General features: G+C 37.0%; 4 protein-coding genes across 5 annotated transcripts; 3 read left to right on the top strand and 1 right to left on the bottom strand.

The window, feature by feature from the left end:
* The first annotated feature begins 39606 nt into the window (after window positions 1-39606).
* Window positions 39607-48506, top strand: LOC121980734 (GDP-mannose transporter GONST1-like). The gene is made up of 10 exons (XM_042532925.1): window positions 39607-39869; window positions 40284-40442; window positions 41885-42113; window positions 42233-42372; window positions 44500-44629; window positions 44913-45011; window positions 45768-45922; window positions 47260-47376; window positions 47922-48019; window positions 48095-48506. Exons 1-10 carry the CDS (start codon window positions 39859-39861, stop codon window positions 48136-48138), a joined length of 1182 nt encoding a protein of 393 aa, XP_042388859.1. The 5' UTR covers window positions 39607-39858; the 3' UTR covers window positions 48139-48506.
* Window positions 48507-48761: 255 nt separating this feature from the next.
* On the bottom strand, window positions 48762-49949 carry LOC122001078 (NDR1/HIN1-like protein 13). Its single transcript, XM_042555691.1, has one exon. The coding sequence runs from the start codon at window positions 49809-49811 to the stop codon at window positions 49134-49136; it is 678 nt and encodes a 225-aa protein (XP_042411625.1). The 5' UTR covers window positions 49812-49949; the 3' UTR covers window positions 48762-49133.
* A 669-nt stretch (window positions 49950-50618) lies between these two features.
* On the top strand, window positions 50619-55018 carry LOC121980728 (eukaryotic translation initiation factor 3 subunit I-like). Its single transcript, XM_042532911.1, has 9 exons — window positions 50619-50865; window positions 51064-51279; window positions 51679-51806; window positions 52427-52546; window positions 52642-52731; window positions 53456-53542; window positions 53642-53721; window positions 54568-54657; window positions 54754-55018. Exons 1-8 carry the CDS (start codon window positions 50682-50684, stop codon window positions 54641-54643), a joined length of 981 nt encoding a protein of 326 aa, XP_042388845.1. The 5' UTR covers window positions 50619-50681; the 3' UTR covers window positions 54644-54657; window positions 54754-55018.
* Window positions 55019-57983: 2965 nt separating this feature from the next.
* Window positions 57984-71815, top strand: LOC121980717. 2 transcript variants are annotated; one of them, XM_042532891.1, is made up of 3 exons: window positions 57984-58366; window positions 58480-58862; window positions 71513-71815. In XM_042532891.1, the coding sequence occupies exons 1-3, from the start codon at window positions 58139-58141 to the stop codon at window positions 71574-71576; spliced, it is 675 nt and encodes a 224-aa protein (XP_042388825.1). In that variant the 5' UTR covers window positions 57984-58138; the 3' UTR covers window positions 71577-71815. The 2 variants fall into 2 exon arrangements, with proteins under 2 accessions (XP_042388825.1, XP_042388833.1); XM_042532899.1 differs by lacking the exon at window positions 71513-71815 and adding an exon at window positions 60565-60722 and having other exon boundaries at window positions 57985-58366.
* Window positions 71816-72089: the final 274 nt, after the last annotated feature.

Here is a 72089-nt window from a genome sequence, read left to right as displayed (position 1 = left end):
TGAGCTATGTACAACAAATCCGGATCCGGATATAAGTCCGACTCAATAAATAAAACATTTATATCATTTATACGCTAAAACAAAAATAACCCAAAGCTTGTGTTCTGAAAGCTTGTCTAACCAAGCAAATAAGACTCAATCAATACTATGTACCTAAAAATAAAATACACTACCTAAAACCAAATCAAAATAAACCAATCTTAATCTCAAAAATTAAACCTTCTAAGTTAAATTCATACCTAAAAAATAAAATGAAATCAAATAAATCTAAACTTAAATTAAATAACTATAAAATTAATTTAAACTCAAACTATAATCAAGTATATTATAACTATAAAGCAAATCCACACAAACCAAAAACTTAAAAGGAGAATCTATGATTCAGGGGGAGACTCAAATTAGTTGGTATCTCCAAAATAATAGTTTGCCTGACTGAGTAATTAGGACCAGAATAATTAGAGATAAAATTTAACTTGATAAATAGAAGTAGAAAAGTTTTGGATAATAGTAGGATAGACAAGTTCTGTCTATGCATGTCTAGGAAGATATGACTTCGACCTGGTGCATTTGGCTTAGTGGAACTAATTGAAGCTACCTCTTACTAACCCTAACTGGTTAGACCAAAGTTTTGTACTAAGTTTTATGAGCAGGACCATTTAAAAATTTTTGAAGACGTGGTTACTCTAATGATGTCCAGGCGACTCACCACAATCTAGATGTTTATCCAAAGAATACTTACTTGTTGAACCCAAAGCTAAACTTGAATCTAACACAAGTTAAACTAAACCTGAAATTCAACTTAACTTATCTCACAAATTATAGGATTTCCTTGATTGAAAATATAGATTGGATGAGATGAATAATGATTAAATTAAAATTTAGTTAAAATAAATTAAACAAAATTAATACCAATTGAAGGATCAAAGTTGACCAATCTGCTGGTTCGGTCGACTGATCAGTCAACTTACCAACTTTGCTTTTGAGTTGATCTTTGCTTTGTATCAACTTGGTCCCTAAGTTCGCTCGACCAATCAGGCTGATTTCTATAAAATAGTGTTAAATAGAATATTCCTGTAAAACAAAGTTAGGACACTAATATAGGATGCATAAGTAGTAAATGACAGTAGAACTGTCTTGATCTCAACATGGAAATCTTCCTAGTTTCTTCAGTTGGATCAGTGACCTCTTTGTTCCTTTCCAGAATATGACCTCATTGTTGCTCTTCTCCGGTTGCTTACCTCAAACTACTTGCCAAACATTGATCCTCTAGACCTATTTAGACTTTGCCGCTTAGCATCGAATCAGTTCACCATGACTTTTTCTTGATCTTCAGTCGTCTAGACCTATCGAGCTTTCCTACCAAGTGTTGGATCCTCTCAACCCACTTGGGTTTCCTGCCTGGCTTCCACAATTTGCTAAAACTTTCCCGGTTGAGTAAATATCCTGTACACTTAGTTAACTTGTTAGTGTTGGTCCCTTTGAAGGCCGGCAAGAGGGGAGGGGTGAATTGCCCTATAAAATTGAAACCAAAAACCCTTCTCGGATATTCAACTAACTTAAAAGAACTTATAATTAAAACGTCAAAGACTAATTAAGACAGAAAGTAGACACAGAGGAATTACTTGGTTTGCAATCAGAGGATTGCTAATCCAAGGCAAAGAAGGCGCACTAATTGATTCTCCTCTGGGCGGAGTAGCCTCTTACAGCGTTGAAAGCACAGAAAGAAATAACACAAATGAAAGCACTGGATTACAAGTTGTTCGTTGTATTTAAACTTCTGGACCAAGGCTATATTTATAGTCTTGGTCCGGGCGCCTGGAAGGGTTCCGGGCGCCCTGGGGGGGATAAATTTTATCCCCCAACGGTCGGATCGAGTCAAAACTCGATCATGTTGAAAAGTCGATTCCGGGCGCCCCGGTCGGTTCCGGGCGCCCGGTCAACATAAGTTGACTTTTCGACTCTGGTTCAGCTCGTCTCAGTTCGGCTCGTCTTGGTCCGAGTCTGTTCGCTCCGGCTCCGCTAGCTTGGGTGATCTCGACCTTCCGGAATAGGGCTCACCCGAACCCATGTTCCGGCCTTCTCCTCGAGCAGCCTTCCTTCCCGATTTCTCGTCCCTCGAGCGCCGCGCACGCTTTTCTCGTCCACCGGTGTACTCTTCCGCGGACACCTCGTCCCTCGGACGCACCGAGCCCGTCGGCTCTCTCCCGTGCCGTCCTTCTCGCTAGCCGCGTCTTCCGCTCGACTTCCTGTGTTCCTAAGTTCCTGCACACTTAGACACAAGGGTTAAACAAACGCAGGACCTAACTTAGCTTGTTTGATCACATCAAAACACCTTGGGGTTCCAACAATCTCCCCCTTTTTGATGTGAGCAACCCAAGTTAAGTTAGGGAAAATATATGCAAAAAGAAAAAATTTATATTCAAATAAGTCCAAGAATTTTTCAATTGAAAAATTATAGTACCTCCCCCTAGACTTAACATACTTCTCCCCCTTTGATCACATAAAAATTGGGGTTATAAATAAGTCTAAGGTAAATTAAAAAAAACTTTAAGTGTAAAATATTTAATAATGTCTAAGTAAAATTCAATTTAAAGACACTCTTCAGAATTTTTCTTTTGAAAGAAAAATATTTAAGTAAAACATTTTTAAGATAAAACAGTCATAAGTGTTAAAAAAAAATTTAAGTTTTGAAACTTATCTCAACATTCAAAAAAAAAAAAATTTAAAAAATTCTAAGTTAATATTTATAAGAAACAATTCTAAGTCAATTTTAAGAAAAATTATAAGGCAAAAAAAATTCTAAGATAACTTAAAAAAATTCTAAGTCAATTTTCATAAAAATTTCTAAGATAATAAAAAATTTCTAAGTTAAAAAAAATTTAAACACAAATTGAATAACGCTTTTAAAGCATTAAGTAATTTAAATTAATGCTTTTTCAGTTAGTCAATTAAACTCTTCATTTCAATACTTGACTTCCAGGTCGTGGCGAGGCACTAGGCCTTCTTGGTTATTGGAGCAACAGTCACTTCCTTAGACAAAGCCTCATAAAGAAATTAGTTGTTTAATTTCCTTGCTGAAAATGCTAAGTCTGATTTTAATTTTAAATTAAATAGATTTTTGGAACCCGGTAGAGGTTCCTACCTACAGGATTAACCAAGTATTTTCTAGGTATATAGATTTTTGATATATTTCTAATTTGACTTTGATGAAATCTATAATACCAATTTAAACCTCTATAATTTCTAAAAGTTGAAATATTTGAACATTGGATTTTTTCAATCTTTCTATTTCTTCTTTTAGTTTTTCATTTTCAATTTTCAATTTTTCAAAATCGTCTATAAGACATGATTTTGCCAAAATTCTCTTTGTTTCTAAGATTTCATTTTCTAATTTGGCATTTTTATTTTCTAATTTATACATAGATTTAGTCATAGCTTTGATACCAAAGTAAAGTTCATCAGGGGGTAAGAGGCATACCTCACTTACCATATCAGACTTGAAGCCTGAATCTCCCCCTGCTTCGCTACTTCCATCTGAGGTCGCTCCCCCTTCATCGATGCTAGGTTCTGATGTACTTTGTCCTTCGTGGCTTGCCATCAGTGCAATCCCCGCATATTCTTGAGCTTCTGATTCAGATGAAGAAGTGTCATCCCAAGTTGCTTTTAGGTTGTGTTTCTTGGGTGTCTTCATTTTAACCTTCTTGAGTTCTGGGCAGTCTTCCCTTAGGTGTCCCTCCTTCTGACACTGGTAGCATCGTACCTTTCTTCTACCTTTTTGATTCTTTTTATTCTGCATTTTAAATTTATTAGATCTAAAAAACTTTTTAAAATTTCTTACCATGTACGCTTCTTGATCGTCTTCGGAGTCTGATGTAACGACCACCCTTCTTACTACTACTACTACTCTCTAAGAGTGACCGTTACTTATCTACTAACTCTACTTAACCGGTTTATTAAAAATCTCTAGGAAAACCCTACCGAAAAAATTCGACAAAATCTCCCCTGTACCGGTGACCATTTTCCATAATACAAGCATAATATACTCAACCACAGGCGGCTGGAAATATATTTCAATCAACCACGCAGTTTAATAAGAGATGAAAACTAACCACAACCACGCAGTTTAATAATTCAAATCATGCAGGTAATGAAAAACCGAAAACATAACTTCTTACTACATCCTTTTCTTATCAACTTAATAAGAAATCAAACTAATCACATTCTTAAACTAAATGAATTCCTTAGCTAAGTCCCAAGGACCTCCATAGTCCACACATCACACACTCCTCTTGCATCTCCTTGTCGTCTTCCTTTACTGTATCTTTTCTTTCCCTTTATCTGCAGTAGGAGGAAATGCAGTCTATAAGCATAAAGTTTAGTGAGCGCTATCTACTCACAAAAACTCGATATGCATGTATATAAATAAAAACATGCAAAACTGAATGCTAACATATAAAACTACTCATGCTCATATATAGCAAAGGAATCATGCTAACTGAAATACTAAACATGTATAGCTAATCATGCTCATAAACCAATAAAAGAAGCATACTAAACATGTAAAGCTACTAAACATGTAAAACTACTAAACATGTAAAGCTAAACATGCTGAATAATCTAGTAGCAAGAAACAAATAAAACTACTACTGCATGCTTCAAATAACAAGAAACTAAACTTTCTAATTCTAAACAGATTTGAAGCTCGTTTCATTTGTTTCAAAAAAACTTATACTTTAATACTTCAAAATAATAATAAACTTCTTTTGGGCCCGGCATTGTACCACTTTGCGCGCATTCTTAATAAGAATCGAGGTAGCTAATCCCGAAACTACTAAGATACTTCTAGGCCTTGTGCCTAGGGGCATCTTGGAGCTCATCCCTTGGACCTTGTGTCCTGGACCTTGTGTCCGGTACATGCCATTAAAAGTAAAATACTTTCTTTTTTAACTATAACTTCTTTATACTTGCCCTTACTTGGCATTTAAGCAAACACCTTGTGTGCGCTTTTGATATTCCACTTCTGGAATTAAGATCAAATTAAAGCCTTGGTCTTTCTTCGCTTATAACTTCTCATATTAGTCCAATAGCAAAGGACTAAATAGGAATCAATACTGCTCATGTTAAACTGATAGCAAAGGAAACTGTACGTCTAATAGCAATAGAAAAGAAGTCTGCTCATGCTTACAAATAGCTAAGGAAAAACTAGAAAAAGAAAACTGCTCTTCTATTAGCAATGTAAAATAAATCTGCTCATTCTAATTAATTCCAACAAAGTGGAACATAAGGAAAGGATGATTTCTGCTACAATCAAAAGTTACCACATGATATAACAAAAGCATATGTTGTTCATGTCCAGTTAATGGCATACAAACCTATTCTGCAAAGTTAACATAGAATGATATACTTAAACACATGCTATTCTCAAATCTTCAACTATCTCAATGCTGTACTGTATAATCTGAAAGCAAAGAAAAACAGATCGAAGCTTAACAGAAAATCTGCATACAAAACTAAGTTTCTAAAAGCTTCCTCAGCAATTCGGAAGACACAAGCAGCAACAACTAACTCCTATAGCAAAGTATGAGTAGCAGTAACAATGTAATTGGTCACCTCCTATTACCTTAGCCTGTTTAGTGAAGCAAAACCAATTAACAAAATCAAAACTCTACCCACATTTCATACACTGCCATGGTCGACACTAAAAGGAAGGATCGTGAACAAGACTTTAGTGCAACCTATCTATCCAAGATTCCTCATCCAGTGCACGAAGAAACATCACGATGAAAAGCCATGTTAAACACCATCTCAAACCCGTCCAAATCTAAAAAACTAACCCAAGATCCGAAATACTAAAATAACAACTAACGAATCTAGGGCTATTCCTGCTCGGCGAGACAGCAAAGAAGAAAAGCGAAATCGCGGAACAACTCCTACTGCAGGTGAGTAGCAACTCACCTCGCTGTTCTTGGACTTACAACCGAAAGGAAGAAGAAAAGCTCTAGGGTTTCGGTCAACTCAAGTCTTCCGGCTCCTCTTCGTCCGCCTACGTGTGCTCCTCGTCGAGAGATGCTCGGATCCAAGAAGAGCTTGCGAAATCTCCCTCCAGCGGCCGCGGAGAGCAGCCTTAGGTCTCCTGCCGTTTTTCTCCCGAGAGCCGCCGCACGCAGAAAAGAGGAGAAGGGAAAAATATTTCGGGAGAAAAGAAATAACCTAATCCCTCTTATAACATAATCTTTCTGTTTCAATTATAACTTAACTATATTTCTCTCCCTATAAAGTTAACAAAACCGTGTAGCTCAGCTGGTTGGGCCGGTTTTGCTTGGGTCAGTCCGACCCGAGTTCGTGGGTTCGAACCTCGCCTTCAACGTTTTTTTTTTTCAAAACTTCTTTCTTTTTGTAACCCTACTAAACGACCTCCGAAAATTACGTAAAAATACTCTAAAAATTTCTAAAAATCTCTAGAATATTTTAAAAGTATTTCCAAATATTTTTATGGACTTTTAGAACTTGAAATAGGGAAAATTGGGTCGTTACATCTGACTCGAGTTCATCCTTGTTGGTTGCGTTCAGCGCCATAGTCTGGGTTGTGTCCTTTGATATCTCTGCATATCTAGTTTCGTGTAATTCAAGGGTAGAAAACAATTCTTCTAAAGTACTTACCTCCAGGTCTTTTGAGATGTAGTAAGCATCGACGATTGATGTCCACTCCGGAGTTCTTGGAAACACGTTGAGCGCGTAGCGTATAGTGTCTCGGTTTGTTACCGTTTCACCAAGGTTTTCGAGACCAGTAACTAGTTCTTTTACCTTTGCATGTAGACCGGCTACTTTCTCACCTTTCTCCAGACGGATATTCATCAGTTTGTTGCGGAGGATGTCCCTTCTAGCGAGCTTTGCTTCGAACGTGCCTTCATGGAGTTCCAAGAACTTCTCCCAAAGTTCTTTAGCAGATAAATAGTTTCCGATGCGGTTGACCTCTTGAGGCGGTAACACGCTCAGCAGGTGATGTTCCGCACGGCTGTTTGCTACCGACTCATTCTGCTCCTTCTTTGTCCAATCACTCTCTTCTTTTTCTTTTCCATCTTTATCTATTGGAGCTAAAAAATCATATTTCATAATAAACCGAATTTCAAAATCTGTTTTTAGGAATACCTCCATACGACGCTTCCAGTCTGCGAAGTTCCCCTCGAATTTTGGTGGGATGATGCTTGGTCCGGCCATCTTGTTGCTTCGATCGGCGGTTAGTCCTCCTGAAGCGTGCCTTGCTCTGATACCACTTGTTGGTCCCTTTGAAGGCCGGCAAGAGGGGAGGGGTGAATTGCCCTATAAAATTGAAACCAAAAACCCTTCTCGGATATTCAACTAACTTAAAAGAACTTGTAATTAAAACGGCAAAGACTAATTAAGACAGAAAGTAGACATAGAGGAATTACTTGGTTTGAAATCAGAGAATTGCTAATCCAAGGCAAAGAAGGCGCACTAATTGATTCTCCTCTGGGCGGAGTAGCCTCTTACAGCGTTGAAAGCACAGAAAGAAATAACACAAATGAAAGCACTGGATTACAAGTTGTTCGTTGTATTTAAGCTTCTGGACCAAGGCTATATTTATAGTCTTGGTCCGGGAGCCTGGAAGGGTTCCGGGCGCCCTGGGGGGGGATAAATTTTATCCCCCAACGGTCGGATCGAGTCAAAACTCGATCCTGTTGAAAAGTCGATTCCGGGCGCCCCGGTCGGTTCCGGGCGCTCGGAATGGTTCCGGGCGCCCGGAGCCTTAAGGTCAACATAAGTTGACTTTTCGACTCTGGTTCAGCTCGTCTCAGTTCGGCTCGTCTTGGTCCGGGTCTGTTCGCTCCGGCTCCGCTAGCTTGGGTGATCTCGACCTTCCGGAATAGGGCTCACCCGAACCCATGTTCCGGCCTTCTCCTCGAGCAGCCTTCCTTCTCGGTTTCTCGTCCCTCGAGCGCCGCGCACGCTCTTCTCGTCCACCGGTGTACTCTTCCGCGGACACCTCGTCCCTCGGACGCACCGAGCCCGTCGGCTCTCTCCCGTGCCGTCCTTCTCGCTAGCCGCGTCTTCCGCTCGACTTCCTGTGTTCCTAAGTTCCTGCACACTTAGACACAAGGGTTAAACAAACTCAGGACCTAACTTAGCTTGTTTGATCACATCAAAACACCTTGGGGTTCCAACAGTTAGATCATAACAAGACTTAACTTGAACCTTTGACAACATCAAAACTCTCAATTTTGGTGTAGCCTGCACCAATAATCTTTCTCTTTTTGATGTTTGGCAACAAAGGCTCATAGTTAAGTTTATAACATATGTAAAGATAAGTAAACAAGTATTTTAACTTAACTCTCCCCCTTAGTTTGTTAACTCCCTCTGAATTCACTATCTTTCTCCCTTTGACACACGTTAAAAATAGGGAAAATATAAAACACAAGTTTGAAGTAATCCAAAAAATATACTTTGAAATTATTTTTAAGTAAATATTTTAAGACTTTTGAAAATGTAAACCGTTAACCAAAAAACAATTGATGAAATTTTGTTTAGAAAATAAATTGTTTTAGAAAGAGAATTTTGAAATAAGGATGTGAATAAAAAAGTTCTTTTTAAATGAAGAAGTCTAAAAACATAAGTGTAAAATATTAAATTTAAAAATTTAAATAACAAGAATTTTTTTAAAAAGATAGTAAATAACTTTTGAAATATTTGGAGAAAAGAAATTTTGAAATTGAAAATGTTAGCTGAAACTCAAATATTTGAAATTTTAAAAATGTAGAATCTAAAAAAGTTTTTTTTAAAATGTGAAAAGAGATATTGGAAATTTTAAATTTTGAAAATTTTAAAAAAAATTGACAAGTCTGTAAAAAAAATGAAGTTTGAATTTTCTTAGTCTTGAAATAATTTCAAAAATGATATTTATGCTCCCCCTTAAATTGATAATTACCTAAAAATTCAAGCATGGTTTAAAAACTAAAAAAATATCCTTATGATAAAATATTCAACCTTTATACTTAGCTGACTATCATAAGATAGCAGTTGTTGACTCAGGTTGATCAATTTGAGCTTTTGATTCTAACTAGTTTGTTACTAGATAAATTACTCAAATTAATCAATGTATTTTGTTTAAAGCTCAGATTTGTAACAATGTACTGACATAAGCATATGAAATCTTAGGCTAAATCTTAAGCATCTCACACCAGTCTATGTTTCAAAATACACAAGCAAGGTATCCTACTGTATTTGTGAGATACTGGCTGCAAAACTATAAGAGCATGCAATTCTACGGTAGATCCTAGGCTACTCCATAAAGAAAAATAATTTAAAAGCTAATTTGAAAACAAATTTTGAAAGGGGAATTTTGAAAACAACTTTGAAAAACTAAACAAGTAATAAATTTTCAAAAACATGTAAAGTGATAAAGAAAACTACTCTATAAAGCACATCTCTAATTGTCTTCTTAAGTTATCAAATTCAAATTCAGGTAAAGGTTTGGTAAATATATCAGCCAGGTTAGATTTTGATTCAATATAGTTAAGTTCTATATTCCCTTTAGTGACATGATCCCTAACAAAATGATGTTTAACTTCTATATGTTTTGTTCTAGAGTGATGTACTAGATTTTTAGTTAGGTTTATAGAGCTTATATTATCAATGTAGATTTTTCACATTTTTATAGTCTAAATTAAAGTCTTGTAAAGTATGGGACATCCATAACAATTGAGCTATGCATTTGCCCATTGCTATGAATTCGGCTTCAATAGTAGATAAGGCAACAAAATGTTGCTCTACTAAACTAGCTAACTAAAGAGGAACATAGTAGTTGACATCTTCCACTCATACTCTTTCTATCTAACTTACAGTTGACGTAATCTGAATCAGAATATCTAACTAATTCAAAATGTGATGTTCATGAATACCACATTCCTACATTTATGGTTCCTTTTAGATATTTAATTATTCTTTTAACATAATATAGGTGGGATTCTTTAACACATGTTTAATATTGTGCACACTTACTCACTGTAAATAATATGTCAGATCTATTTGTAATTAAGTATAGTAAGCTACTATCATGCTTCTATAGTATTTTAAGTTAACTAATTTACCATTGGGTCACTATCTAGATTTATGTTACTTGTCATATATAGGTGTTTTTAGTTCTTTCGAGTTTTCCATACCAAATTTTCTAATTAGTTTTTTTGTGTATTTACTTTGGTGTACATAGTTTCCTTCTTTAATTTGTTTAATTTGAAGTCCTAAAAAATAATTTAACTCTCCAACTAAACTCATTTTAAATTTGTTTTCCATTACAGTTATGAATTCTTTTAAAAATTTTGAGTTGGTTGACCCAAATACTATGTCATCTACATATACCTGAACTATGAATATGTCAGAGTCAATGATTTTAATAATGTAGGGTCAATTTGACCTTCTTTAAACCCTTTCGAATTTAGAAAGCTAGACAGTCTTTCATACCAAGCCTTAGGTGCTTGTTTTAATCCGTATATGCCTTTTTTAGTTTAAAAACATGGTTTGGGTATTCTAAGTTTTCAAAGCTTGGTGGTTGTCCTACATAAACCTCCTCTTTAATTTGCCCATTTAGAAATGCATATTTAACATCCATTTGATATAACTTAAATCTTTTATGTGCTACATAGGCTAGCAACATCCTTATAGATTTAAGCCTAGCTATCGGGGAGTAAGTCTCATCGTAGTCAAGTCCTTCAACTTGACTAAACCCTTTGGCAACTAGACGAATTTTGTTCCTTACAATTTCTCTTCTGTTATCTAGTTTATTTCTAAAGACTCATTTAGTGTTAATAATTAACTTATGTTTAGATGGAGGTATTAGATCTCATACTTGATTTCTTTCAAATTGACCTAACTGTTCTGGCATTGCAATTATCTAATCAGGTTCAAATAAGACATCATCTATTATTTTAGGTTCAATTTTAGATATTAAGGCCATTTGACTTAAATTCTTAAAAGTTGATCTAGTTTGAACTCTTAATTTAGGATTTCCTATGATTTGACTTATTGGATGATCTAGGTTTATTCAAATTATTCTTGAGTTGGTTTTTTCTATTGGTTCATTTTGTGGTAGTTGGTCTTCTTCTTCTTAATTTATTGAATTGGATTGATTATTGGTTTTCTCAAGACTAGTATTTAAATTGTTATTTTCATCAAAAATGACATTTGTTGTTTCTTCAATTTTTAGAGTGGATTTGTTATAAACCATATATATAGGCTCTACTTTTGGATGAGTATCCAAGAAAAATTTCGTGTTGGGGTTTGAGGTAAATTTTTCTAAGTAATCTTTAAGGTTTAAAATATGCATATTACATACAAATACTTTAAAATATTTTATATTTGGAATTTTATTAAAATAAATTTCATATGATGTTTTACTTAGAAATTTGTGTTAGGATCGTTCGTACTCGGCTAGAGAGGGGGGGTGTGAATAGCCGCCCCAAACTTTCTCGTTTCTTCCTACGATTAGGTTAGTGCAGCGGAAATACAACGCAGAAAGAAAACAGGAGAAGAAATCAAACCTCTACGCAAGGATGTAACGAGGTTCGGAGATGAAACTCCTACTCCTCGGCGTGTCCGTAAGGTGGACGAAGCCTATCAATCCGTCGGTGGATGAGTCCCCGGAAAATCGGCTAAATCAAACTCCTTGTGGGTGGAGAAACCTCACCACAATCACTTGCAACAGCAAGCTAAGAGTACAAGAGAATAGCAAGAACAAAATACAACAGGAATGTAAACACAGCAGCTTGCCTTCTCGTCGACTGGGGTCCCGGATGAAGTAGCAACTTCACGGACAGATGCAACAAGCAACTCAGCAGCAGCTGATCCAGTCGAGGAATGAAGCTCACGCGAAGCTTCGACAAGGAGGAGCTCAACAAAGCTCAAGCACAACAGCACTTCGCAACAGGAAGGAAGAAGAAGTCCTCATCGCAGCAGCAGCCCTCGACCCCTTTATACCTGCGAAGAAGACACAGCAGAAACTAGTCGTTGCTACGCAACGGCTAGAACCTGGACCGATCAGGCTTCAGCCTGATCGGTCTGGGGCTTGCCTGATCGGTCGCGGGGACCGATCAGGCCCTGTGCTGATCGGTCCCCAGACCGATCAGAAGGCTTCACAGAGAGTTGCCCAACTCTCTGTGTGGAATCTGATCGGTCCCCGGACCGATCCCAGCGTCCCTGATCGGTCCCGGGGACCGATCAGGCTCCATGCTGATCGGTCCCCAGACCGATCAGTAAGCCCACAGAACCATGATCGCCTTCTGTTTGAAGGGTATCACTGGATCGGTCTGCAGACCGATCCAGAGCTTGGTTTTTGCCCAAACCAAGTCCCAAACCTTCCAAACCAATATCCGGTCAACCTTGACCTATTGGTACTTCATCCCTAGCATCTGGTCATTCCCTTGACCTGCTAGAATTCCTCGCCAAGTGTCCGGTCAATCCCTTTGACCTACTTGGACTTTCCTCAACACCAGATGTCCGATCATCCTTGATCTATCTGGATTTTCCCTTGCCCGGCTTCACTCACCAGGACTTTCCACCTGGCTTCACTCACCAGGATTTCCACACTGCCTAACATCCCAGTTAGGACTTTCTCACTGCCTGGCTTCACTCACCAGGACTTTCCAACTGCCTAACATCCCAGTTAGGACTTTCCCACTGCCTGGCTTCACTCACCAGGACTTTCCAACTGCCTAACATCCCAGTTAGGACTTTCCCATTGCCTGGCTTCACTCACCAGGACTTTCCACACTGCCTAACATCCCAGTTAGGACTTTCCCACTGCCTGGCTTCACTCACCAGGACTTTCCAGCTGCCTAACATCCCAGTTAGGACTTTCCCTCGTGCCAAGCTCCCTGCTTGGACTTCTCCGTGCCAAGTCTCCATACTTGGACTTTTCCAGTGCCAAGTCTCCATACTTGGACTTTTCCCGTGCCAAGTCTCCACACTTGGACTTTTCGCGTGCCAAGCTCCCTGCTTGGACTTTTCCAGTGCCAAGTCTCCACACTTGGACTTTTCCGTTGCCAAGTCTCCATACTTGGACTCTTTCCCGAATCAGGTCAACCAGGTCAACCTTGACCTACGGTTGCACCAATAATCTCCCAAACATCTATTCTTGTCCCATATCAAGAATAGAACTTCTCTTCTCGTCAAACATCGTCAAACATAACTCGTCAAACATCAAAACACAACTCGAGTCAAGTCAACTCGAGTCTGGTCAACCAGGTCAACCTTGACCTAAGATTGCACCAACAATTTGTTTACTATAATTTTATTTTGGACGTACAAGCCGTATTAATGGCTTCACCCCAAAAATATTTAGGTCAATTATATTCATTTAGCATTGCTCTTGCAACTTTTTGTAAGGTTCTATTTTTACATTCTACTAGTCCATTTTATTATGGGGTCTTGGGGCATAAATTCATGATGATAATCATTTTCTCGACACAAGTTTGTAAAATTTTGATTTTTAAATTCTCCTCCATTATCACTTCTAATTTTCTTGATTTTGATTTCTTTTTCGTTTTCTATTTATTTGCAGAAATTACTAAATATTTTAAAAGTTTCATTTTTATTAGTTAAGAATTTTACCCAAGTATATTTAGAATAATCATCTATTATAACTAAGAAGTAAAGATTTCTATTTAATGATTTAACTCCATGGGAGTCAAATAGGTCTAAGTGTAACAATTCAAGTGTTTTATTTATTCTATTTTGGTTAATTAGTTTATGAGTTGATTTAATTTATTTTCCTTGTTGACAAGGGTTATATATTTTATTTTCAGTAATTCCTAATTTAGGTAGACCTCTAACTAAACTATTTTTATTTAATTTTAGTAAATTTCTAGCATGGGTGTGAGTTAGTCTCATAGTTCTTCATGTTGTGTCAAGAGACACTTGGGTGAGGTTTTTGGTAATTTATCGAATAAATATTTTTATCTCTAAATCATTTTAATAATATGTTTATTGATTTAGTGTAACTTATTAGACATTCAGAGGATAGAAATTTTACCTTAAATCTAGAATCACATAATTAACTTATACTAAGCAGGTTATAATGAAAATGTTCAACAAGCAATACTTTATTAATTGATATATTCGACTATAATTGAATTTTTCTTGTACCGATTATCTTTAGTTTGTCATTCTTTCCAAAAGCAACTGATCCTAGGTTTTTAAACTTGATACTGGTGAATTTGTGTTGGTCCCTAGTTATATGTCCGGAGCAACCGCTATCCAAAATTCATTTGTTCAGAGCTTTGGATTCCTACATATAACGTAGGAGTTAGACTAAAGTTTGGTTAATGAAATTTTTAAATATTTAAATTAATTTTAGTTTTAATTTATTAAGTTAATATTAATGTTTAATTGATTTAAGTTTTAAGTGATTTTAATTTTGAATTACGTTTTAAGTTTAAAATTTATTTGAATTTAAATTGAGTTTAGGTATTAAGTTTTAAGTTAGAATTTTAGTTGAGTATTAGGTTAAGTCTTAATTAGTATTCTAATTAAATTTAAGTGTTTAATTTTAGTTTTAAGTTATTAAGTTAATATTAATGGTAACATTATTAATATTGTTTATCAATTAATATTTTAGAAATTTCAAGGTTAATTGTAAAGAGAATTAATTAATTAATTAAGGATTAATTAAGTTGATTTAATAATTATTAATTTAATTTGTTTAAAGTTAAGGTACTTAATTTGTTGAAAGTAATTAAAGATTAATTATGTGCATTAAGTAGTTAATTAGTGATTTCAAGTTTTGATTTAAGTTTAAATTGATTTTGAATTAAGTTTTAAGTGTAAACTTTTAATTAAGTTTTCAATTTTCAATTAATTTTAGTTTTAATTTAAATTTAAAATTTTAATTAATTTAGTTTAAATTTAAGTTTTAATTAATTTAGTTTTAATTAATTAATGTTTTAAGTTTTAATTTTTATTATTTGTATTTTTAATTTAGTTTTTATTAAGAATTTTGAGAAAGGTTGTTGAACCCATGATAGATTCAAACTTAGCTTTGGGTTAATCAAGTAAGCTTCCTAAGGATAAGTTTTCAGTTAGTGGTGATGCATATGACCTCTTGTGCATTAACAGTGAACCACTTTCTTAATGCTTTCCAAAATAGTCCTATCTAAAAAACTTAATACTAGGTTTTGGTCTCACTAACTCTTGTTTGACTGGGATAACTTTGTCCAGATCCACTAAGTCTAGTACACTAGGTAGAATACACAAGATTCAACCTAGACATGCCTTCGACAAAGCTTCCTTGATGAACTATCATCACAATCCATTCCGATGTTATGTTATTAGCATTCGGTAAACCTTTTTAACTAACCGTTCTAAATTAAGCATAAAAGTAAACCTAATCCTAAGTATGTATAGTTGGTTAATCAAATATGTTGAACAAATTTTCTATTTTCTCCCCCGAGTCATAGCTTAGATATGATCTATCTAAGTAGTGAATTTGACTCTTTTGGATCAAATATTGATTTGGTATGATTGGTTTGGTTAAACATTTTTTAGGAACCCATACTTAGACTTGATTTCTAATGTTTTGACTAATTAATGACAGATATAATTTATTTGTACTGTTTTGGTTATAGTCAAGTCCCGATTTATTATACACAGCTCGTTGCGACCCAAGTACCATATTTAGATACTTGGATCCCAGTTCAAACTTTTTCAACATTTGCTTGAGTCGCTCGACTCGACCTTTCAAGTTGAAATTTTCTTTCTCAAGTTTTGCAACTTGAGTTGAAGTTCAGACTTGAACTTGGTTAGTCAAGTTACTCAAGTTAACTTGCTCCTTAAGGTGGTCAATTTCCTTAAGTAGTAAGTTATTTTGTTTTTCGGACTTTGTCAATTTTTTAAACAAGCATTTAACTACTTTAAGTAAGTTTGACTTGGAATAAAATGTTACCCTATCAGGACCTTCGGAAACAGATACGGATCCGTGGTTTCTTTTAGACTTGGTGTCGGTCTCAGACTCGGACTCATATTCTTCCTCAGAATCGAAATCTTTGTTTCTTGCCATAAAGGCAGGATAACTTGAGTGCTTCGGTACTTCCGCATCAGATTCCTTGGATGATGATTCATCCCACATTGCTTGGAGGGCTTTCTTCCTTCTTGCTGATTTTTGTTTTTTCCTCCTTCACGTTTGGGCATTCGTGTTTGAAATGCTCTTTCTTGTTAAATTTATAACAAATCATATCTTATTTGTATTGTGTTTGGTTGATTGGTGTCTTCTTGGTGCTCCCTTTGAACATCTTCCTTGTTAGTAGTTTTCATACCATGTTGACCAGCTCTTTTTCATTAGTTGAGTCTGAGTCAGACTCACTTTCTGGTTCATTCTTGGTTCTGGTCTTGGTTTCTTTACTTGATCTTGCATACAGGACAATTCCTTTCTTGACTTGACTCAAGTTAGACTGTTCGTGTAATTCTAATTCACAAAAAGTTCATCTAATTTAAGAATGGAAAGATCCATTGAAACTTTGTATGCATCTACTATTGATGTCCACAAAGCGTTTCTCAGGAAGGCATTTAGTGTGTACCTTATTATCACAATTTTCTAGGTTGTGTCCGATCAGATGTAGACTATTAACAATATCTTTTAGTGGTGCATGTAGTTGTGTGACCGCCTCTCCGGGAAGTATTTTAATATTAAATAAATTATTTAATAGTAGATCTCTCTTATTTACCTTAGATTCATCGATTCCTTCATGTAGCTTGACCAAATGGTCCCAAAGTTCTTTTGCATTTTAATAGGGCCCGACTCGATTCAGTTCTTCCATAGTTAACGAACACTAGATGGTGTTGATTGTCTTATAGTTTAGTTGTGCCTTCTTGATCATCAGGGAAGTTCAGTCTTCTAGTTTTATTGGCTTTTCATCTACCATCAGAGATGTGTATCCTTTGAGTATGGTGAACCAAAGCTCGATGTCGGACTTGAGGTAGCACTCCATTCTATTTTTCCAGTAGTTGAAGTTTTCCCTTTTGAATAGTGGAGAGCAGACGATGCTATACTCTTCTCGGTAGGAGTTTGACATTCTTGCAATTAACGAATTAAAAGAAAAAAAATTTCCAAGACTTGTGTTTTGGGATTAGTAGTGCGGGATAAACAAATAAGTGTATAAAAATCTCTTTAAGAAAAAGTTTTAAAAAAAAAATACAAAAATTTCAACACTCAAGGACTATTAATTAGAATATAAAAATATAAAAAATTTAATTGATAATATAAGTTCTATTAACTTAACCAAAAATCATATCCAACACTCAAGGACTAAACACATAGAAATAAAACATCATTTTGTAAGGGATCATGTAGCTAAGGGTGATATTGTACTTAACTATGTCGAGTACAAGTCAAACCTGACTGACATTTTCACAAAACCCTTACCTGAACTTGAGTTCAGTGCACTTAGGAGACAAATAGGAATATGCTTAGTAGAATAGAGCTTATTTTTGAAAATACTCCTCTTTATTATTTTAAAAACAACTTAGTTTTAAATTTCTAGGAAAAATATTTTCAAAATTCTAATTTTATTAGTCTTTCAAAATTTGGACTTAGCCTAGGTATTTACCCCCTAGAAAGTATGTTCCCCAAGGTCTCAGCCAGAGCATCTCACAAACACACTAGGATTACCTTGCTTGTGTATAAAAAATACTTAGAATAGTATGAGATGATACTACTTGGACTTCAGAATACTTATGTCTGTGCATCAACATAAGTCTGGGCAATAAATATCAAATTTAAATGAATCAAATTAAGTTATTCATGCTGAGTCAAACTAACTGGAGCACTTACTTAATTTGACTAACTAAGTGAAAGCTACTACCTCATGGTAAACAACTAGTAGCTAACGGTTAAACATTTGTTTAAAAGTAGATGGTTATGCTTAAAAATAAATTGTTACTCATGCTTGGAATCTAGGACTTTAAAACTTAAAGAGGTTTTTTTTTAGCATTAATCACGGGGGAGTGAAGTTAGATATATTTGAAAGTTAAAATATTTTTAAAAGTATTTTTGAAAAAAAAAATAGTGTTTTTTTTCTTTGTGTTTAAACAAAATTACTTTTAAGCTAAAAGTCTTTTTATCCAAAGGTTCTTTAAAGCTAAATACTTGACAAAAGTTTTAATCAATTTTTCGTTTTAAAATTAAATGTTTTATCAAATCATTTTCAAACCTAAATATTTTTAAAGCTACAAATATTTTTTATCAAAAGCTAAGTTCTTATCAACTTCTTTTAAAACCTAAGTACTTGACAAAACAATTATTTTCAAAACTAAGCCTTTTTCAAAACATTTATAAAGCTAAGTTCTTATCAAAGCTAAGTACTTAACTTAGTTTTTATCAAAAAAATTTCTTAAACTAAAGCTTTAATCAAAATTCTTTTTAAGCTGAGTACTTATAACTAAGATAGCTTCAAAACCTAAGACTAACTAAGTTTTTTTGTACTAAGTAATTTTCAAAGTTAAAATTTAGCTAAGTTATTTTTTTTTAAAAAAAAAGCTAAATTTTTTCAATGCATTTCTAAATTAAAGTACCTTCAAACGCTTAAAAATTAGCTAAGTTTTTTAAGTACTACCTCTCAAGGAGGAGCTAAAAAGTTTTCTCCTCTCTATTTAGTATTTTTTATATATGGAAAAGGGAGAGAGAAAAATGAAAGTTAAGTAATTAAAAAATGAATAAGTAATTAAGGGGGAGCTACACCAAGTGTTCTAATTGTTATAAATATTGCATTTTTTTTGCACTTGATATTGCATCTTTTTATGTTCTTATAATCGAATTATGTTTTACTTAACTTTGAATCTTATTGTCATAATCAAAAAGGGGGAGATTGTTGATGCGGGAAGCATCCGACAATCGAACTTGATTTTTGATAATGGCAAAGGGTTTAGAGTTAATGTTATTTGTTATCTAAAAAAGTTCATTAAGCTTGCAGAAAAGTTCTAAGTTGTCTTAGGCAAAAGTCCTAGTGGATTCTAGGCAGGTGGAATACTCTAGGGGGTGGTAACCCTAGGTCCTAGGGGGCGGTAACCCTAGGTGGTGGAAAGTCCTAGCTACGGTTAGGCAGGAGGAAAATCCTAGGGGGTGGTAACCCTAGGCTGAGGAAAACCCTAGGGGGTGATAATCTTAGGTCCTAGGGGTGGTAATCTTAGGTAAAAAGTCCAGTCAGTCTGGAGGACCGATCTGGCAATAGGTAAACTCTCTTGAAAGGAGTAGGTCAGGGTGCATTCCCCAGCGAGGGAACAGTAGGCATCGGTTCGACCTAGGGTTTCCAGGAAATCCGAAATCAGAACCGGACAGTCCAAAGATTGTCAAATGCTTTATTTTTCATGTCTATACTATGCTAACTTTGTTTTGCAGAGTACAGTTGGTTTCTTGGACTAACGTATTTTGCAGAAAGAGAATTAGGTACTTTTGTTCTCGGATGAATAGTGCTCAAGGTGCCTCCATGGAGCTGGAAGGCACCTTGAGTACGCTGGTCAAAGGATCCACGCAGCAGTGAGCGAAGGCGCCTTTAAAGAGGCTGAAGGCGTCTTAGACAACCGATGAAAGGTGCCTTCTGTGGAGATTGAAGGTGCCTTCGGATAGATAATCAGCGACTACAGTGGAGCTTATCGATGACCAAGATTCAAGGGGATAAGACTTCGCTGAAGGTGCCTTCTATGGAGGTTGAAGGCGCCTTCAGCAAGCTATTTAAGCCAGTCTCGGGCATCAGCTAGGAACAACAAGAAATCGCAATCCTTTCTTCTGTGTGATACTCAAAAGACAATCCGGTGAAGTTCTAACATTGCTCCGACAACCAAGATCTCGAATTTCAGATATTCTGTTGTCCGTATAATTTCAATTACTGCATCCAATCAATTGTACGCTTTTGTAATATTTCGAATTTATAGTGATTGCCCATCGAAAGCACTCTTAAGTGTGAGACTTGGAGTAGGAGTCGTTACAGGTTACGAACCAAGTAAATCTTGATGTTTTCATTTGTATTATTTTTCGCTGCATATTTACTCGAAACGAAAGTGAAAGTCACGAGTGCTATTCACCCCTCCCCCCTTCGCTCTAACGCTTTTCGATCCTACAGACTTGTGCTTCTAGTTGTGTGGTTGTATCAAATGTGTTATTGCATTGTAAACTTCTGTTAAAGGTGACACTTGATGAGATTTTACCAAACTAAATTAGCATCCATATCCTTCTTTAACTAATTAAGTTGATGTTAATGTTCTACTGTAGCAAGTAGTTGATGTCTGTGTCTATATATATATTATGAAAATAACATTTTGTTTTGCTTACATATTATGGTGAAGTCCTATTTTCCATGATATACAAGACGATCAGTAATATCTAAGAATCTTTCTTGAGACTTCTAAACCTCTTCCTCAGGCACCCGAGTTGCATCGAGAAATATAATTCCATATGGCTAATCAACAGGCTTCCCAGGAGACAGCTTCCCCTGTCAGATTGAAGGTAATGCCAAGCTCTTGATGGAAGTTCCAAACAGACTTAAGCCTTGTGAAAATTTACAATCAGATACTGTATTTTTGGTTTCTATTTGAAATTCTCAATTGATTAATCTTTTATTATAGGCATCCTCAAGGAATTCATTTTTTGGTTTTGAAAATTTAATAGTTTTTGATTACTCCATATTTGATCGTGAAACCAAGGGCATTTTTCATAGAACTTTTATTCTTTAAAGGACCTTTAAATGTCAGATAGCTTTAACTACTGTATCAATTGATTGTTGATGTGCTGTGAACTATAGTAAAAACTATCATCTCTAATTCCTTTCTGAGTATGCTTGTGGATTGGCACAAGACACCATGCAACTAGGCTCTGCCCTATTTTTGTTGGTACACTTAATTGCAGTACTACTTGCACCAGGAATATTTGTCTAAAGCAAGGACTAAAACAAATGTATCAATATCAAATTTCAGCTTCAGAAGTAGAAGCATAAACTTCAAACTCCAGTTTAGACTGCATAAGATGGTTTTACCCATCAATAGCTTCTTTGTTTCTTAATATGAAAGATCTGAGAGAAAATTAGTTTTTTTGCATTATGATTTTACTTGCTTGATTACTTGCTACTGCATGTCCTGATAAAAACAATGATTTTTTATGTCAGTCTAAATTATTAATGGTTGGATATGATTATTTAGTTTTTGGTGAACTATAATTGTTAATTATTTGAAAAAAATGTTTTGTTGGCTTTTTGTAAAATTATTATGGAGAATATAGTGTAGTACGACTTTTAAAATACAATGATCATATTTTGGATAATCTATTTTGTACAATTGTGTTTGATTGGATAATAAAATTACATTATCAATAATATATATTGGTGAAAAAATAAATGTTACTATTAATGGGTAAAAGTGTTACCTTTCAAAAAATAAAATACAAATATAAGTGTTGCATATGTATCAATAAGTGATGCATTTAAGAGATTAAAAATTTAATAAAAAATGATGCATTTAATGAAAAAATGGTTGCATTAGTGGGTTAAAAAAATTGTGAAGGAGTGTTGCTATTAATAGTAAAAAGTGTTGCAATTGCTCAAGAGTAAAAAAAAAAAAAATAAGTGTTGTTGTTGGTAGAAAAAGTGTGCATATAGAGAAGTGTTGCCTTTGCTATACATCGCAACAGTTGGAGAAAGTGTTGCGTAAAATGATAAAAGCATTGCGTTACATCTAACATGACAGGACTTTATAAGATAGAGTCAAAAGTGTTACCTTAGGCATAAAGCAACATTTATAGGGTCAACTATAACACTTTTGTGATGATGCCTTAGGTTCATTTTGTAGTAGTGGTGGATTATAATTGGCCAGATTTTGCTTCTGAGACAAGAAATCTAAAATTAGCCATAACAGTTGATGGGATCAATCCTCATAGTTTGATGACTTCTACATATACTTGTTGACCAATTATAATGATCACCTATAATCTTCCTCCATGGTTGTGTAGTTTTCACTGGATTTTAACTATTATCAATATTGAAAAGAAGATTGTTTTTTTGTTGGATCATCTTGGTCACCACATTCATGGTGAAGATTAGAAATATGTTGTCAACATGTAAGCTTTTTTGTTTCTTTTCTTACCTTTGTTGAAACATGGATTTATTTTGATATAGCAATACAATAAACTCTTATATGCGTGAAGGGCCTTGAAAATGTGTAATGCTGAGGTGGGAAGGAAAGAGAAAAACAACCAATGTGGGAAGTTGTCAAGGTATGTCCTTGTGATTAGTAACTATTTCCCTGTCCTCGAAGGAATTATTTAACTATTTCTTTTCTAACATAGGCTCCTCGACAACTGGATGCGGAGAAATGTGATTTTTATATCATGCGATATATGAAAGATATAATTGAAAATTTTGGAGTTGGCCACAAGGATTCACTTCTATCAATGGTAATAATATAATATCTTCCATTTTGTATATTTGATTTGAAAACTAACTCATTAATATCTTTTCGTAAAGTTATTAGTATCTACTGAATTTTGTTGGACTTTGAGCATTTCTTAGGGTTTTCCTACTGTGTACTATTTCGGTAGTAATCAATTAGTCATGACTCAGTTGGACAATTCTTACTTTGTCACTCTATATGTGTGTGTGTGTGTGATGAGAAAGAGTTTGAGTTGAAATTTGTATGTTTGTGGCTGAATCTTATTATTTTACTAATATACTAGTTGTCCTACCAGTTATGCCCTAAGAAAAATTTGTTGAATTTTCCAACAATGCTTTAATGTCAAATTAAAGAAAGTACTTAATCAATAATGGTTTAATAATTGAAGCACTAAGGTCAGCTGGTACATTCAAAATATCTCTTTGCAAAGTTATTAGTACTTGATTTTACTAATATATTATTTGTGTTTTTACAGTTTACAAATCTCAAGTACTCTATAGTTGAAATTGATGAAGTGCAGTTCGAGTGGGCTGAATGCATGCTAGATTACATTTGAATAGGAAAGATATTCGATTTTTGAAAGCTTTGGAGGATGCATGCATTTTCATGGAATGTAATCTGTGGATATTGACTTGATGTGCATCTCTATAATATCTATTAGCTTTTTATGTTGCAAGAAGAATATTTATGTATTGATTACATTGATAGATATTGACTTGGTGTATTTAAATACATCGGTGCATTTTCATTTGTGATATGCTTGGTGAATTTATAATATTAACTTAATTTTATACTATTGGGAATTAGATCAATTTCATACTATTGCTCAATCATAATTTATAAACAGCAGGAAAAAAATAAGTGTTATTACAACAGTTTTAGCTTCAATGATAGCGATTTTGAAACGTTGTCGTTAAGTGATAATACCAGCTTTTCACCACTTCTAAAATCAATGCCGCTAACCAATACTACATCGATTTTTAACCGTTGCTCAAATTGTTGTCATTATCTGATATTACATCAGTCTTCCACGGCTGTTGAAACCGGTGTCGTTAATATTACATCGCTAGAAAATCATTGTCAAAATCGATGTCATTAACTGATATTACATCGGTCTTACACCATTGCTAGAATCGATGTCCTTAATATTACATTGGTCGAAAATCATTGCCAGAACTGGTGTTATTAATAGATATTATATTGATCTTACATCGTTGCTGAAAATAACATCGTTAAGTGATACTACACCAGTTAATAACTGATTCGGAAACCAGTGTCGTTAAGTGATACTATATCGGTTACAAACTGGTGTCTAAAATGTCAAACCTTTTACAGTGTCTTCATAGACATTGGTCGATTTTGTCATAGACACCTGTGGAAAACCATTATCTATGAGCGTTTTTCTTGTAGTGTATCTTGCACCATATTTGACATCATCTTTCTTAAGATATGAAATTTATGATTTTTAGAAATTTTAAAGTCCATCAATAGATTCTGATCAAAATTGGTTGATGGACCAAACTACGTCAGATTAACATGGGTTAGGTCTTATGTGTTCGAGCTTGTATACTAAATGTGAAAAATGCCCATTAACATGATTATGATACATCATATTGAGAGCAATAATTTTTTGAACACGATTCGGCCACGAAAAATGGGGGTTGTAGGCTCAATATAAATTAAATGTAGATGATGATCACTAAACCACACCATATTTGAGATCCTTAATCCCTCCTCTTTCTTAATATTTTAAAATTTTAATTTTTATATTTTTTAAAGTCCATTTGCTGATTTTGACCAAAATTGGTTGATGTACCAAACTACATTAGATCAACATAGAGTCAATTCCTATATGCTCGGGCATGTATACTGTTGGTGCAACATCCCTTAGGTCAAGGTTGACCTGGTTGACCAAGCTGAGTCTTGGTTTGAGTTTAGATGTTTGACAATAAGAAATTGTTTGAAGAAGAGTCAAGTAGGTCAAGGTTGACCGGATACTTGACTGGGAAGTCCTAACTGGGATGTTAGGTAGAATGGAAATCCTGGTGAGTGAAGCCAGGCAGAAGGAAAGTCCTAGTGAGTGAAGCTAGGCAGATTGAAAACCCTAGTGAGTGAAGCTAGGTGAAAGTCCTGGTGAGTGAAGCCAGGTGAAAGCCCTAGTGAGTGAAGCTAGGTGAAAGTCCTGGTGAGTGAAGCCAGGCAAGGGAAAATCCAGATGGATCAAGGATGATCGGACATCTGGTGTTGGGAAGTCCAAGTAGGTCAAAGGATTGACTGGATACTTGGCACGAGGAAATACAGATAGGTCAAAGGGATTGACCAGACATCTGGTGGAAGTCCAAGTAGGTCAAGGGAGTGACCAGATACTTGGCATGAATAGAAAAGTCCAAGTGGGTCAAAGGGATTGACCAGACACTTGGTGGGAAGTCCTACCAGGTTAAAGGAGTGACCAGATGCTAGGCATGATGTACCAACAGGTCAAGGTTGACCGGATGTTGGTTTGAGAGGCTTGGGACTTGGTTTTGGGCAAAAACCAAGTACTGGATCGATCAGTGGATCGATCCAGGCCTTTCCCAGCGAACAGAAAGCCTTTGGATCGATCAGTGGATCGATCCAGATGTCCCAATCGATCAGTGAATCGATTGGGACGCTGCTGCTTCGCGCGATAAGCGCTGGATCGATCCGTGGATCGATCCAGGTGTTTTTCCAGAGCACAGAGGCGCTCTGGATCGATCCGTGGATCGATCCAAAGCCTCCCCGATCGATTGGGAACATTCGAATCGATCGGGATCCGACCGTTGGCGTCGATAAAGGCCGCAGGCGCACGATTCCTTCGGCATCTTTTCACAGATTCATCTCAGATCCCTCGCCAGCTTCTCCACAGCACTCACAAAGCTCAGATCGCCAGTTCTTGAAGGATCTTGGAAGGTTTCCAAGTCAAGAGGCGGATCAAAGCCAAGAAGAGAAGCTAGGGTTAGGGTTTGTACTCATTGTAAGCTTGTAAGCTTGTATTTCTTGTATCCTTTCTCTCTCTTCTTGTATTGAGTCTTGTAGGGCTTCTCCGCCCTTGGTAGTTACCATAAAGGAGTGTTTTCATTATTGGAGGGTGTGTGTGTTGGTGTGGATCCTTGGATTAGTCACCTCTTGTGAGGTGGATACCAAGTAAACCAACCGTGTTAGCGTTGTGTGATTGTTTCTTTGTATTTCCGCTGCACATCTTTGAAGAAACAAGCAACGCCGAGCAACGAGCGAACGCGACGAGCTATTCACCCCCCCCCTCTAGCTACTTTTGGTCCTAACAAGTGGGATCAGAGCGAGGCCGCTCTTCACCGGAATCATCGCCGGAAGGGTCAAGCATAACAAGAAAAGCTAGAGGGTGAAGAAGTTGAAGCAAATTCATCAAAAGTCAAAGATTTCAAGAAGCTCAACTTCAAGATGCAATTCCAAGATGGACTTGGATTTGACACAAGGGTAGCTCCACCGTACACTTCCACGAGCTTCGATTCTTGGAAATCAAGAATCGAAAACTTTCTTATGATGGAGATAGAGCAATGGTTTGCTCTAATGGAAGGATTTGAAGCTCCAACAAACTCCAAGGGCAAGCTTCTCAAGAAAAGCAAATGGAGCTCGGAGCAAATTCAAAGGTGCAAGGCAAATGACAAAGTGACCAAGCTTTTGGTCAATTTATTGCCAAGCACCATCCTTTGCAAAATTGGAAAATTTGAAGATGCAAAGGAATTATGGAGCAAATTGGCCAAGCTTCATGAAGAGATCCCCTCCACTGTACAAGAGCAAGAAGTATCCAGAGAGGGTGACTCTTTGGAGCAAGACCAAGAGGAGGACTCAGAGGTTGAGAGATGCTCAACCTCCGAAGAAGAGGAAATCCAAGAAGCTTCATCCTCAAGGGAATGCAACGAAGGGAACAAGGAGGGAGCATACTCCTTGTTTCATATTCAAGATGATGAAGCCTCCACTTCTAGGATTGAGGGGGAGCAATCCTTGGTGACGCCGGATCAAGAAGAAGGAGAAGCTTCTACATCCGGGTCAAGAGACGAAGAGGAGGAAGAAAATTCTACCTCCACAAGTCAAGAAAAATCAAATGGAGGAGAATCAAGGTCCGAACAAGAGGAAGCTTCTACCTCCGGATCCAAAGGGAAAGATGCCATCCCTACAAGCAAAGGTATAAATATTTCAATTAATAATAAAAATCATATTATATGCTTTGAGTGTAGGGAACATGGGCACTACAAGAGCAAGTGCCCTAAATTGGCCAAGAAGAAGGGCCAAGTGGCAAAAAAGGGGAAGGTGAAGCCCAAGGAGATCATCCCCAACACAAAGAAAAGCAAGGAGCATATTATATGCTTCTCTTGCAATCAAAAGGGGCATTACCAAAGTCAATGCCCCAAGGGGAAGAAGATGGTCAAGGCTCAAGGAGGCATTAGTCAAGGGGGAGCCTCCAAGGTAAAGAAGAATGTAACATTTATTGAGCCTACTCCTTTACATTATGGTAAAAAGCATGATAGTTCTAATTTTTATCATTTTAATGCAATTTACCATAAGAATAGAAAGCATGAGGGCTTTAAGGAAAAGCATGTGGCCCTGCATGCCAAAACTACCCAACCTAAGGTTAGGAAGGTAGATAGACACTTGGGCGGGAACACTAAGGAAAATAGATACATGCCCAAGAACAAAAATGCTCATGGACCAAAACCTAAGGATTTAATGATAGAAAATCAAGTCTTGAGATCAAGACTTGATAAAATGGAAAAGACCCTAAAAAGGATGGAAAATATCCTAAAAGGGCAAAATGAGCATAACCTAAGTTTAGGGGTACAAAAGTCATCCAATTGCCATAGAGGTTTGGGATACAAACTCAAAGCTAAAAAGGTTGTGCTTAGTTATCATAGGGTTCCATATAGCTATGGAACAAACCCTAAGTCTAGAGGTCAAGTCAAAGATACAAGGAAAGATATCCCTAGAAGTATCTTTGCAACCAAAGTGACTAAGACTTCTAAGAAGTCTAAGAAAGTCACTAACAAAGTCACAAGGGAGGCTATCCCGAGAGTTGACCTAGAAAATGTGACCAAGACTTCTAAGAAGCCCAACAAGGTCACTAGGAAGGTATCTAGGGAAGTTATCCTTAGTGAGTACCTAGAGCATCCAAGGAGCACCAATAGGTGTTGGGTTCCTAGGAGCATTTTCTCTACCCCATAAATGGGTTAGAGAGTGTCAACTCCGATTAGAAGGGTAGTTAACCCAACTTTGAGGAAATTGACACTCAAGGAGTATTTTCAAGGTTTTGTTAACCTTTGAAAATGAAATGGAATTATTATTTACTCCTTGAAAGAGTAAAATGTGCCTAATGGTGGAAGAATTGATTTTAATCTTAAATGGCACATATTGGGAAATTCATAAGAACTACCAAGTTGGGATTTTGGTATGTTCTTAGGAAATTTAAGGCGATCCGGGCCTTAATTTAAAGGTGCTACTTTTGTGGAAAAATGAAATATGCCAACATTTGAGGATATGCTTATTTTCAATTGGCATGCATTAATCAAGGGAATTAGAAATGCCAATTTAGCCTTTGGCATTTTCTTGAAGCACTTTAGGGCAATCTAGGTTTAAGTTGTAAGTTTAGCTAAGATTTTAAGGATACTTAGATAGTTAATCTAGGTATAATTTTTTTTATGCTAAATCTTGCCATGATTGTTTGCCCATCATATGCCATGACATCATGTCTATTTTTGCATTCATGTTTTTTTATGCAAAATCCAAAAATATCATGTCATGACATTCATACATCATGTAGTTATAGAAATCTTTCTTTTGAAAGTTATTTTATTTTGATGTATGCCATAACATTATCATGCATTAGTTTAATTCCTTGTAATTAAGGACAATTGACATTTAACAACACTTATTAACAAGTGACATCCTAGGTGGATGTCTAATATCTTTAAAATGCCTAGATAGATATACATGATCCCTAGATTAGGGCAAAACCAAAATCTACATCTCACAAAGACTATAAGGTGACTTGTATGTGCTTTAGTGCACATTAGATACAAGTAAGATGTTAGGATAATGAACAAAGCTCAAGATGTTGATTTAGTGCATTCTTTTGAGTTTTTAGGTTCATCAAAACACATAGTTATGTGTTTTCCCATCATTGGGAAAGCTAATGTACAAGTCATGTGCATTATGCCCAAGGAACATGATGGGATATTGGTTTTGAAAATGTTTTTAAAATATGTTTGGAAAACCATGGTGAAGGCTATCTTTTGATAGTAATCACCATTGAATAGTTAGACACAAACTTGAAGAAAACGCTAAAGTTTTAGCAAGTTTTCAAGCTTGTGTCAATCTTTGAAAATATGATGTATTTTCATAGAAAACTATTTTTCCATGATTAAGTATGCCCTAAATAATGTCTACACGAAATTTTATGATTTTTGGATTTTTGTAGAATTTTCTAGGGGTTTCTGAAGTTGACTGAAATGGAATTTCAGCAACTATCAGAGCTTCGATCGATCCATGGATCGATTGGAGTGCCTGAATCGATCCGTGGATCGATTCAGAAGGCAAGTCTCCCGCGAGCAGAAGCTCGCTGGATCGATCAGCCGATCGATCCAGGTAGTCTGAATCGATCAGTGGATCGATTCAGAAAGGTTCAATCGATTGGAACCCAACTCCAATCGATCCAAGTTGCTGATTTTGGCTGGGAAGGCCTGATTTCAGCATCTTTGAACCTCTTTGAGTCTAGGTAACCATTCCAAACCCCTAAAATACATTTGTATACATACAAAGGGTGTTTTCATGTGAAAACAAGGATGGATTGGTTAAGGAAGGCTTCATTGAAGTTTAGGTTGAGGTTTGTTTCAAATTTTGAGTATTTGAACCTCAAAACTTCTAAATTTGGGTTTCCTAAAGGTTTAGGGATTCCAAGTCATTGTTGGTGCAATGACAGAAGTTACCACCATGTCTTTAGGGGGAGGGACTCTTTAAAGACATGAAAAATTTATTTTTCATGAACCTTGGAAGGTGGTTAACCTTCTTTAAAGAAAATGCTCATGTATGAGCTTTTGAACTTGAAATGGGGAGTGGATATCCTCATTATTTCAAGTGGGAACTCAAGTGGTTAGAAAATGCTCAAGGTTGGGTATTTGTCTACATTGAGGGAGAAGTTAAGGATAAATGAAGGGTACCTTCATTATCATGTTGATCACAACGAGCGATGTTGTGAACAACGTTGAGCAACTCTTCAGGGGGAGAATCGTCAACAAATGGATTTGTTGATGTGTACCCAAAATTGGGGCATGGGTTGATGTGTGCCCAAAGATGGGTTGATGTGTGCCAATAGGGGGAGAATGAAAGGACCTGTGATTGGGTGTAAGTTAGACTTTCATTACCTAGAGGGAGTGTGCCCTCTTAGGAGGAGAATGAAGAGCTTAATTTATGTGTTCATTACCTAGTGGCATGAAGATTGAGGCTATAGAATTAGCCTAACTTACATGTGATATTGTAAGTGTTATTGTGGTATTGTCAAACATCAAAAAGGGGGAGATTGTTGGTGCAACATCCCTTAGGTCAAGGTTGACCTGGTTGACCAAGCTGAGTCTTGGTTTGAGTTTAGATGTTTGACAATAAGAAATTGTTTGAAGAAGAGTCAAGTAGGTCAAGGTTGACCGGATACTTGACTGGGAAGTCCTAACTGGGATGTTAGGTAGAATGGAAGTCCTGGTGAGTGAAGCCAGGCAGAAGGAAAGTCCTAGTGAGTGAAGCTAGGAAGATTGAAAACCCTAGTGAGTGAAGCTAGGTGAAAGTCCTGGTGAGTGAAGCTAGGTGAAAGCCCTAGTGAGTGAAGCTAGGTGAAAGTCCTGGTGAGTGAAGCCAGGCAAGGGAAAATCCAGATGGATCAAGGATGATCGGACATCTGGTGTTGGGAAGTCCAAGTAGGTCAAAGGATTGACTGGATACTTGGCACGAGGAAATACAGATAGGTCAAAGGGATTGACCAGACATCTGGTGGAAGTCCAAGTAGGTCAAGGGAGTGACCAGATACTTGGCATGAATAGAAAAGTCCAAGTGGGTCAAAGGGATTGACCAGACACTTGGTGGGAAGTCCTACCAGGTCAAAGGAGTGACCAGATGCTAGGCATGATGTACCAACAGGTCAAGGTTGACCGGATGTTGGTTTGAGAGGCTTGGGACTTGGTTTTGGGCAAAAACCAAGGGCTGGATCGATCAGTGGATCGATCCAGGAGCTGGATCGATCAGTGGATCGATCCAGGTCTTTCCAGCGAACAGAGAGCCTCTGGATCGATCCGTGGATCGATCCAGGTGTTTTCTCCAGAGCACAGAGGCGCTCTGGATCGATCCGTGGATCGATCCAAAGCCTCCCCGATCGATTGGGAACATTCGAATCGATCGGGATCTGACCGTTGGCGTCGATAAAGGTCGCAGGCGCACGATTCCTTCGGCATCTTTTCGCAGATTCATCTCAGATCCCTCGCCAGCTTCTCCACAGCACTCACAAAGCTCAGATCGCCAGTTCTTGAAGGATCTTGGAAGGTTTCCAAGTCAAGAGGCGGATCAAAGCCAAAAAGAGAAGCTAGGGTTAGGGTTTGTACTCATTGTAAGCTTGTAAGCTTGTATTTCTTGTATCCTTTCCCTCTCTTCTTGTATTGAGTCTTGTAGGGCTTCTCCGCCCTTGGTAGTTACCATAAAGGAGTGTTTTCATTATTGGAGGGTGTGTGTGTTGGTGTGGATCCTTGGATTAGTCACCTCTTGTGAGGTGGATACCAAGTAAACCAACCGTGTTAGCGTTGTGTGATTGTTTCTTTGTATTTCCGCTGCACATCTTTGAAGAAACAAGCAACGCCGAGCAACGAGCGAACGCGACGAGCTATTCACCCCCCCTCTAGCTACTTTTGGTCCTAACATATACTGAGCATGAAAATGCCATTAACATCATTACAATACATTATATTGAGAGCATGAATTTTTTGAACACGATTCGGCCATGAGAGATGTGGTTTGTAGGCTCAATATAAATGAAATGTAGATGATAATCACATACTGAACATGAAAATGTCATTAACATGATTACAATACATTGTATTGAGAGCAGGAATTTTTTTAAACACGATTCGGCGTTGAGAGATGAGGTTTATAGGCTCAATATAAATGAAATGTAGATGATGATAACTGAACCACATCATATTTAAGATCCTTGATCCCTCCTCTTTCTTAATATTTTAAAATTTTAATTTTTAGATTTTTTAAAGTCCATCAGCCAGTTTTGACCAAAATCAACTGAAGGACCAAATTATATCGGATCGACATGGGTCAGGTCCTATATGTTCGGGCTTACATATTGAACTTGAAAATGCTCATTAACATGATTACGATATATCATATTGAGAGCAGCAATTTTTAAACATGATTCTGCCATGAGAAATGAGCTTTGTAGGCTCAATATAGATGAAATGTAGATGATGATCATTGAACCATAGCATATTTGAGATCCTTGATCCCTCCTCTTTCTTAATATTTTAAAATTTAATTTTTAGAGTATCTAAAATCCATCAACTAATTATGACCAAAATTAACCGATGGACCAAACTACATCAGATCAATATAGGGCCAGGTCTTATTTGTTCAGGATGATCTCCTAAATGTTTAAATGCCCTCTAACATCATTAGGATACATCGTATTGAGAACAGTAATTTTTTGAACACAATTTGACCACGAGAACTGCGGATTGTAGGCTCAATATAAATGAAATGTAGATGATGATCACTGAACCATACCATATTTGAGATCCTAAATCCCTCCTCTTTCTTAATATTTTAAAATTTTAATTTTTAGAGTCTCTAAAGTCCATAAGCCGATTTTGATCAAAACTGGCTGATAGACTAAACTATATCAGATTGACATGGGGTCAGGTCCTATGTGTTCGGGATGGTCTCCTAAATGTCCGATGTCCTCTAACATTATTAGGATATATTCTATTGAGAGCAGTGATTTTTTGAACATGATTCGACCATAAGAAATGAGGTTTGTAGGCTTAATATAAATGAAATGTAGATGATGATCACTGAACCACACCATATTTGAGATCCTTGATCCCTCCTCCTTCTTAATAGTTTAATATTTTAATATTTAGATTTTTTAAAGTCCATTAAATGGTTTTGACCAAAATCGGTTGATGGACCAAACTATATCGGATGGACATGGGTCAGATCCTATGTGTTTGGGATTGTATACTAAACTTGAAAATACCCATTAACATGATTATGATACATCGTATTGAGAGTAGTAATTTTTTGAACATGATTCAGTCACAAGAAATGAGATTTGTAAGCTCAATATAAATGAAATATAGATGATGATCACTGAACCATACCATATTTGAAATCCTTGATCCCTCCTCTTTCTTAATATTTTAAAATTTTAATTTTTAGAGTCTCTAAAGTCCATTAGTCAATTGTGACCAAAATCGGTTGATGGACAAAACTGCATCGGATCGACATGGGATCAGGTCCTATGTGTTCGAGATGGTCTCCTAAATGTCTAAATGCCCTCTAACATTATTAGGATACATCGTATTGAGAGCAATAATTTTTTGAATACGATTCAGCTATGAGAAATGATATTGGTTCATCAGTCAACTGATACTTTTATCAGTCGAATTGATCAGTGTATCAATTCGACTGGGAAGTTTTTAGGAAGGGAACATAGATGAATTGATTCGACTGATATGAAAAATCAGTCGACTGGTTCAGTTTATGAAGTAATTAGAGATGAATCAATTCGACTGATATGATATATCAGTCGATTGGTTCCATTTTTGAAGTAAACAAATACAAATTGATTCGACTAATATGAGAATTCAATCGACTAGTAAAGTTCTGACAGAGGAATCAATTCGACTGATATCACCATCGATTTGACTAATAACTATATAAGTCAACTGAATGACAAATAGATTCGATTGAATGACACTTGAATCACTCAAACACACTATATTTGAGATCCTTGATCCCTCCTCATTCTCAAGATATGAAATTTATGATTTTTAGAGTTGCTAAAATTTATCAGCCGATTTTGATCAAAACTTGTTGATGGACCAATGGACATCGGATTGACATAGGACCAACTCCTATATTCTCTGACTGGTGTCTTGAATATATCCATGCCCTCAAACAACGTTACAATACACTATATCAAGAGCAACGATTTTATGAACACTGCTTTACACAACATTAAATTTTATACAATACTTTACACAATCCAGTACAAAAATAATTTAGAACACACAATAAAACAATTTTACAAAATTCAATAATAATCCATTAGATTGTCTCAATGATGATTATCTATCATCAATTTTTCAAACATTGCATCGAAAATATTCTAATTGCACATACCAACACTTACAATTTATATCTCTACATAAAAGAACATGAAACATAACATAGACAACATTACATTGAGATATTTAAATGTATTTAGCAAAATACACATCTGAATATATTTAGAAAAATACACTTATATGTCCATTCATTACATCAATAAGCTTGTGTGCCAAATATATACAAAAGTTGAGCACTACTATAAAGAACACCAATACATGTATCAACTGTTAAGGTCGATTTGTAGCTAGAGGGGGAGGTGGGTGAATAGCTCGTCGCGCTTTGGTTGCTTGCTTCGTGATGATGAAATGCAACAGAAATGCACACAAAGCACACTTACAATACTAATGCTAGGATTTACTTGGTATCCACCTCAAGAAGAGGTGACTAATCCAATGATCCGACCCTCACACACACATCCACTAAGAAAACTCTCATTTTTGGTAACTACCAGAGGTGGAGAAACTTCGTACAATCTCCTCACGACAAGATACACTCAAACAAGAAGAAAATACACAAGTGTATAAAATAAAACCCTTTTCTTGCTTGCTCTTGTTGATGTAGGTCACCTCTTGACTCTTGGAAGTGTATCAACACTTATCCCCCAAGAAGCTTCAAGAACTGGTTGAAAGATCGTCAGAGAGAATCGTGTGTGTTGAGGAAAAGCTTTGCGGAGAAGAAGCTCGCCAACGGCTATATACTTCGCGCTTCTAGGGCTCCCAATCGATTGGTAGATTGCCATGTCAGATCCACGCTATCATAGCCGTTTATCGCTGACTACCTACACAATGGTCACATCCCAATCGATCAACTGATCGATTGGGGAGGTTTGAATCGATCAGCCAATCGATTCAGCCTCCCTCGCGTCTACATGCGAGAAACAACCCTTAATCGATCGGATGATCGATTGGGAAGAATTCTATTTGAGCGATATAAGCTCCCGATCGATCGATTGATTGATTAGGCCATCCTTCATTCGCTCACGCAGCCAATCGATCGACTGATCGATTGGACTACGATCCAATCGATTGGTTGATCTATTGGCCTCCCTTTGACTTGCTTAAATTAAGTTTAGGATCCCCAATTCCAACATCTGATCAATCATGACCTGTTGGAACTCCTTGTGCCTAGCATCTGGTCAACATTGACCTGTTGGAACTTCTTCACCAAGTGTTCAATCAATTCTTTGACCCACTTGGACTTTTCCCTTCATGCCAAGTGTCCAGTCAACCTTGACCCACTTGGATTTATTGTCTCATGCCAAGTGTCCGGTCCTCCACGACCCCACTTGGACTTCCACCAGATGTCCGGTCCCTCCTTGACCCATCTGGATTTCCTCGTGCTAAGTATCCGGTCAATTCTTTGACCTACTTGGGCTTCCCAACACCAGATGTCTGGTCAACCTTGACCCACCTAGATCTCTACGTATCTGGCTTCACTCACCAAGACTTTTCATCTGCCTGGCTTCACTCACAAGGACTTTCATCTAGCTTCACTTACTAGGGTTTTCATCTAGCTTCACTCACCAAGATTTTCCCACTGCCTGGCTTCACCCACTGGGACTTTCACCTGCCTAGCTTCACTCACTAGATCTTTCACCAGGCTTCACTCATCAGGATTTCCCAATTGCCTAGTTTCACTCACTGGATTTTTCACCTGGCTTCACTCACCAGGATTTCCCAACTACCTGACTTCATTCACCAAGATTTTCACTTGCCTAACCTCCAGATAGGACAGACTTTCTCAATCAAGTATCCGGTCAACCTTTTGATCTACTTGACTCTTCTTCACATCTAACTGATCAGTTTTTGATCAGAGGGGAATTGTATCAATAATCACCCCAATCAGATGATTGCATCTACAATCCCCATGTATTGTCAAACATAGAAACCCAAACATCAAGACTCAAGCTTGAGCCAACTCAAGCTTAGTCAACCAGGTCAACCTTGACTTAGGGATATTGCACCAACATCAACTTGCTGGAGGTATTCTACATGATCTTTTATTATGACCCAATTGTTTGCACCTAGTATACTTGTTTTTTACCTTTCCCGTGTGCTTGGACAGGATACTCGCCGTCTTCCTTCTTCCATGTTGCACAAGGCTACTAGGTGGTAAAACAATACATTCTTGTCCACCTATTGACTAATAATGTTTACTCCTACATGTATAAATATAATCCATGTAAGTACTTTTCTAAGTTTCAAATAAAAAATAATGCTCACAATACTTATACGAGTCCATGTGTCTGTATGAACACACTGCCATAGCGTGTGAGCAAGAAAGCCTTGAAATCTGGAACTCACAACAATCATATTTACAAAACTTCATGTCAATTATATAGGATGATGATGAAGTTTGTACCTCTATTTCTGTTCTAGTATGTGGATGAACTGTAAAGTACCTAATTTTTTTTCTCCTACTCAATACTCCTACAGAATTAGCCACTTGCTCCCTACAGTTATAAAATCATTGAGTAACCTTCCTTATGTTGTTTATTAGTACTGTAATTGGGAGTTCTCGAGTCTTCTTGAACAATGCATTCATCCTTCCAGAACAATTTATTGTCAACTTAAGTATCTTCTACTAGGGAAATCTACATTTGCCCATTTTGTAGGTTCTATATTTTAAAGTCATTTATAAACATATATATGTGTCTCTAACATAGTTTGAATGATTTAATCAAATTATGGAATTATATTTGCTCTAGCTACATACCAAAATAATCCTAATGTAAGTTTATCATGAGTATCTGTAACCATATTATAAGATAGGTAATGACAATATAATCCATGGTATGTAGTAGGGTAAAATTTACTCATTACATATAATATTCTACGATGTCTATCAGATATAATTGTCATATTTGGAATATCTTTAAATGATTTAAAAATCACTCCCATATAGAACCACACTCAATCTCAACAATTGTAAAGTCAACTGGAAGTAGATTTCCATTATCCTCTATTATTGTGGCCATCAATAATACATCATGATACTTGTCCCTTAGGTGTGTTACATTAATTCCAATTAATTTTTAAAAATATGTTCAAAAAATTCTTCCACATGCACTAGAAGCCCAAAAGCAATGTTAGAATTTATCACCATTTCTTTTCAATGCAATGTATGTCTCATATATTTTAGCTTACGAAATAATTTAGGGAGATCATCATAATCCTTATCGAAATCACCTACCACTTTATTTATAACTTTCACACGTGCATAGTATGCCTTTCAATATGATATATTCACTCTAAATTTTGATTTCATCTCATTCTAAATGTTTATGGATCTATAATCTTATGATGTCATAAAATGACTTTTAATTTAAGAAGCTATAAATGAAGATATGCATGCAGGATGATCAGTTGTTGTCATACTAAAAAAAAAGGGATAAACCTAGTTAGCTTCATTGATTATATCTGGGGGTGACCAACTCGACCCCATGAAATTTTTTCACCGGCCACCAAGGTAAATTGGAAAGCGCTCGCAGTGGACGGCTAAGAAGTCGAGTATCTTTTTGTTGTGCGCCTCCATTTGGAGGAAAAAATTCTACAAATTTACTATAGTTGGAGATCGAACCGTGGATGTCTGGGTGACAAAGCTATTGACATACTAAAACCGCACTGATGACACTAAATATTTTGTAACTATGAATTCAATATCTCCTCTTGTAATAATTGTCCATGTGTAATTTTCTTCAACATAGATTACTTTAACTCTATTCTTTTTGATGTTCTTTATTTTGTATTTGAAGCGTCTATTCATAGCATATTTAATAAATGTATGTGTAAAATATTTTTGCGTTACATATACCGATAATAAGAATTTATATATGTTTATGTTAGTACTATTAGGCTCCGTTTGGTAGGGGTGATAGGATTAAGATTATGTTTTCAAAAAGTTATTAATATGTCATTTGATAGGGTTGATTAGGAGTGAGATTCACAATCCCTAGGCATGGAGAGTGATTATTAATCCTATCCCTAATTTTATCCTAATCAACCTAATTCTAATCCTATCATCGCTACCATACGGAGTCTTAAAATTGGATTGACATTATGAAAGTTTTAAAAAAATACATTATCTAACTAATAAATAATTCCTCAACAAAATCATCTACTTTTATTAGAAATGTTCATTTCATTTGCATCTTTCGCTAATGGAAAGGGTTGATAGCCCTCTGTACATTCATGGCCAAAGAGAATCCGGAGACTTATAAATAGCACCCTTTTAGTAATTCAAGGTGAAGATGAAGGTTGTGATGTTCTGATGTACTTTCTCCATGTATCAATCAGGCCTGAGAATGACATTACAGTTTAAAATCCTCCCCTTATGAAACACATGGAAGACGACTGTGTGTTGATTGACTACGATGGCGGTGACTAGTAGGTTTCATCACTATTTAAATTATTTCGACAACACGAGATTTTGGTGAAGAAAGTAGTCAGCAATTTGTAGGCTATTGGATTTGAAGATGACTTCGTTACTAGCGATGCTGATTAGTGAATCTTCGTGGGAAGGTTGTTTGCGCTGTCGGTTTTTCTTATCTTTTTTATCATACAAATCAAACTAAACTTCTATTAGAAAAGTAATTAAACCAAATGATTGAAAAAATATATATTCTATAATAAAAAAGGACAAAAATAAAAATGACATTTTTTTCTAAATCACCGAGGGTACATTTTATTATTATTATTATTTTTTATTTAAATTATAAACTGATCGAATATATTATAGCTGCTATACAGCCGTTCTTGCTACGACATACTTTTGACTTTTGCCCATATAACAAAAATAAGATTTCTTTTCAATGGACTGAAGGTATATAAAGTTTTTATGATTACATCATTGAGGCGTGCCTATGCTGAGCCCACACGCCTTGGGCCTTTCGGGCCCATCAAATGTCCTTGTTAGTCAGGCACAGCCCGACTCAAATGCAATACAATATTTTGAAACAAGACAGTGGGGCTGGACCTGATCAATTTTTTAAAATAATAACAATAAAAATAAAAAGTAAAAAAATGGAAATAAATTTATTAATAAAATGACATTTATTATGCTAAAATTTGACTGGCCGATTGAGTTAAAAAAAATACTATAACAAGAGAAGTTTTTGTAAGTTGACAGTTCATTTTTTTAAACATGGGGCCATTCTCCGAGGAGTTGACTAAACTTCACCAAAAAGGCAATAGAGAAAAAAAAAATCTAAAAATATTAAAATCGTCAAGTTGATTCTCCTTTTAAGTCACCCATATTCTACGTATTAGATGCCATTTGAAAATTGAAAAAGAAAATCATCAAACATTTTATATTTAATTATTTAACTCTAATTTTCATTTTCCTTTCTTTTAAGTCACCCATATTCTACGTATTAGATGCCATCTCTAGAATCAGTCTGTAGCCAACTGTTAAATTATTTTTTCGAAAATTAATTTCTCATCCTATTATAATAAATCTGCTACCTGAGTTCCCGTGGCCATCGTGTTTCTACTCTTATAAGTACACAAAGTCGGCGATAAATAACTTATATTTATATTATTAAAAAAATGATACTGAGAGCAGTTCTAGGAATTAAATAAATAATTTCCAACTCCTTTCATTCGGGACACGTGTTATTCTTTCGGATCACTCGACTGGCCGTCCCTCGTGACGTTAGGGAATGCTTCTCAATTTTTGTCCTCCTGGGTGGGTCTAGACGCTTCCTCCAGGACCCGCGACCCACGACCCACCAAGCGCGTCGTCTTTCGGTATGTCGCTGGGTTTCTGTGTCCGAGTATGGAAGTTTGCATTTCTTAAATGTTTGGTCTTGGTGACGGGGAGTGGTGGCGGTGTTTTGAATTCGATTGCTTTGTACTTCTACTGCGTCGTCGTCTTCTTCCTTTTAAGAAGGCGATTTGTTTTTGTTGCTCCTCCCCGTGCCGGTGCCGTTCTCTCTCGCTTCGTTGAAACTGGAGAGGATTCCCGTGGTTTGTACTCGGGATAGTCGTTCTTTCGTGTCGGCTGATGGACTTCAGGTAAGCATTGCCCCGAATTCTTTCTGTAAGGTTGAATTGTTGATCCAGACCCTGGAAGTCCGAATCACTTTATTCAGTTTCCTTCTTTTCTGTTGGATAATTTATACCGGTTGTGGCGTACTTTGGGATTGATATTTGTGAATGAACTTTGGTTGTTCTGGGGTTTTTTAACTGGGTTTTGTAGTTGCCCACGGACCAAATGAGGGATTCACCTCTGTGTAGATTGTGGTGAAGGAGGAACTAGATTATAAAATGCCCAAGTCGCTTTCTTCTGTTTTCCCACTAATTCTGCTAGCACACATATTGCGAATACGGCATTGGGTGGCATTGCATCTTACTTATTTAATAGGCACTTGTTTTACTCTTTTGGCGAAATACCAAAAGATACTCATCTGACTCCCTTTCAATTACCAGGCATGCTTCTCCGAGCTCTCCCGATGGACATTATGGAAGACTTGACACTGAATTTCTTATAAGTGATGAAAGAAAAGGTATGGCTGGCCATGATCAGAATGGAAGTCTACTAGGTCTGGCAACAAGTGCTGTAGTGAGCGGAAGAAGAGATGTTAGCAGGCAAGACTGATACTTATCATCTCTTTCAGACGTAAAAACTAGCAATTTTCTCCTTTCTTCCAAGATGCTTGCTTATTTTCTGTGCTTATTCTTCAGATATTTAAGCCTACGGAAGATCATTTTGCAACTTAAAAACAATTCTTCCTTTTACATTTTACATTAAACTTTCAGCACCTTATGTGATTTTCTTAACGTTTGCTGTTTCAGTTTATTTCCTCCATTTTATTTCTGCTTTTTTCATTCTTCCATACTAATTGCTAAATTTCTCGTTGAACTGAGCAATTTTAGTGGTAAACATTTCTGATCATTATTTATATACAACATCTGTTAGTGTAAGGAATCCATGATTCACTTTGTTGCTCTGATATTGCACAATTATAAAGGAATTCTGGCAAAAATCAAAATGGTGAAAGACTCCCCAAGTCAGATCATCCAAGGGCGCCCCTTTTTAATTGTTTATTAAAAGGGCACTCCAAATTTAATTTTTCAACAAATTACCTCTACTCAATAGAAGTCATTATTTTTTTCTTTTTATTTTTTTGCTAAATGCTTTATAAAATAAAAAAAAAAATTATTTGTAAATTCTAACTTCTACTTTTGTGGGTATGATTATTTTTTCTTTTGTAAGCTTACAATTTTATTTACTAATCGGATTAATAGTAAATTTATTTTTTTTATTTTGTGTTTGCTCTTATTTTTCTATTGTGTTAAAATATAAAAAAAATCTATGAATTTAAAATTTTCTCGACCTATTTAGCTTTTTATATTGTTAAATGCTTTATAAAAAATATAAAATTATTTTCTTATAAATTTAAAATTACATATATTTTTATGCATGTGATTATTTTTATTTTATAAAATTAAGAGTTAATCTACTGATGAGATCGGGACATTGGGTTGAGTTTTTTTTTTTAATGAACCAAACTAGCCAATAAACCGTTCCTATTGAACTGATTTTATATGGTTGATCTTGGGAAAAATTAGATTTGAGGCTCCCTTTTGATAAAAAAAAAACAAAAATGAGTTATCGTTTAATAGAAAAAAAAAGGGTGCCTTTTGATGATTTTTATAAGTAAGGGCAGTCTTTTAATGTTTGCCCAAGAAATTCCACTTATACTGATTACACAATTTTTTTGTTTTTTGCAAAAAAGTTCAAAACCCGATCAAAAATTCACTACAGGCGCAAAACTTTAAGTCATCGTGCTATAAATGAAGCATAGTGAAAACTGATTTCTTTGATCTTTGATAAATTGGTGAATGTTTCTTGCGTGCTCATATTTCTATTGTTTTATGGGATAATTAAGTGATAGAATTTATTGTCTTTTTTTCTCATTTTATTTTATATTTGCTACATGATTCATCTTCTTTTGTGATCTTATGCATATATCTAAAAATGGTAGATTTCATGTAGCGGAATTCTGATCATTTATGTTCATCTACAGGCCACTATCTGGAGTAAAATCCTTTGAAGACGATATGGACTTGGAAAATGGTAAAGATGAAAATGGAAGGGATAAACCTTTTCGCTACAATAGGCCTCTAAAGTTGAATAACCAAGCTTTTCTATCTGGTCTTGCTTACTGCTTGTCATCATGTAGCATGATACTTGTGAACAAGTTTGTGTTGTCTGGCTATGATTTTAGTGCTGGGATTTCGCTAATGCTTTACCAGGTGTGGTTCAATACTGTCATCATCTCTTTGCTTCTATTCTACACATCATCATGTTGAATTCATTACCACATCAAACTACTAAAATGGCTTACATTTGAATGCAACTTCTTGGCTTGCAGAACTTCGTTTCAGTTATACTAGTCTCCACTTTGAGTTCATTTGGTGTAGTATCAACGGAACCACTCACTTGGAAATTAATGAAAGTTTGGTTACCGGTGAATATAATATTTGTTGGGATGCTTGCCACAAGCATGCTTAGGTATGACAATTTTCTTGATTCAAATTTCTCTGATCTTGGTCTTTTGGCTGCTTTTCATGCATAAAAACTGAGAGGTAGTATTTAAATAAGAATGAAACAAAAATTGCTAGGCTTAGCAGGAGATGAAATAGAGTAATCTTCTTTACTTTCATTTCCATTCTCTGTTTAGCTGCATATTGTATTTGTAGTTCCTTCTAGTTTATTCCAACCCATTTAACTGGAAGAAAAAGAGGATCAATTATTTATACACATTATACACCTCTGACAATTATATCATTACCATAAGGTCATGTATGAAAGCTAATGGAAGTGTAACCAATGGACCTGTAAGTTTTCATCATGAACCAACTCTAAGTCCTTATCTTTTACATTAATACTAGAGGTATTGTGTCTGGGTACATTTGATGTATATGCAGGTATTACTACGAAAATTATTTGATCTTTATTGTATTTGGAATAGCACGACTTTAAGTATAGTAACTTGACCAAGAAATTGAATGCATATATGCTCACTAATAATTAACAATAAAAGAAAGGAAAAAAACACATTATCTAAACTTTCTAGTGGTTAAAAAATTACTCTGCTTATGCAATCAAAAACATAAAGTTGATGTGCAATATTTAAAATATTTTTAGTAAGATTAGTCATTTGATTCACATAATCATAACATTCTTCATTCTCTTGTATTCTACCTCTCCTGGAGTAAAATGATTATGAATTTACTTTTCTCTCATGTCATTCCTCCTATCTTACAGGAGATGTTGAAACCTTGATCCAAATTTTTTGTCCGCAACACTTTTATTAGAAGGATATATTGAGTTCTTGTTCTCTTTCAATAATATCTTTATTTTTTCTCGAGTAGATGCTGTTACTTACTCAACTCTCTTCTTCAACAACTCCTTTTGACCCTTGAAGTAAGGGTCAACTTTTATTGTATTCTCTCAATATTTTCTCCTCTTTTACGTCTCCATTAAAATATTTTTGGCTCCAATTTGCTTTTAATTGATGGATGATGCAACACCTTCAATTTCAAGTTAGGAAAAAAGATAATGTTTGATGTGCTCTTTTAAAGCACAAACCAAGTTTTTGACTTCAACATCTCACTATCATAGTTAGAAGGAGGCCCACTTGTCCCACTTGTGTCTTGATATCTTCATCTAATGTCCTAGTCAATCGTGTTTTGTAGTTTGTGGAACTCCAACTTGAGGAAAAGTGTTAGAGAAGTCCCGCATTAGTAATTATGTACTGTGTTAAGTCTTATATAAGGTGCAGTTTGTCTCATTTCGTATTGAATAAGAATGATGTATTTCTTCCAACTCACACATAAGTATCAGACAAGTTTCATATCACAGATTTGAATATTCTTGCTATTAGGACAAGAAACCATGATATGATATTGACATGGAGAGAAGGGAAGGAAAAAAGAGAATGGAGAAGGAACTGAGAAAGATAAACCATCCTTCTTTTTGCTTGAGGAAAAGAAACAAAAGGCTGGAATAACTGAATAATAGTACTGACCGGTGATAGTTGACAACATTGGTTGATATTTGCTGACCAGATTAGTCAGCAACTACTAGCCTGTATCCTCAATCATTCGGTGAATGTGCTGGCCTGCTATTCCTCTCCTCTTCATCCTATTTGGTTGGAAAGACTATAGAGTCAGGACAGGAAAAACTTTGGTCCTCTTTCCCTTCCAAGTAAAAAAGGACTGTTCCTCTCCCTTCTTCCTTTCCTCCATGTTTTTCTTTCCTCTTTATTTTGGACCCAAATAAAGTTGCCTCTATATAAACTCTTATAGGCTTTCACTTGAGGTCTTGACGGTATTTGTGGACTTTGGTACTAGTTCTATGACATTATGGATTTTGTGTGCCAACAAAACCGAGCGAGCATCTCTGGACTTATACTTCCTCCGATTATGAGTGTTTTTTTTTTTTTTGAATATTGGCAGTACCGTGTATCTTTCTTATTTGTTTGTGTTTGATCAATCTTGCATTATTTCCCAGTAGACCTTGTTATTGTTTATAGCCTACTTGCACTAGTGACCCACACCACAACATTATCTTGCATGACTATTCTTAATATTTCTATCTGATAATATGCTAATGGAATTTTTTTTTCTGTTGCAGCTTAAAATACATCAATGTTGCCATGGTAACAGTTCTTAAGAATGCCACCAATGTCATAACTGCTATTGGTGAAATGTACCTTTTCATGAAGCATCATGATGGGAAAGTGTGGACAGCTCTGATTCTAATGGTACCTCCTTATCAAGTGTAGAAAATAACTAAGTATATATCACTGGCGTGAAATGATGACTATGTGCATATATGACTAAAGTAGATAAGAAATTTTTTCTTGGCGTTAGGTTATCAATAAATGTGTTTAGTGCTGCTTGACATTTTCGTTTAGCTTGTTCATTGATATTCATTTTAAAGTAGATTATGTTCCATTCATGAAGTAGTCACATTACTCTTTAACAATCCTACATTGTGGTGTAACATATTACCTCCCTAATATTTCCCACTGACTCTTTCTGCAGATTATTTCGGCTATTTCAGGGGGGATAACAGATCTATCATTTCATGCTATTGGCTATGGATGGCAGATTTTAAATTGTTTTCTGACGGCATTCTATTCGGTCATTTTTTATGTTTCTTATTTTCTCAGCAAATTTTAAGATCATCATATGCTTCTACCAATCAGTACTCACACTGAGTCACGTTATTCACTTCTTATTTTGTTTGAACGTTAAACTTATAACTGTGAGAGAACAGTAGTGGCACAAGTTCTTGGACTTTTTTCTCCTCTTTGAGTTTTTGTTCATTGTTAAATAAATGTGGAATTTTTAGATGAATAAGGCATATTGGACACTGATTCTTTGATAGTAGCCAATTGAGTAATGATATAATAGCGACTTTACCAAAATTGTTTTTAAGATGAGCAAGAAACCACCAGGAAGATTTTTGGGTGTGTCCAAAGAGAGATTTATATGCAATTAGTTAATCAAGGTTAGTGACTCCATCCATACATGCTTCCTAAGGGGAAAGTCATTTTATATCAGTTGAGATAGCTTGTTTGATTTGTGGTATTTCTGTGTATTATACTTAAATTGACATGTTGGACCTTGTAAGGTAACAGCTGAACATTGCAACTTACTAGCCATACTTATGTTTTCTTTCCATATTGCTGAAATTTCCACTGGAATCAAGCATTGCAGCTCATTCATTGACTATATTGAACCTATAACTGCAGAACTCAAAGTGTGCTACTATGACCTTGCATTTTTTTATGCTATGTTTTAATGTACAACACTTGATTACCAGATTTTAGTAAATCTGACATAATTTTCTTGTTTTTTATTCAATGAACTGACAAAGGTTTTCCTACACCACAGTTGACCCTACGGCGAGTTATGGACACCGCAAAGCAAGTAACCAAATCTGGAAACTTAAATGAGTTTTCAATGGTTATACTCAATAACATGCTTTCTCTGCCTTTGGGACTTCTACTAATATTTGCTTCCAATGAAGTCGACTATCTTTATAAAACGTGAGTAGTTTATGTTGTTCTCTTACTACATATTGTTTAATATCCAGTAGTAATTTTTAGTATGAGCTGCTTCAGTTTTTGATTCTCGAACTGGAATTATCTTGTCTTTATGGCATTTGCTTCCAATTGACATTAAAAAAAACCATAAACTTTATCATGGCAGTTTGATCAGTTCTCAGATAATTAACTATATGCTTAGTTTCTGCTGAAGCCTTAATATTAACTGAAGCTTTCTTAGAAGATAGTAGAATCCACAATGGGTTTCTAATACATAATTGTTTTTATGACACTTCTAATATTACTATTTGGAAAAAGAAATGAAAAACAAATATCTAAATACAAGTTATGCTTGCCATTCCTCTATATCACTTTGTCCTATCCGCTAGCTCTCTGTCATTTCTTAACCGTTTTCCATGTTTAAAATTTTGACATAATCAAGGACATGAACTTACTGTGATATCTGATGTCTAGAATAACTCGATGCAGCGTAACATACTAGCCAATGATAGGTCATTTTTTGACTATTAATGAAGTTATATTCGCTATTTCCTCAATTTTCTGTCCTTTCTTGTTATTTATCATTCTTTTTTTTTTTGGACAATGCTAAATGGCTAGAATCTAGCCGGCTAGAATGATTTTTTTTTTTTAATTTTTAGGGTTATTATTAAAGGTGTTCAAGTAATATCATATTTTGAGTCAATTATATCATCTATTTTCATATTTAATTTCAAAAATAATATCTAATTCATTTTATTAATAATACTTGATTAATTTTTTAATTAGCTTAATTAATTTTTTAGCTAGATAAATTCAGATTTTGGGCAGTCAAATTCTAGCTAGTCAGATTTACCGCTTCTTTTTATCATATTACCCACTCTTTAAGAAGTATCAGGCAGTCAAACTTCTTGGAATAATAACATTGGACTGAGCAGTTAGCACAACCTTTGGCACTGAGATCCACGTCTATTGTTTTGCAATGTTGTATTTCCTAGACCAAATAATCGTGTTGCTTTGCAAAATTACTCCGGTTTTGTAGGATGTCTCACATTTTTGAACAGCAAAGATTGTCTCGAGGTTTAGTTGATAATTATTGCATATGCGCAATAATTGTCTATGAATATATAGTATTAAAATTTAAATTGATACCTTTGAATTTTGTGTTAGATACTTGGACTAAAAGATTTCTAGTCTTAGCTAACAACTAGTGAAATATATCGAGTCATTGACCAGTAAATATTTGAAGTGTAAGGCTGTAAGCTGCTGCTCTTATCAATTAAATTTATTATAATTCCCTGAAACACTCTCTTTATTGGGCTTATGAACTAGTGATTTGGCAGGCCACTTTTGAAGATGCCTATGTTTTGGCTGGTGACAACTTTAAGTGGTTTTCTAGGTCTTGCTATCAGCTTCACTTCAATGTGGTTTCTTCATCAGACAGGTGCAACTACATACAGGTAGGGCAGAACGTCTATCATTTGTCAAATTAAATTTATTAGGCTTCATTTCCAATCCATCCCAGTCACACAACTTGTTTACTCAATAGGACTTAGTTTTCCATTTGAATTTTATTTTTGTTCCTATTTTTGTAATATCAACAGCATTCCATTTGTCATGACCCCCCATGCATACTTTCACTTTGGATGTTGGGTACCCATATTGTCACTGGTTATACATCTTTTGCATATAGTTCAATGGCGGGAGAAAATCCATGCAGCAAATCCAAAATAGTCGGAACATCACAGCTTGAGGATGATGTATTCTTCCCTGAGACTCATGTTTACATATTATTCAATATAAAAGCCAGAATGCTTAACCAAATCATTGATTTTTTACGTTGTTGATTAGATAGACTTCTCTATATTTCTTATATTATATAATCCTCCTGCCTAGTGAAGCACATGTTGACCCATGGTGGAATTAACAATCTTTGATCATGGGTGATACTGTTTTGTATATGGCTTGATTAGGGTAATTGTTTGCTGATATATGGATTTTGCAGTCTTGTAGGATCACTCAATAAAATTCCACTTTCACTTGCTGGAATCCTTCTTTTCAAAGTTCCAACCAGCTTAGAGAATCTGTTCAGCATTCTTTTTGGTAAGTTTTCATTTTGAGCTTAGGCATTCTGTTTGTGCACACATTTAATGGAGGAGCTTATGCCTACCTCTGCAGGTCTCTTAGCTGGTGTGTTTTTTGCTAGAGCAAAAATGCGATAATTGCATAACAGTATAATACAACCACTTCTATCGGAGAAAGAACTATGAAGCATGATAATGAAAATGCTTCCTATCATAGCAATGGCATGATTACACGAGTAAACTTACGAGTAGCAAACAAAGAGTTTGAAGGCCTCAATGCCACTGAGGTTTCCTTGTTAAGGAATCATCATTCAATCTCGAGAAGCTATGTACTATTTCTATATATATACTCTCCTTTTTTTTCCCTTCCATTTTTAGCTTTCCTCAATTATTTTTAAAAGGAAGACAATCCTCAAGCTTAGTTTTATTTTGTTGTGTTTTATCTGAATTTACTTTTAATTGAAAATGCTTTTGAATGATAATGATTCTTATTGTCTGCTAAAGTTCTTCAAACAGTCCCTTGGATTACTTGTGGTGTCCGCTTCTCTTCAGTTAGCTTTTGTTTCTAACTTTCGAGTGTATGATTTTTTTTATTGCCATCGAGTTTGGTACAAGTTTTACTTGAATGATCTGCATATGTGTTTAATTATTTCAAGTCGATCTGTTTAATAAAAAATTATTCTTTTGCAACTCAAACTCAAATTGAGTTGACTAATCTAATTATGAAAGTTAATGCCTGCCCTTAAAGTGCACAATTCTTTTAGTTAGTGTTATATATACTTTAGAGATTTAATTAATCATAAATCAAATAAGATAACATTTAACAGTTATTAAAAATTTGTTTAGATGAGGAGTATGTAGCTAGAAAACAATTAGATGTCAGCATGAACTCAATGATTAGACGAAAAAAAGGCAAAAACTTTTACATGATTCACTGTAGGGAATATTTGTTTTGACAGCAGATTTCCTACTATCTCACAATCTTAGCACACGCATCAAGCATGATTCAAACTCGAACAGTTCACGAGAAGAAGAAGTTGAGCAAAAAGGGAACGCAATCTAAAGAACAGGATTTGAAATAATGAAGAAATGTTGATGCTTTTGAATATGAACTTGCAAGTTTACCGCGTCAATCACAGCCAGAGCTTGGTGCCGCAATGCTGCGACAAGATGCGACCATCTCCGGCTAGGGCACTCGTCAGAACACCGCAAGTCACCTCCATCCTCATGCTCCAAAGCTTCAACTTTCCCAGCTTCGGCCGAGCCCTCAACTTCGCCGTCAACTCCAGAGCCGCGGCTCCCTTCGGCGGCGAGGCGCCCGACCCGCGGAGAGCCAGCGGCATCGCCGTCGTGCTCCGGGACCCCTGGTCGAACCCCGGCGTCTCCCCGGCTGCGATCTCGGCTCCGCTGCTGACGGCGACGAGGGCCGCGCTCCCGCCGGCTGCGTAGGAGTACCCCATCGCGCGGCTAGGGTTCCAGACGCTCAAGGTCAGATCGTACTCTGTTTCAGTGGTGTTTTGGACGGAGAGGCTTTGGACAGCGAAGGCGGGGCGCAAGGCGAAGTGCAAGGCGGCGGAGGTAGCAGCAAGGAGGAGGAAGGCGGCGGCGAGGATCCAGATGAGGCAGAGGAGCCCGGGGCTGCGGCGGCGGTTTTTGGTGCGTTTGCAGTAGCGCTCGACGAGGTAGGCATTCTCCGGCGGGGGGACGCGGTAGACCTGGTCCTTGGCGACTTGGACGACGAAGGTGCCGAGCTGGGGCACGGGGCCGGGCAGGGCGTTGGTTGTGGGCGGTGTCTGCTCCGGCTCCGACATGGGAAGTAGGGGTGCGGTGAGGGAGGAAGAGTAGCCAGAGGAAGGAAGTGAGGCGATGGCATCGGGAGGAGAAGGGTTGGAAAAAGGGGAACACCCGCACACGTAGTGGCGGAAACAGCTTCAGGCCAGCCGCGGTCATGGGCCATGGCGCGGTTTGATGTGTTGTCGTCGAACGGAGAGTTGACCTTACAATCGGTCAAAAACACGTGGATACGCTTGTCTCACTGTGTTCGAGCCGAGTTAATAATTTATTGAAGAAAATCACAATGCAATGGATTTTCTAAATTTTATTTATTTATTTATTTATTATTGTTATTATTATTATTTGTGTTTTGTGGTGTTGATAAGGAGAATCCGGTTAATAAAATATTTTGGGAATTAATTATTTAGTGGAATTTTGGTTTTTAAATTAATGCTGCTATATTCCAGCTGCAACAGGTTGTGAGCAAGTCCGACCGTGTTTCTAATATTTTAAGGAAAATGTTACTAAAAAGGGTAAAAAAAAGGGAGAAAATTGGCGTAGACCTACTAGAAAAAGAAACCATGTACCAGAACAATGAGTTAGGGCTTCCATATTAACGTTATAATACTTATAAGACGTTATCGGTGTTAAAATCAATGCGTTACTTGTTATTAATAAAATGTCTTGGAAAGGCCGAATAGATTTTGCTAGCCCGTTTAAGGCCCGTATAATTCATATTGTGCGTTCCGAAACGGCTGCGTTTGACGCAACCGGCTCAATTCTGGGTCTTGTTTAAGTCGCCCACCCATATAAGTAACAGAGAAGTAGGGTTTGGGGGAGCGAATCAGCAGCAGGAGGAAGGAGGAAGGAGGAAGGAGGAAGGAGGAGAAGGAGCAGCAGCAGTCAACATGAGGCCGATTTTGATGAAAGGCCACGAGAGGCCACTAACGTTTTTGAGGTACAACCGGGAGGGAGATCTGCTCTTCTCCTGCGCCAAGGACCACACACCCAACGTTTGGTTTGCCGACAACGGAGAGAGGCTCGGTACTTATCGTGGGCACAATGGCGCCGTCTGGTGTTGCGATGTCTCCCGTGAGTTCCTCTTCCGCCGCTGCTCCCGTTTGCATAGCTTTTTTGTTGACAAGGTTTGGTTGATAAGACATATCTTATATGCCTTTGTTCGGGAAGGAAGTTAGGGGTTTTCCGTCTCGGGACGCCAATTTTAACAGATTTTTCTTCTTTTCTTACCTTGGATGTGGAGCTGATATGCTGTTAATCTGATGATTCTAGGGGATTCTATGCGTTTAATCACGGCGAGCGCAGATCAGACCGTGAAGCTATGGAATGTGCAGGATGGAGTTCAGCTTTATTCTTTTAATTTTGACTCTCCAGCTAAATCTGTGGACTTCTCAGTTGGCGACAAACTTGTTGTAGTCACGACTGATCCATTCATGGGCTTGCCATCCACCATTCAAGTGAAGCGAATTGCCAGGGATCCAAATGAACGTATGAACTGTCTGAAAATATACTTTGTTTACACTTTGAACATGCTAGCTTTTATCTTAACTACATATCTAAGTTCTTCAACATAATGTTGCCTTGGCATTGAGGTAGGCTCCACGAGAATGTATAAGATAATTATTGAACTACTATGACTTTGTAGGTTCATGCATGACTGAAATTTGCTCACGCTGGTATAGTTAGCACTATAGATTGCTTATCGTCAGATTAGTCAATATAGTCAATCTACTAATCTAGCAGTTCTAGTCCAATGACTTTGTATTCCTAGGAAGTCAGGATTTGACTTGAACCATGATCAGTCATATCACCTATGTATAACCTTACTGTTCTCACCATCTTCTTCACTGTTATAGGACAGTCATTTCATGATGTTTGTTTATGCAGAAACTACTGAATCGGTCCTCACGATTAAGGGGCCTGTGGGACGTATAAATAGGGCTGTGTGGGGACCGCTAAACAAGACTATAATTAGTGCCGGTGAAGATACAGTGATCCGTGTATGGGATACTGAGGTGGGTTTGTTTATATTTTTCATTATATCTTTTCATAGTTTCCAACAATTTCACTATAACTAACGTGCTTTCCTCTGGTATCATACACATTCATGTATTACATATATAACAAGGTTATTCATTTTCTTGGAATTATTTACCAAAGACTTGATGGATGTTTCTATCTTCTAATCTGTAAATTTGCTGTTTAGATGATGTGACGTTAGCTAAGTATGGATTTTTTTTTTCTTCTGATACCATATTAGTCCCCCTTAGAATTATTGTACCGGTTCCTAATATATCATTCTTTCACATGGTCTACTTTTCATGTTTTGCCATGTTTTGTGGTGGCTCTTATCTTTCAAGGAAATTTCATGCCGCTTGGCAACATATCATTATAAGACATTGTTATCATATCTAATTTAATTATCATTTCATTCTTGATGAGCCAAGGAAATCAAATCGGTTTCAAGGAATAGCAGTACAAAATCTAAGATATATAAAATATCAGACTTATTTGATTTCATTTTTTAATTAGTCAAGACCTTGCCCAACTCTTCATCACAGCACAGTCAATTTCATTCTTGTTGTCATTGGGCAACATGTGTATTCATTGTGGTATTTTTGTGTGAACTTTTCAGACTGGCAAACTGCTGAAGGAGGTAGACAAAGAAATTGGTCATCAGAAAACGATTACCTCCCTATCTAAATCTGCAGATGGCTCTCATTTTCTAACAGGTTCATCAGATAAGTCTGCCAAGGTGACAACCACTTTTATCTAGAGATTTTTATCTCACACTTCAATTTTTTGTTTACTTTCTTCATAAATTTCGTTTTTCTTATTTCTTTGGTTTAGCTCTGGGATGCAAGAACTTTGACTCTTCTCAAGACGTATGTGACAGAACGTCCAGTGAATGCTTGTGCAGTATCTCCACTTCTTGATCATGTAAGCAACTATTTGCAACAAAATATTTTCTGCTTACCTTCTCATTTGATTGATTCTGCTTTGTCAATTTCCATTAGATGAAAGCAACCAAGCATGCAAGAAATGTGGAATTAAAAGCATCCACTTTACATAAACAAAGATATTTTCCTTTGTTTTGGTAGATTTGCCTTTTTTTTAAAGCTTTCCCCCTATTTGCCTTGACATTTTCTTTTCACCTACAAAGCAATACCTTATGACAGAGCTACGTTAAATGAGCTGTTGTAGCTTCAATGTGCAGCTTGAAACCTGCAATATAGCTATATTGTAATTTGAACCTTGCATTCAAAAACTTTGTAATGGCTTAACACACTACCTTCTCTCATTATGTTTGATATTGACACACTGTTTTTTGTATGATAATGTGGGACAGTGGAAACTTATGCTTTATATGGAGTGTGGAATACTTGGTTACATTATATGACTTCATGTTGTGATCCAGTGTCTTGAATTGCAAATGTGACATTGTTATTTAAATGGGAATTTCTCATGTTGGAAATTAATTAAAGTTTGAAAGTAAACAACAGTGTAGTTAGTAAATATTGTATGCCTATCCTTGTAAATCTGATATTTATATGGGTAGTCACATCAACTTTTCCTTACAGTCGGTAGTTGGCAGTTGGCACTCCTTATAGTGTTGCAGGTCTTGAATTCTTGATTTTTAGCTTCGTCTATTGGTTTTATTTAGGTGGTTATTGGAGGAGGCCAAGAAGCAGTACATGTCACTACCACTGACCGCCGTGCAGGAAAATTTGAGGCCAAATTCTTTCACAAGGTGAACTATTTTGTTAGTTTCCTGAATGCTATGATCTCTATTATAATTTATATTATGTTTTTAAACTAGATCTTTATTAATCATTTTTTTTAATAATAGAATCTTCAAGAAGAAATTGGTGGCGTGAAAGGACACTTTGGACCAATAAATGCTCTGGCTTTCAACCCTGATGGGAGAAGGTTTGCTGCACTGCTTCTGTTTTATAAGCATGCTAAATTTCAACTATGCTAACTGTCTGATAAAAAAAACTACTATCTAATCCTAACCTAATTCTTCCCCCTGCATGTTCGTATAGTAGATATAGGCTATTAAGTTGATGTATCGTGCTGTATTGATTTGTTTATTCTATCTGCAATTATCCTTGTCTGCAGTGTTAGATGTGTGTTTGTTGTATCTATATATTTGCACTAAATATTTTCTTCTTGACTTCCAGTTGTTAATTTAATTTGCCTTTTATCTTGAATATTATTAGCCTGTTGAGCCTTTTCATTTTTGTTTCTAAGAGCTTGTGAAGTGATTCTTATGTGTGAGAGCGCAATCAAACCTTTCATTTACCTCCCTCATTCCATTCCTTTCTTAAGACATTGTAGATGATGGCATTGCTCCTTTTTATCATAATTGTTAAATAGTTGAAATAACTGTTGCCGATCCTTTGGTTTTGCTAATATTTATCTATTTTTGATATGGCATCGACATAATTAGTATTTCCATCTTCTGAACCATGACTTATAACCCCTTCCGAGTCCTTGTAATGTTGGACGGTTGGTTGGTTCATGAAATGAAACAACTACCCTAGCACAACGGATTTTGAATAACATGTTTTGCTGAGACTTGAGAATACTTAACATATTTTTGATGGTATCTACCATATGAAAACACTACCCTAAACCCATTTTATTCTCTCTTTTTGTCCCTTGTGCCCCATCAAATGAGGGTTACTGGTCTGATTGTTTTCCAAAATTCCAGACGCTAGTTTGGATTATTAGTTGCTCATGTCGATCTTGTTTGATTCTTATTATGTCTAGTTTCTCGAGTGGAGGTGAAGATGGTTACGTGAGACTGCATCACTTTGACCCAGATTACTTCAGTATCAGAATGTGAATATAGTATACGAGGTGCCATTATACCCCCTCTCTATTTACATCGTAAATGGCTAAATACATCCTCGTGGCTGCTATGATTTCTGATTAATGCTAATGTGCGTTACTCAGGCTGCTTTATTGTGGCTCATTGGTTTATGAGGAGGAACCGGGAAGAGTTTCAGTTGGCTGCGCTCCGAGTGATTCCGATAGGATAATACTTCTTTGCAAGAGGACTATCTATCATTTATTTTGCTCTTGTTATATTATGTCTTTGATTAGAAGTTAATGTCAGTATTTTGAAATTTCACATCATATCAATTGATTTGAAAATGAATTTATTGACCTTGTATTTTTTTTTTTAAAGAAAATCATATTTTGTGGACTTGAGTTTACTCTAGATCAGAGCTGTTTACTCTCTTCAATCCAAAGTATGACCTTATTAGACAAATATACCAAATTGAAATGTCAAATCTTTATAAATTTTATCTTAATGCTGGTTTATCATTTAAATTCAACTTGTTTTATTATGTTTATTTTTTATTCAATTTATTTAAAAATTGAAACTTAACATATTTCAATTAATACGAAAAGTATGGATTTAGAAAATCGATTCGATTTATGAACGAACGGGAATCAACGATTAAAGAAAGTACTTATAAATATTATTTTTTTTCTATTTATAGAACATGATAAACAGAAAAAGGGTTAGACGGTGGTCATTATTGTATTGGTTCCAGTTTCCACGTTAAGTAATGTCGTACTTAACTTTCTTAACGTAATTGACCACTGTTCTTGGACCTGGTGAAAAGCAAGGACTTGTAACACGTGATCTTGAATGCGAGGTACAGATTGCTTAATATCTAAATTTCAGAGGAATCAAGGGACACTGACTCCTTCATTTAGGGTTTTGAATGAAAACCAAAATGTCAAAAAAGAAACTTGAACATGGTACAAAATTCGAACTAGTATCTTTCTCTGTCACTTTTTTTTTCCTGATCCCTTTCCGTCTCCAATGGAACAAACTGATTCAAGAATCTCCTTTTCAGCTGCATTGTCTTGTTTTTTCAAAGTAAGCATACATTGTCACATTTTTCTGACATGGCCAACAAGCTTCCAACAAAAAAGAATGGAAGCTTTGAAACACTAATGGACCGAAATATCGCTTCAATCTGGATTTAAAACTATGCTCACCTTGTGATTTATTTGAAAATTCACTAATTTCATCTCTGTTCTGCTTTAGTTGTCTGTCTATGTCAATGTTATCTATTTCTAACAATGAAATGAAGGTAGATGGTGTATTCATCGACATTGGGTTCTCGTGAATTGAGATGCCAACTTAATCAACTGCTTATTGCTAATTCGTTCGAGATTTAATTCCCACCAAATTAGTTAGGACAACAATGAATATCACCTTAAATGCACGAGCGACTCGAACCTGCTCATCAAATTAGTGTTCTTCCACACATGTCTCGCATCATGATATATGGCTTACTGAAAATCTCTCTACTCAGGTCACAGTCTCCAGCTAGAGTCGACAGTGAATGAGCTCTTTAGAAATTCCTTTTTCTTGCATTAATTATGTGATGTCTTATTGTTGTTGTATGTTAATTAAATCTTTTAATAGCATGCCTAAAGAGCAGAAGAGGTAGGAGATGGCATTTAACAGGAACTGGTGGCAGATTGATGGCACTGTGGTCGTGAGAGCGAAGAACCAGCATTCAAGACAATTGAAAGAGGAGAGTAAATGGTGGCAGGTGCGACTCCAATTTATGAACTATGGCCTTTTTCCCCCTGCTTTTATTGTCGAGGGCCTTTTTCCTCTTTAAGGATCAAACTCCTCGATATGCTCCAATTCTGCTGAATCCCATAAAAATTTCTCCTTTCCAAAAGAAACTCTATACAGGTGTTGGCTAGACAGTGTTCCTGCATCAACTTCCATTGGCTTCTCTGTCTGATAACATGGTTCTTCTGCCAGTGCCACTGATGTTAACTTAAGACTTAAGATTCCGTTGGATGATTAAGGTTTTCATTAGGTTAATTGGCGCAGATAACCAGCTACATCTGATTTAATTACATCGAGCTGTTGCTTAGCTGGACCGATGTTTCATACTGTTTCTACATTAATCTTATCAAATAGTCCTAAATATTAAGCCCTGCCAAGTGCTTACTCTTGAACAGTGTTATATGAAACATCCCATCGGAACTGTAACCTCGATCAAGATGGCATATATCCTTATTAGGTGATCTATTGTCGGATGATCACCACAAACTCACTGTTGCAAATCACTCCTGTGGCTTGGCCGTGAGTTGAGCCTTAGGCTTGGTCGTGATTCGCGGTCGTGAGCTCGCGTCTAGGCCATGATTTATAGTCTTGATTGTGAATCACGACCATGAAGATTGTGAATCATTGCTAAGCCACCGCGAGCCCGCGGTCTAGCTACGAGTCACGGCAGTTGGAAGACAATTGGGTGTTACAGTGCCAATTTTCCAATTATAACTTTACTTATCTATTAATGCTCACATAAAGAATTTTATTCCATCATGTCTGATCAGGAAATTTGAGGAAGTGTGATGGACTTAACGAACAGGAAGAGATCGATTGATTAAAATTGTGGTTTAAAAGTGAGAGTTGATGTGCTTTAAATTTGGGGAAACCAAATGAGGAAGGTGGAGTTCATAAAGCAGAGTGCATTTACTACGTTGCTTCTTCCTCTTCAGCTATTATTACCGCCACTTCAATCCACACCAACCATCAATGCACGAAAATGCTATTTATTTTTTAAAAGTTGATTATTGTGTTCGCCAATTATCATTAATGTGCTTGCAAAACAGAAATATTTTTATCGGTAAATTTAGCCGGCAGGTCAGAAAATAAATTTATTTAGTTAAAAAATTAATTAAACTAGTTAAAAAATTAATTAAGTATTATTAATAAAAATTAATTAGGTATTATTTTTGAAATTAAATATGAAAATAGGTGAGAAAGTATATAATTAATCCATAAAATATGATATTATTTGGACACCTTTAATAATAATTTTAAAATAAAAAAAATTATTTTAACGGGTCAGATTTTAACTATTTAGAATTATTCTATTTTGATTTATCAATAAACAATTATATATCAACTTTGTGTTCCATATCTATGCATATATATTATGGTAAAAGATGATTATATTGATCACATATATTCCTCACAGTATCAAAAAAAAATAAATTATAAAATCAGTTTATAATCATAATCACCATTGAGTGAATAGGGATGTGAGGAGCTACTCTCTCAATCCATGCATAAATGATCAAAAGATGGATATATATACAGAGAGAGATATATGTATATGGTGCATTAGATCCTTGCTTGCAGTTATATCCCCTTACAATTTAATGACCAACACCTTTCATCAAGCCAATCCATTCCCTATATAAGCAAATCTCAAGTCCCCACGAATCACATAAAAAAAAGAGAGAGTTTGGTGTTTGAGAATTGACTCGATATCCTGCTCCTCCTCCGCTCATGGTGTCCTTGCAAGCAGCCCTTCCTATTGAGAAGAAGAAAAGGTCGTGCCCCAAAGTTGAGAATTTTTTATCCAAAAAGAGGAAGAAGAGGAATGATGAAGAAGAGGATGGAGAATTGCCCGCGAAGGATATAAAAGTGAACAAAAAGGAAGAGAAGAAAGACGAGATCGATCTTAATCTCGACGCTCCGTTGCCGATGGATTGGCAACGGTGTCTCGATATCGAGGTGGGTATATCTAAAATTCAAATTTTGCGTGTGTGTGTGTGTGTTTATTTTAAATTCAAATATTCACAGAGAAGAATTATTATTAATTATCGATCCTCGAGTTAATTTTGCAGTCCGGCCAAATCCACTTCTACAACACGAAGACTCGCCGGAGGACGTCGACGGACCCCCGGCTGAGCTTAGACCCACCGCCAGGCTCGCCTTTGAGTCTCGACCTCGAGCTCAACCTCGCCAGCCCCGAGCCGCCGCCGATTAGAGCATCGACGCGGCAACAGGAGAAGCCCAAGACGGACTTCAGAGGCGGTCCCTTGTCGCGGGTCTCACCTTTCCCCGACGCCGAGGAGATGGTGGCGGCGGTCTGCGCTCGCTGTCACATGCTGGTGATGATGAGCAAGGCGGCCTTGTCTTGCCCTAATTGCAAGTTCGTGAACCGGCCTGAGCGCGTCTTTTCAACGGAGATCAAGCCAGCGGTAAAAATTTTGCGCTGCAAGGATCAGTGAGTGCTCGATTTGACGATGGAAAGCTTGATCTTCCTTACATAATTAATATATGAATCTGACGCTTACATTGAGTAGTTAACGTTAATGAAAATAATACCTGATGGAGTCGCCCTGTTTGACATATTTGACACTTCACGTTAATGATATACATAGATGCATGGTTGGATAAATCTGCATCTTTGTGCTTGCAACTCTAAGCTTATTTAAATAACACATATAGTTTAAGGGGGGGGTTTATCTATTGGTGACTACTTATCAGACAAATTGCTTGCTTCTTAATCAGTTAAACGACACCTTCTCGCCACAATTAATTTATAGAAGAGAATGCAGTCTTCTTTCTGGTGCACATATCCAAAACAAATATGACTCTTTTGGCAGATTTAGTTTCTCCTTGTGTATAGCTAGCTGTAGAGACACGGTTGTTGTCTAAATCTCTGTATCTCTTTGCCTGTAACATTTAGTTTACTTAAAGAAAGAAGAACTACTTCAAGAGGCTTGGTATTTTGTTAGTCGTTATTAATTTATTCTTTTGGTAAATTGAGAGCTGTTTTTCTCAATTAATGATGGAGAGCCACGGCTCCTGGTTTTGCCACAGTGATCTTCCTAGCATTCAATATCCCTCAGTTAATTGAAAAGATGGCTCATGAAAACAAATGTAGACGAGAATAAGGGCTTCTTGAAGGTGCAAGCACTTTGGATGCAGTAGCCCTGTCTGATAGATTTAATCTCTCAGTTTTAGTAGGAAGGTCGAGGATGCATGCTTCTGTGCTAAATTTGTGTACGAAGGCCTGTGCTTGGAACTTTATATATATAAATAAGAACAGGGTTTGGCATATATGGAATAGTGTTGGTTCCTAGTAGAGCAGAACCTTTGTGAGGTTCTGAGTTTGGGAACCAGAACCACCTACACTGTAGGTATGGAACCAAAATCTTGCTTAGGAGACTAATGGCCTGAATGGTTGTGGGTAACCTTGTTGGAACTTGGAGCCTGTTTTATTTTGTTCTAAAAAATTGGATTCTATCTTGTATATAAACAAAAGCAATGCTTAAGTCTGACCCTAGTTACTTATTTCTAATTGCCATGGTTATTAGATTGTTGTATGTTTATGGGTTAAGTTGTAGAAAATTAGTAAAAGAATACTTTTATATTTTAGGACAAAAATTAAAAAAGTGCCCCTTATTTTCGTTATCATCAAAAGAGCATTCTATTTTGAAAAAAATATTGAAAGGGTGCCCCATCATATTTTAAATCCCAAATATACCCTTGTTTCAACGTTGTATAGCAGTTACCACCATAGCTATAGCTACTACAACCAATTTAGGTCAAATTGCTCCATGTTGTAGCACTATAGCTATAACTGGTATAAGTTATAGTAATTATGGTCATAACTGCTAAAACAGTGTTGCAACAATTTTAACTTAAGTTGGAAAACAAATATTTTGATTTAATGTGCTTTTGTGTAGTAGTTTTGACCCAGTTAGAGCAAGATATGACGATAAGTAGTTTTTGCATGAAAAATATAATGGGATGCCCTTTCGATGATAATGAAAATCAGGTGTCTTTTTTATTTTTGCCCTATACTATACTCTGTATTGTTGTACATACACGTACACCAAGCTAAAGCAGATTTAGGAAGTGTGATTTCAGTTATTTATTGCTGAGTTTATAAGTCAGTAAATTGTTTTCTGCTTATACAGTAAACTGTAGGAGTCTGGTGAAAGATACTTCTATGCTAGAAGTCACACAAATGGAAACATGACAAAAGGTTGAGGGTGATACATAAAGGACAATTTCAGCACTAATTGATATACCTTTCCCTTATTAGCATGACTGTAGACTCTCTATCTCTCTGTGTTTGTTATTTTCCAATTTATTGAAGATAAATTTGTTTCAAAATACTCATGCTAATTTGTTTTGTGACAAAATATCATATATATTGTTGTTGTCATCATACAAGATGGCTCTAGGAAGTGATTGAAAACCACCCAAAAGAAAATGTGTTCTTATCAGTAACATTATGGATTAGCATGTAGAGCATTTCAAGCTACAGTTTCGCATTACCCTTATTATCAGATGCCTATATATCCATGGTTGTAGGCAAAAATTTTCTCTGCTTGAAAGTTTTCTGAAACTGGACAGTTAAATATTGGCAGTTTAATGTCCAAATCATGCAGGCATAACGCATTACTAGTATTTTTCTTTTCTAGCAACTTCCATTGGTTAGCATATGAAAAAACATTATAAGAAAATCTGCATTAATGGAGCTGCTGAAGTGAGAATGTATTTAAGAACATGACTAAGAGTTAGATGAACACATTAAATCCTTCGTTTTCATCCATGTTATATATATCCTTCCCAATGATGAAAATTTACTAAAATAACCACCTGGATACTAAAGAGTTAAGATGCCAGTGCATATCTTAACAAGTAGCATTTTGTACTTGTCTATCATTAATTCATGGCAGTTTAATAGTTGGATGTAGCTCAACTGATGGGATCACAAACGTGACTAGGCTTACAAACTGATCTGACATGGAATGCATGTGAAATTATTGATTAGGTCTTCTTTTTTGTGTTCTGCGAACTGTTTCTGGATACCTGGAATCACATTTCCCACTAGTTTAAAAAAGTCCCTTTGATGTCAGCTACATTGTTGTAATCTCAAATGCAGTTTCTGGACAGATATTTGACCACTGCTCGAGCTAATTGTCTAGATGATTCTTTGGTATTGGAAATGGATTGATTTTAAATTATTCATTTAATTAATTTGAAGATGCATATCGTTTTCTAACGTGTCTGTGGGATCCTATCCCTTCGAGCCATATGCACGCTGTAATATGCAACCCCTTTGATGCAATTTAATTGTTAGCAATTCTGTCAATTTATAAGGTATGTAAGATGACAATTTGTAGTGTATATCAGGCATAACAACGTACAAAACATTCTATTTCAGCATGTAGCTTTCAGCATAACTGGCAAACCGAATGACCTGTCTTCAGTTTTCGTTTTGAGTCCGCTCCATTTAACCTCTGTTTATATACCGTTCTCTAAGGTTTAGTGCCCATGATACTGGGCCTCAACGAGGCCCCAATGACGCCTACATAAAATGGTATCATCGTATTATTGGTACATGAAACATCTGACGTCGAATTTGTATTTTGATAATGACAAAAGAGTTTAAAGTTAAGCTATCTTGTTTTCTAAGAAGTTGAACTAAGTGTGTAGGAAAGTCCTAAGTGATCTTAGGCAAAACAAAGTCCTAGCTGCGGTTAGACAATTGGAAAGTCCTATCTGTGGTTAGACAATGAAGTCCTAGTTTGAGGGACTAGATAAAGTCTTTGTGGGTCGAGGACTTTGGGTGAAATTCTAGAGTCAAGGACTCTAGGTGAAAATCTTGGGGGTCGCGGATATTAGGTGGAAGACTGGACATGTCATGGAGTGGACGTTCAGTATGAAGTCATGAAGTCTCAGACGCTAAACAAAAGTCCAGACGGTCTGGAGGAACGGTATGAAAAAAGGTAATTTCTCTTGAGAGGAGTAGGTGAAGACGTGTTCCCCGAAGAGGGAACAATAGGCGTCGATCTGACCTAGAGTTTCAACGAAGCTCAAAGTCAGGACCGGATAGTCCAAAAGCTGTCAAATCTTATCATTCTTTACATATTATTTGTCTAAAATAACCTGATTTTGCAGGAAAATAAAATCATGAAAATGGTGGTCCGGGTACCCGGAGCTGCTCCAAGCGCCCAGACTGGCTTTGCCTGGAGCAGGGTGCCTGGCCACGCGCCCTTGCTCTCTGGGCGCTTGGAGTTGCTCCAGGTGTCCGGAAGGCCAAAAACCTATCTGCATGGCAAGCTAGAGTGCGTTGATTGGGGGACCTATGTCATGGTTTGGGCGCCCAGGGGTGGTCCGGACGCTCAGACATGAATAATTTTTACATATTGAGTTTCAACGAGAGCACGCCACGTCAGCCTTGTGGGGGTGTTTGGGGGAGAGTCTAGGCGCTCAGAATGAGCTATAAAAGGAGGATTCGACCCGCACCTCAACAACATTCTAAACATCTTCTGCTTCTATGTGTTGCTCAGAAAATGCCTCCACGACGTCCGAAAGTTGATCTAATGATAATTGTTGGAGTAATCCCAATGGTCCGTGTGACCATGTGTTTTGGTGTTTTGGCAAAGGGTTTAAGTTAGGTTTACCCTTGTTATTTGATATGTGTATGTGAGTGTGCAGGTTTGCAGAATACACATATGACTCAGCTTGATGGTTTCGGGTCCGGTGAAGGATTGAGCATCCGAGGGACCGTGGACATGGCAGCAAGGACAAGGGCCGAGGGAAGCGACTTCGAGGCATACGCGAAGGATGACATTGGGGACGAGCCGCGGGCTTGGATGCATTCGAGGGACGAGAGCCAAAGGAAGTAGGCTTGAAGGCAAGAGGTCAAAGCTGTAAAGAAGAGTCAAGTGAGTCGTGAGGGTACGAGTGCATGAGAGATTGTACTCGGGGGGAAAAAATCCTGATGGGTATTGTAGCAGTCAATGGGGGGCACTGTAGCAGTCAGCGGGCACTGTAACAGTCAACGGCACTGTAGCAGCCAATGTAGCAGTCGACTGGTGAGCTGTAGCAGTCGACTGGTGTACTGTAGCAGCCAAGGCTGTAAAGAAGAGCCAGTAGCAGTCAACGACACTGTAGCAGTTACTGCAGCAGTCGACTGGTGCACTGTAGCAGCCAACTAGTGTACTGTAGCAGTCGACTGGTAGAGAGCCGTTGGGCTGGCACCAGTCGACTGATGCAAGGACCAGTCGACTGGTAACGGTAAAACAGCAGGGTTGTTTTCTTCTAAGCTCTATAAGAAGGAGCTTGGGATGGTCGGCCAAGGTGACAAAATTAGACTTGGTTAAAGCCTAATTAGTAGTCACCAAAGTGCTCAAGGTTCTCTTGTGTCCAAGTGTTCTTGGTTGGTGTTGTGGTGAGGTTTCTCCACTCACAAGGAGTTGCTTGAGTAGCCGGAGTTTGTCGGGGGCTAATCCACCGAAGGATCGGGATCGCCCACCTTACGTACAACCGTGGAGTAGGAGCAAGTTTTCTCCGAACCACGTTACATTGACGTGTATTGGTTTGCATTCTTTCCTCATTGTATTTAGCTTTTGTATTCGTATTTGTATTTTTTGTATTCTGTTGTGCTAACGAATACGTAGGAAGCTATCGATTTGGGGGGCACGTCTATTCAACTCTCCTTCTAGCCGGCCACCGATCCTCCTACAATTGGTATCATAGCAAGGTTTGCACTTCACCGGACTAACCGCCGAGAAGAGCAACTACAAGAAGATGACCGGCTTGATTGAACCTCCAAAGTTTGAAGGAGGAAGCCTTGGAGACATCACATATTGGATGATGAAGATGGAGGTCTTCTTTGACACGGATTGGGACACCATGATGGTGGTCAAAAAGTCGTTCAAAGTTCCGAAGGATAAGAAAGGAAAGAAGCTCCGACCACCACATTGGACGGAGGAGCAAACCTCATGGTCGAAAGCAAACGACAAGGTAATATCAATATTGATTGAAATTTTGCCTTCTAACGTGATAAGTCATGTAGGTGAATACAAGAACGCCCATGAGTTGTGGAGCAAGGTCAAGAAGGTTCATTGGGAAGAACCTATGCCTACACTAGAAGAAGAAGAAAAAGAAAAACTCAAAGAAACGGATATAGAAGCTTAAGTAGAGGAGGAGCAACCGGAAGTTGAGCAATGCTCAACATCCGAGGAGGAGAAGGAAGATGAAGCATCATCTACATCCTCAAGAATTGAAGAAGATTCCAAGACAAGTGAAGAAGAAGAAGAAATCTTGGAAACCAACTTAGTGAGCATATCCACCGAAGTCAAATCAACGGACCATATTGTGTGCTTCGGTTGCAATGAGAAGGGGCATTACAAGAGTAGATGTCCTTTGCTCAAGAAGGTAAAATCTAAACCCACTCAAATTATTTTAGATACTAATGTGGGTTGTAGAAATGATGACACTAAGAAGAAGAAGAAGAAGGAGAAGGAGAAGAAGCACATTAGATGCTTCACATGTGGTGAAATGGGGCACTACCACACAAAATGCCTAAGGAAGGGAGAGCTCAAGAAGTTAGAGCAATTGAAGAAATGGGAGAAGAAGAAGAAGATGAGCTCGAGTCTAGGGGGAGCTTCAAGGGTAAGGGAGGTATATCCTAACTTGAAATGTAATTCAAATTTAAATTCTTATACTCCCATGCATGCTAGGAATAATTCTTATTATTTACCCATGCAAAATTTTGGTTTTACATATCATGATAGGAATAGGGTTAATATAAATCAAAACCCTAGGAAACCCGTACATGATAAACCTAGAAATGGTAGACCTAAGGAGAACCAAAGCATTAATCCCAAGAAGGGGAGCCATATGCCTAGGAAGGGTAGGTCTAGTAATGTCCATGGTGGACATATTAACTCTAGGGATAGGAACCTAGAGAAGGAGAATCAAGCTTTAAGTGAAAAGCTTGATAAGTTAGAACAATTCCTTAAGAGATTCAATGTTGGATCTAAGGAATTAAGTATAGTCTTGGGTAGTCAAAGACCCAACAATGATAGATCGGGCTTGGGATACCGATCTAGTCCCTCCAAGGCCAAGGAGAGATCATATACTAGGGTGGCAAATGATCATGGAAAGTCTTATGCTAGGGTTGCATATGACTATAGCAAGGAGAAACCAATAAATGACAAGAGAAAGTCATTTAAAGGTAAGAAGAAGTTAACCAAGGACAAGGTGTCCAAGGTTAAAAAGGTTAGGTTTGTAGGCCAAGTGCCACCGGAGGTGCACCGATGTGGCCTAGCAATTATAGATGAGTCACCTAGGGAGGTGGCTAAGGCTAAGGGCTCTAGGGGGAGCTAAAAGAGTCAATTTGGGACCCATGGAAAATGGATCTCAGGTGGGTACTACTTGGGAGTCTAGAGGAGTCATGGAGTGTGCCAAATGGTTTGGAGACCGACTTGAGTCTCAAACATAGAGATTTGACACACATGGTTTGTGTTTCATACAAGAAATATGACATTTGGGGTCATATAGCATGATAATTGATTTTGGATGTATAGATGTCATATAAACCAATGCTAGGGATGCATTATGGGTTGGTATGGGCAAATACATCAAGAGGAAGTCAAAACTAGGACTTTATGTCAAGGTTCAATTGAGACATTTAGTTAGTTTTGAATTTTATGTTAATCTTGGGATTGGTGATAGATACATTTTGTAATGTATTTTTCCCAAGTAGACATGGGTAAAACGGACCTCTCCATAAAATTTGGGGATTTTTGGAGGTCTGTGGAATTTCTAGTGCATTTCTGAAGTTGACCAGAAAAGGTTGATTTTTACAGAAATAGGGTACCAATCGACTGGTAACAGTATTTTTGAGCACAGAATGTCTCTGTAAGCTCATTTTGTTGATATCAGTCGACTGGTGTCGATACCAGTCGACTGGTAACAGTAGATTTCGACCACAGAATACTTCTGTAAGGTTGTGTCGAGGGGATCAGTCGACTAGTACCAAGGGGCAGTCGACTGATACCAGCCTGAACTTATTTTTCAGCGTTGTTCTTGACCGTTTCAACTCATTTAGATGTATGGGATCCATGAGGGATAAATACATGAGTTTAGGGTCAGTTTGGACGACAAGTTTTCAACAATTGGGATATTGTTGGAGAACTTTTTGGATGTTAGGCAAAGAGGGAGAAGTAAAGTTTAGTTGGGAAAACCTTAAGTGCCTTTGCGTAGGGGGAGAAGTAAAGTTTAGTTGGGAAAACCTTAAGTGCCTTTGCGTAGGGGGAGCCTTGTGATAGGTTCTTAAATATTCCTGTGGTAAAATCCTAGCTCATTGAGGGCTTAGGTGTAGGGGGAGCCTTGGGATAGGTTCCAATGCATGTTGCATTTTGTTTCGGCGGTGTAAGTCCAAGTGTGTAGCCTTAGCAACGTAAGTCCATTGTTTTTTTTTAGCATGTTTATTTGCTATATATTTTCCCTAACTTAAATGTATTGCCAAACATCAAAAAGGGAGAAATTGTTGGAGCAATCCCAATGGTCCGTGTGATCATGTGTTTTGGTGTTTGGGCAAAGGGTTTAAGTTAGGTTTACCCTTGTTATTTGATATGTGTATGTGAGTGTGCATGTTTGCAGGATACACATATGACTCAGCTTGATGGCTTCGGGTCCGGTGAAGGATTGAGCATCCGAGGGACCGTGGACATGGCAGCAAGGACAAGGGCCGAGGGAAGCGACTTCGAGGCATACACGAAGGATGACATTGGGGACGAGCCACGGGCTTGGATGCATTCGAGGGACGAGAGCCAAAGGAAGTAGGCTTGAAGGCAAGAGGTCAAGGCTGTAAAGAAGAGTCAAGTGAGTCGTGAGGGTACGAGTGCATAAGAGATTGTACTGGGGGGGGGGGAATCCTGATGGGTACTGTAGCAGTCAATGGGGCACTGCAGCAGTCAGCGGGTACTGTAACAGTCAACGACACTGTAGCAGCCACTGTAGCAGTCGACTGGTGCACTGTAGCAGTCGACTGGTAGAGAGCCGTTGAGAGAGCCCAACCAGTCGATTGGTGCAAGGACCAGTCGACTGGTAACGGTAAAACAGCAGGGCTATTTTTTTCCAAGCTCTATAAGAAGGAGCTTGGGATGGCCGGCCAAGGTGACGAAATTAGACTTGGTTAAAGCCTAATTAGTAGTCACCAAAGTGCTTAAGGTTCTCTTGTGTCCAAGTGTTCTTGGTTGGTGTTGTGGTGATGTTTCTCCACCCACAAGGAGTTGCTTGAGTAGCCGGAGTTTGTCGGGGGCTAATCCACCGAAGGATCGGGATCGTCCACCTTACGAACAACCATGGAGTAGGAGCAAGTTATCTTCGAACCACGTTACATTGACGTGTATTGGTTTGCATTCTTTCCTCATTGTATTTAGCTTTTGTATTTGTATTTGTATTGTTTGTATTCCGCTGTGTTAATGAATACGTAGGCAGCTATCGATTTGGGGGCTACGTCTATTCAACCCCCCTTCTAGCCGGCCACCGATCCTCCTACAATAACTACGCTGAAGATTTTGGTAGATCAAATGGGTGCAATAAAGGGGGGGGGGGGTGAATATCGCGCCTTTTTAAAAACTTCTCTTTTCCTTTGAAATCAGAGTTGTGCATAGCGGAAAGTAAATAGACATGTTTGTTTACTTCGTTCGGAGTCTAGGTCGACTCTTACTCGAAGGCTCGCGGTCCTTGACCGTACCGATGAGCAATCCATTAAGATTCTTCTTCCCGAAAATCTCGGAAAGAAGTAATGCGTACAAAATACAATGATATAAGATAATAACAATCTACTATCTTATATAAGATTAAGTGCAATACAAAAACAATAAAATATACCGACTATGTGTAGGAGTTGAAGCTTGGTCGACACTTGTTTGCGTGTAGAAGAATTGTAGAGCAATCACACGAGTAGCACTAGCACAGAATTGAACCACAACAAATTGCATTATCAGCCTCAGACCTCGACCTTCAATTTATAAGATCGTCGATGTTCAGTCGACCGATCCCTGTGTTCGGTCGACCGAACCAACTCCCTTTCTTCCTGGCTGAGATCTGATTGCTGATTCGATCTTCGGCATTAACTGTCCATTAAGGGTTCGGTCGATCGATCTCTTTGTTCGGTCGACCAAATAGGCTCCTTCTCTGTTCGTCGAGATTCGCATTTACTGTGCATTGAATATTGATCGTTCGGTCGACCGATCATCCGGTTCGGTCGACCGATCATCCGGTTCGATCGATCGATCATTCGGTTCGGTCGACCAATCATCCGATTCGGTCGATTGATCAGTGTAGTTTCCTTCTGCTCCTGATCGTTGTTGTCTGTGCTGAGTCATCAGGGTTCGGTCGACCGATCTTACTGTTCGGTCGATCGATCATGGCTTGATTGGACTCGGTCTGGTTTGATCTGAACACTCTTTGATCTCTTCTTGTTCGGTCGATCGATCCTCCGGTTCGGTCGATCGATTCAGTCAGACCTACAACACAGTGTTAGACAGAAAAGAATCCTGCAAAACAACAGATGTTAGCATAATAATAATATTACAATGCATGAGTAATATAAAAGACAGTAGGACTATCTTGATCTCAACTTTAAAACCTTTTCGGTTTCTTTAGTTGGATGAGCGACCTAAGGTTGTTCCATTCGGGAACCCGACCTCACTGTCGCTCCTCTAGTTGTTTACCTCAATTTACTTACCAAACATGGTCCTCCAGACATGTTTGGACTTTGTCTGCTCAGTGTTTGATCGCCTAATCCACTAAGACCTTTCCTACAATACTATATTAGCCAACAATAATAATAATGTAGAATATAATGGTAAACCTAATCCTAGATTTACCAAGATCCATTGGTCCGGTCGACCGCACGCAGTCGACCGGAAACCATCCGATCAACCTTGCTTGGAGTTCACTCCTCCAAGACTTCTTGTTACCTAAGGTTATCTCCCCCTAGGTTTTTCTCAACTTGACTTCACTCACCAGGACTCAGTATTCGGCTACCCAGGGATCAGGTCCTCCAAACCTATCCACCTGGCTTCCATGATATACCGAGATTTCCCTTGCCTCAGTATTTGGCTACCCAAAGATCAGGTCCTCCAAACCTATCCACCTGACTTCCACGATATACCGAGATTTCTCTTGCCTAACCTCCAACTAGGACTTCCCTTGCCTAACCTACAACTAGGACTTCCCTAGATCAAGCTTCATACTTAAACATACTTAAACATATTTGTCTAACATTAAAACCTTGGAGGTCGATTGCACCAATAGATTTCTTCTCTTAGTCATCGGTATTTTCTTTAATTGTTCAAGTTACTTATACACAATTGTAATTACTTTTGTAACTTATTCGGATTGATAGTGATTGCTCAACGAAAGCGATCGACGATCGCGGGCCTTGGAGTAGGAGTCATCACAGGCTCCGAATCAAGTAAATCAAAGTGTTAGTGATTGCTTGTTTTGATTTTTTTCCCTTTATTCTGCTGCTCTTTACTCTGACTATTTTTAATGAACGTGAAAGCTACGAGCGCTATTAATTAGGACTAAAAAAATTTAGATATTTTCATAATAATGATATTGTCAACTTTGGGTCTAAGCCCTCATAGTTTTATTTTTGGGCTCTACCTAAAATACCTCATACCAATTTATTTTTGGGCTCTACCCAAAATACCTTATACCAATAGAGATATCTTTTTCTTATAAACTCTTGATCTTTCCCATATATTTTCAATATAAGAATATGTCTGTAACCTTGTAATCCCAACAATCACCCCTCAAATAAAGGACCACAGGTTTCCCTCAAGTATCAGGTCACTCTTGACTTGCTCAGAGCCTCCCCTACTTCGTTCAAGGTTTCACCCACATGGTTCGATCTTGGATCATGGCTCTGGCTCGTGCTTCTTCTGACGGTTAGTCCGATGAAAAGCGACCTCGCTTCGGCAACAATTGTTAGGACCAAAGAATTTAGATATCTCTGCAATAGTTATGATATTGTTCACTTTGGATTTAAACCCTCATGATTTTGCTATTAAGTTCTATCCAAAAGATTTTATACCAATGGAGATATCTTTTTCTTATAAATTCATGATATTTCTCATGTGTTTTTAATATGCGACTATATTTATAACCTTACAATCCTAATACTATTCACCTTCCCCAGTACGTCTTGATCCTACACATATTGCATTAGCTCTATGACACAGCAAGGTGGAAGTGACAATTTCATTTGGACAGTAAACAGAGGTGACAATTGAATTGGGCATGGCATTGCTTTAGGCTGTGCTCAATACTGCCCAAGCACTTATGGGCTAATCCCAACATTCAAAAAGAAAAGACTTGGGTATCTTGAACTCATCAATTCGAATTAGTTTATACAACTTAGCTATTTGAGGAATTGGAGATTCACCTTGTTGGATCATTTCCAAAGGTAGATCAACAAAAACAATTCTTGATTCATCATAGTAGACTACTTCCTTGAATGAGGCGAGGATGAATCCATCGACAAGTAGATCATTGAGCAAATCAGGTACTTAATATAGAGCCCAATTATCACCCAGTTTGGTCTGCCTACGATCATCATCACATTCAACAAGACCAAGTTTCACAATTAGGTATTTTGTGTTCAGAGACTTCTGGGTGGTCAGAGGAATCCTTGGACTTAAAATGAGTGGTGAATTTGATAAGTGTCTTGTAATTTTTAATAGTTAATTTGAAGATTTTACCATTCATTTTATGCAATAATTTCTCAATTTAATTTTGTATAGTTGCTATCAAATTTGTGTTTAAAATGTGAGCATCTCTTGTGGCTGAATGTTATCTTAAGCAGTTAGACATCTAATTATAATATCCTAATATGAGGACCTCTTACTGTCAAAGATCCTTCCAAAGTTGATATTTTAGTGTTATTTTTTTTTTGTACTTCTTTCCTGGTCCTCCGGATATTTCTTTATTTATTCTTCTTCAATATCTCTTTTGTTCATTTGCAACCTTCTGGCATTTGATTTCTTCCGTCGTCAAGAATTCACTTGGATTAAACAATGTGATTATGGATCTGAATCACAGGGATACAAGGACAAATCATTGGAATACAACAAATAAGGAACCAATTATGATGGGGAATACTTAGCGAGACTCACAATCTTAAGTCTTCTAAATTGCACTTACTTCATGAGAGATGAAACCGCTTCTACAACGGCCGTAACTGTATAGTTGTACTCCTTCCATTCCTAGTTATTTGACAGTCAGTTATAAATTGATCTTATGATTCATTTTTTTTACATAATCTGAGGACGAACTGTGAAAGACGTTTGAGACGAGTGTAATTATTTTTTGCTACAAAAATAAGTGTATGGTTGTAGTCACGAGGCAATTGTGCAACGACATGGTGTATTCTCAGTTTTTTAGGCATTTGAGACCGATAAATTTTCTTTAATGGATTGTTGATTTAAGAATGCTTGTTGATGGATCATCCATTGTAAATATTGTTTGATATATCCTGGTGGGGTAGAAAACTTATGTGAGGTTGGATTCATCAACTTAAAATTAATCAACGTAAGAGTAAGTTGGATATTTGATGTAAACTAGGAAAAAAGTAAACGTAACGGTATAGGTGTAACCTTTGTTTCTTTATTGACCTTTG

This window comes from Zingiber officinale, chromosome 1B (assembly GCF_018446385.1).
Source record: "Zingiber officinale cultivar Zhangliang chromosome 1B, Zo_v1.1, whole genome shotgun sequence".
Lineage (NCBI taxonomy): Eukaryota > Viridiplantae > Streptophyta > Magnoliopsida > Zingiberales > Zingiberaceae > Zingiber > Zingiber officinale.
This window is presented reverse-complemented; position numbering and strand designations above follow the sequence as displayed.

Bases quoted from the DNA above. Each gene is read 5' to 3' on its own strand.
- LOC121980717 (XM_042532891.1), top strand. From the start codon at position 58,139: ATGGTGTCCTTGCAAGCAGCCCTTCCTATTGAGAAGAAGAAAAGGTCG. The intron at 58,367-58,479 runs GTGGGTATATCT...TTAATTTTGCAG, and splicing joins AACGGTGTCTCGATATCGAG to TCCGGCCAAATCCACTTCTA. The intron at 58,863-71,512 runs GTGAGTGCTCGA...TCTGAATCACAG, and splicing joins ATTTTGCGCTGCAAGGATCA to GGATACAAGGACAAATCATT.
- LOC121980728 (XM_042532911.1), top strand. From the start codon at position 50,682: ATGAGGCCGATTTTGATGAAAGGCCACGAGAGGCCACTAACGTTTTTG. The intron at 50,866-51,063 runs GTGAGTTCCTCT...TGATGATTCTAG, and splicing joins CTGGTGTTGCGATGTCTCCC to GGGATTCTATGCGTTTAATC. The intron at 53,722-54,567 runs GTTTGCTGCACT...TATTATGTCTAG, and splicing joins TTCAACCCTGATGGGAGAAG to TTTCTCGAGTGGAGGTGAAG.
- LOC121980734 (XM_042532925.1), top strand. The intron at 42,114-42,232 runs GTGTGGTTCAAT...CTTGGCTTGCAG, and splicing joins TTTCGCTAATGCTTTACCAG to AACTTCGTTTCAGTTATACT. The intron at 45,012-45,767 runs GTCATTTTTTAT...CCTACACCACAG, and splicing joins TTCTGACGGCATTCTATTCG to TTGACCCTACGGCGAGTTAT.
- LOC122001078 (XM_042555691.1), bottom strand. From the start codon at position 49,811: ATGTCGGAGCCGGAGCAGACACCGCCCACAACCAACGCCCTGCCCGGC.